The sequence below is a fragment of the Macrobrachium rosenbergii genome, chromosome 13 (assembly GCF_040412425.1).
Source record: "Macrobrachium rosenbergii isolate ZJJX-2024 chromosome 13, ASM4041242v1, whole genome shotgun sequence".
NCBI classification, from domain to species: domain Eukaryota; kingdom Metazoa; phylum Arthropoda; class Malacostraca; order Decapoda; family Palaemonidae; genus Macrobrachium; species Macrobrachium rosenbergii.
This window is the reverse complement of record NC_089753.1, coordinates 43586880-43647827: the sequence shown is the minus strand read 5'-3', so window position 1 is coordinate 43647827 and position 60948 is coordinate 43586880. Positions and strand designations below refer to the sequence as shown.

The 60948-nt window shown below is 41.8% G+C and overlaps 1 protein-coding gene across 5 annotated transcripts; it reads right to left on the bottom strand.

Moving 5' to 3' along the window:
• Positions 1 to 7393: 7393 nt before the first annotated feature.
• Positions 7394 to 31731, bottom strand: LOC136845251 (uncharacterized protein C2orf42 homolog). Of its 5 annotated transcripts, none has more exons than XM_067115362.1 (8): positions 31595 to 31731; positions 29235 to 29447; positions 22937 to 23137; positions 21868 to 22119; positions 19710 to 19891; positions 18728 to 18977; positions 14460 to 14657; positions 7394 to 8421 (listed from the first exon to the last, which is right to left on the bottom strand). In XM_067115362.1, exons 2-8 carry the CDS (start codon positions 29445 to 29447, stop codon positions 7588 to 7590), a joined length of 2130 nt encoding a protein of 709 aa, XP_066971463.1. In that variant the 5' UTR covers positions 31595 to 31731; the 3' UTR covers positions 7394 to 7587. The 5 variants fall into 5 exon arrangements, with proteins under 5 accessions (XP_066971463.1, XP_066971464.1, XP_066971466.1 ...); XM_067115363.1 differs by having other exon boundaries at positions 29235 to 29466; positions 31595 to 31716; XM_067115365.1 differs by having other exon boundaries at positions 18737 to 18977; positions 29235 to 29466; positions 31595 to 31716.
• Positions 31732 to 60948: the final 29217 nt, after the last annotated feature.

The following is a 60948-nucleotide window of genomic DNA, read 5'->3' as shown; positions in this document are numbered from 1 at the left end:
GTTGGTAACAGTGGGAAACCCATGGTACCAACCGCCCAGATTCACGCATTCACTTTACTTCCCGGCCTTGTCTGAAGCGGACATGTCTTGCGGCTCTCTATTCAGACTTCTGGATGCTAAAGCTTCAACCTTTTCACGGTGTGTTTGTTCCTGTTTTCTTTTTGGCTTGTTCCCGTGTATTTGTGTGTGTTTGTAAGATGGACAGTCTCTTACAAACTCATGACTTGGATAATCCTGTGCGCTGGATTTGTCCTGGTAAGGACAAAAAGTGCGGCGCCTTCCGCTGTAGCGCGGATTCAGATCCCCACTCCCTTTGCTTAAAATGTCGTAAAGGGAGCAAGGACCCCCCATGATTGTACTGTTGATGGCCCAATGTGATGAGTGTAGGCTTTGGTCTCCCAAGCAGTGGGGACCTCGGGTTTGTATGTTAGGAAAAATGCATTTTACTCACAAAAATGCAATTTAAATAGGCTGAGCCTGGAAGAGGCAGTTATCCTTTTGTTTTGTGATTTTAGAAACCTAGAACATCTCTTCAAGGTTAAGCCTAGAGGAGGCAAAGTTAACCTTTTGTGGCTTTAGAAAACCTAGATTCCTTTGTCAAAGGTTAAACCTGGAAGGGGCAAAGTTATCCTTTTGTGTTTATGAAAACCTAACTGTCTGTCAATGCTTAAGCCTGAAGGAGGCAAAGTTAACTTTTTGTTTTGTGGTTTTAGAAAACCTAGAATGTCTTTGTCAAAGGTTAAGCCTGGAAGAGGCAAAGTTAACCTTTTGTTTTGTGATTTTAGAAACCTAGAACGTCTTTGCCAAAGAACATGAGGTTCTCTGTGACGTATTTGATTAAGCTAGTGCATGAGAACTAGCTCCATACCCTTTACCTTTACTGAAGGTAAACAGTCTTGATGTGAGAGCTGTTGCAACTTCATTTAGTGTTATGACATTTGTTGCTGAGGATGGGTTTAATGCGGCACAGTAGAAGTGCAATTTGATTTGCCTGCTCACTGCCATAAGTACAGTATGCAGAATCGTGTTTGACAACAGCAAAGCCTTTGGTACGCTACTAGTCGCAGGTTGCCTTTTCCTGAACTGAAGAAAGAGCATTCCTTTAGGTTCTTAGTTTTAAATCCTGGGTTTTAATAATTTGGGGAGCATGAAGGCATATACAGGCTGTCCCAGGTTTACGACGGTGGGTTCCGTTTTTACGCAGTGTCATAAACCAAAAATCGTCGTAAGCTGAAAAATCGTCGAAAATAATTAAAAATCCTAAGAAAACCTTACTTTTAATGCTTTGGGTGTATAGAAAACGATGTAAACTGCATTTTTATTGAGTTTTTCTTCAAAAAAACCTCTGAATTTTTATTATTCTGCCGTTTTGGAGCCATATTTCTTCCGTCGGATCAGTGTACGACGTGTCGTAACCCTGGAACATGCGTTGTAAACCGGGAAATAATTTCTGATGAATATATTTGAAAAGCATTGTAACCTCGGAACGTCGCAAGCCGGACCCGTCGTAAACCAGGGACTGCCTGTATATTAGATGGGAGCGTACATTTATATCATAAAGGCATTTATTTTTAGTGACTGTCGTTTTATAGGGCTTGTGGACCCAGGCACAGGGGTTCCCTCACACTGTTTCTGTTTCATTCTGGTTGAACTTTGTTGCACACATATGAGACCCTTGCTCCCTGAATGGAACCCAACTTCTGGTGGTAGTAAGATCCAGAAAGAATTCCAGATCAGGTAAGAACGTTTGTTCCGACACGATATACAAACCATCGGTCCTTTACATTAGGAATTACTTACAGCGAAGCTGGACATGGCCATTAAACTCTTGAACAAGGTGGTTAGGCAGTAACTACCGTCAGGTAGGTGGGAATTCCCGCCTGCCCGGATGCAAACATTCCAGTTTCGTAAGTCCCGAGTTGGCTCGACCCTTAGGAACGAACCTTTACTTGGTTCTGCCTTTCTCTTTCAGAAATTTGCCAGATACCTCGGTAATCAAGGTTTGTACCAGGGGACTGCCTTGTCCTTTGGAGAATGGCCAAGACCTTTGGGTCTTAGTCATCTCGGCTCAACCTTGAGTTCAAGCCAGCCCCCCCTCAACTCCTAAGAAGTCCTAGGCTTCGGAAGAAGTTCTCCTACTGCAGATGCCTGGATGAAATGATACTTATTGAGTTTCTGGAGCTGGCAGCGACGTTGCCGAGACCTGGGAATGGATTCCTTCACAAGAAATATCTATTTCCCTTTGGTCTTGGCAGTTGTTTTCATCAAACTTCCATCCCGCTTCCTCTCCTGTGCTCCCGATTCGGGAAATGCCAGCTTGGCTAAAGCTAATTGCCTCGGTATCCTGTCATCTTGCAGAAGTTTCCCCATGGTGGAGAATGGAGGTCTGCTTCCATTCCTCCATCTTTCTTTCCTCTTCGAAGTATGAAGAAAGAGTTAGGCTAATGCTTGACTGAAGGGACCTTCGAATATACTTGCATATTCCCCTCACATTGTGTGTCTATTTCCAGACTAACCGATCGAGGAGTAGGGGCACAGCTGTAAGATTTTGTCTTGAAGGTGTGTGACCGAGACGATTAGTGCCTTCTCATCAACATCTGGGACTCAAGGCAGCCTTTTGGCCTTCTGAGAATTCAGGATGAGTTTTGCAACACTCAGTGGTTTCGGTGAACAACAAAACCACAATAGTGGCATTTGTCGACAAACAAGAGAATCGTTTTTTCCTCCTGTTTCATCGGTTGACATTTGCAGGTACTCAAGTGTTCTATAGTGCCCTCAATAGCTCAATTAGCCAGATGCATTCCCAGTGGGGATGTATTGGTAGGTGAGCTTGGCCTCGGGTTTGAGTGGTCAGGACGGAACACGCTCTTCACTCTTTTCCTCATGAAGATTCATGAAGAGACTGCTCAACTGAGAGATCCCTACCGTCTTTCTGTTGCTTCCCTGCACAACAAAGTTGGTAGTTTTCTCGCTCCTTCATACCGACCCAGGGGCTGCTATGGTGAGGCATGCTGTCTTTTTGGGAAAAATCGATATCTACGTTTTTCCTCCGTATTTGTCTGCTTCGCTAGGGGTTCACAAGCATTGCTCACCCCAAGTTACAGACAAATGCTGGAAGACTGCCTTTTGCCCGACCTGATAGCTCTGCTTCCGAGGCATCAAGAAGAGTTCTGCTTGACCCAACCTCTTGTAACAGCTACACAAGAAGCGGTTCGTCAGGCAGTACATCCCTGTGTGTTCAGGACTGGGAGACCTTCCAGCTTTCCTTGCAAGCATAGGCTTTCTCGCCGAGCGGCAATGGATATAGCTGGATATCTATTGAAATCCTCTTCAACACTGTCCCAGGGACTGGATCCGTCTTTGCTGGTGGGTGTCGCTGACGGAACTTCTCGGGTCAGAGTCTCTCTTCAAGTCTGGACTTCTCATCTTCTCTGCCGAGGATTGCTTCTCTCCCTTTCATTTGTGAAGAACCTAGGCCCTTGCAACCTAGTCTTCTATCTGAAGTAGCCTTCTTCTCCTCAGTCGAGATTTAGCTACGGGTGAGAAGCTTCTTCAGTCTTGCTGTCTCAGGGAACTGTTCCTTGGGTGGCATGTGACTCTCGTTTAGGGTTCCTGTCCCGTGCTCTGCACGCCCTTACGAGAGTCGTTGGATGGAGATGTGTCCTCTTAGGACCATGTCCTCGTAGGACCATCTCTCATCTCGCTCCGGCCTTGGCATAGGTGGAAGAACAGGTGAAGGGGATCAATACCTTGAAACCTCATAACAAAAATATTAAGACTGAATACTCTAAAGGCACAGTGATCCCTTAAAACTTGCTTATCACTTGAAAAATTCAGTCTAACTTTATCAAGTTATGGGTGAGGTAACAACTAATAAGCTCTCTGCCGCAGCCAAACCCAAGTCGTCCGCGAGGTATTGCACCTCCGGACCCCTTGTCAGGCATGCCTGACCCTCAACTGCTGCCAGCGCCACTTGTGAGCACTGAGCAGTGCCACCCTCCGTCCGCCACGGACGTTGAGCTACCAATTAAGAAGGCCCCTATGCCGGGTCTAAATCATGAGGCGAATCCTCCTCCGGGAGATTTAGGGTTCCCCATGCCGTTAATCATCGTAACCGGAGAGCCTCCAGCACCCGAGACTTCTGTGCCAAATCTGACTCCAGAGGATGAAGGGGATCAATACCTCGACTCCTTCTCGGATGTCGTAAATGTCTCCGGATCCATTGGCATATATTGTCGGGTTTGAGTTCTTCTTGTCCCCCTCCTCCTTGGGCTTTGTATTGATGATCCAGATCACTCATTACTTTGTCCTATTAGGGAGCTTTGGTACTTTCCGAAAAGGCTCGACATTCCTAACCTGGATGTCGTCGACATTTTTGCTAGTACTATCTCTCCCAAGGAAGAAGTGTCTAAGGACACATCTTTCTCCTGGCTTCGTGAAGCGATCGAAGGAGGTACTCGGCAGCTGGCAACGATGATAATGGTACTTTCCACCCAAGAGCTCACAAGTCAGTGGCTTGGTCCATCCCTCGTATTCCAGAAGTTTCTGTCGGTCTGGAAGCAAGATGTATTCTCGTAGACCACACTCTTGTCTTCCTGTGGTCTTGCCCATAGGCCCTTGGAACCTTTTCTCCTTGGCCCTGTGGCAGCTGCTCAACAAGTTATGTTTTCTTACCCGGCTCCTTCAAGAGGGCTAGTAGCATCTCGCCTACGGTGTTGCTGGAAGTGAGAAGGATACTGAGAGTGACTGGCCTCTCTTCTTCCTCCTAACCCCGTCCTCGTACTTCTCCTCCTTTGGGATGAGAATAGGACTTGAACCAATACTTGCTGGATCTGGCGTCTGATGCAGTAAGACTACACATCGAGCACCCGTTCTATTTTTCTTCTAGAACCATTGAAGCAATTTCACTCCTTCCTCTAGCAAGGGGAGGAAGGAGAGACTGGCAATAAGGGAAACCGTATCTCGGGTTTTCCTTACTGCCTCTGACTCTAAGATTCTTCCAGCCTATTTTGTATGAGTTACATTTCATCACTCATGCGAAAAGGTCCAGTATCTGACATTTGATCTTGCAGTTCCTACACTCCGGTCAATATGTCAGAGGCACGGTACTTCTCCTTGCTCTTTCGACCAGGAGTAGCCCAGGTGTGCAGAACTCCAGTCAGTTCAAGAGACTCACTCAGATTCTTCCCTCCAACGAGTAAGTCTTCCTAATGTAAAGGACCAATGGTTTGTATATCGTGTCGGAACAAATCACAATTTTTGAAAGTAAATTGTATTTTTCCTAACTATACTAACCTGAGGTCCTTTATATTACATTTTATGCCCGCCTCATACCACCCCTCAATCTGAACCTGAACTGAAAGGCAAACTGGAATGTTTACATCCGGGCAGGCGGGTATTCCCGCCTACCTGACGGTAGTTACTGCCTAACCACCTTGCTCAAGAATTTAAAGGCCGTGTCCAGCTTCGCCGTAATTCCTAATGTAAAGGACCTCAGGTTTGTATAGTTGGGAAAAATACAATTTACTTTCAAAAATTGTGATTTTGGTTTTCATGCAAGAAATCTGTAGCTCGATTGGCTGAGCGGATTTTGTCTAGCTGCACTACCCACCATCCTCTCCTCATTGTGGGGATCAGCTAACTTCAACAGAAGGTAAGATTCATCCTAAATAATATAAATTTTCATCATATTTATTTGGATGCTTACCTATTGTTAAAGTAGACCCCACCCAGCCTCTGCTGTCAAGGAGAATTCTGACAAGAGCTAAAACATTCGAGACACACCTGGTGAAGGACAGGTGTGCTAGACAGTCGTCATTCAATCTTTTGATTGAATGCTGACTCACCTATTGGTGCAGAGATATAAGCTAACTTCAACAGTAGGCAAGTATCCAAATAATGAATTTTATTATGAAAATTTACATATTTGCTTAGTCTACCTTTGTCTCTTACTTTCTAGATTATTTTCTGCTATATTTTTTTGCAATGACATGCTCTGTTGGTGAGTCTCCTTCTCTGATAGTCATGTCACAATGGTGACATGCTCTGTTGGTTTTTCATTCAAATGATTATATTCATTATAACTATCCCCAAATCATAAAGGATCATTTTTCCTTAATCCTTACACTGTTTACATATCATCACCTTTACTTTTATTATTCTGTTCTATTTATTCCACTTGTGTTTGTCATGATTATTCTGTTCTTTAATGAAACTTAATATGGGTTTTGACTATTAATGCTAATTTATGTGATCTGAATGTTCAGGATATATTACAGTTTTTCTGGGAGATTACTGTTTGTATTATTGTGCTGATTTTTTTTTAATGTTTTCAAGTCCTACTTATCAGATAATACATAGTGAAATGTATGGAGTGTTTGAATCTTATAATTAACAACTAAAAGAAGTATAGTCATTATGTTAGAAAATTGTATACAGACAACTCAGTTTTTAAATAATATATTAATTAATGATCAAATGTTCATAACCACTCTATATGCATTGCTTGTATTAATTTAAATCCTGTATGCAAGTTTTCTCCCAAAATTCCTCGCTTGTTAATTGACTTTGCTTAAATATTTTTTTCTTTTGGTATTTTGGGTTTACTTGTTAATTTCCTGTATGGTATTTTTACACATGAAATTTGTTTTTCTTAGCAAATTGGACTGACTTTAGTCAAACCAAAATGACTATGAACATGCAGTACATTTTAGACGTTGCCACTTTTCCCAGATTTGACTCATAAACCCTTGACCTAAGTTGGGATGTATTGCCATATCTTCCTTATACCAGGTAAAAAAGGGTAAACACCTTGACACTATTGTTCCGTTTCTAGCTCTGAAGACATAAAATGAACGAAAGAACTTAGATCTGATGACAAGTAAAGACTGATTTATAGTAAAAAAAAAAAAAACTGCAGTAAATGAAGATTTGAAATCATATATTAAACTGTTTTGACAACAGTGTAGGATAAGGATGATTTAGTATGTAATCATCTAAATTATTTATACAAATGCCCAATATTTAGCCCAGACTCACTGATGAAAATAAATGATACAATGCATTACAAGAAATACTGTTATTGGCTCCTCAAAGATTGTAAATTAAGTCGGCCTTGTTTTGGAATGGTCTCTTTCTTCTGGAAAACCTGTGGGAAGGATAAGTAGGATTTTATGAACGGATTCCCGAATTGAGGGATGCAGATTAACTGTAGTTGGATTATAAGTCAGGAAGAAGTCTGGCAACGCAGCTATCGACAGCCATGTTCGTAGTCATTTTGGTTTGACAATAGTTTTTCAATTCAGGACTTAAATGTTGCTTATTTAGTAGCAGTTTTTTAAACTTCCATCTAACATCACACTTTAACACAAAAATGTCAAATGAATTTTAGTAGTTTTAGAATTAATATATTTTCCAAAAATATACACAAGAATCTAAAAATCATCAGACTTTTTACAAATTACATGAGATCTAAGATAAGACTGACAGCCAAATCTACAGAATCACTATGAACATTTTATAATTTGTGTATGATATGATTTACAGTTATGTACATATTTAAAAATGTGTGACTAGAAGGTCAGGCCCTTAGAAAGTAAGTATGGTGGCTATGTTTTCAGGTGACTGCATAGCCTCTGAAGTAATTGGTATACTTATAACATGTTCTGTTGCTGAAATTCGTTGAGCTGATGCTTGCACTGTGGTCTGCTGTTGGTGTTGCTGTTGTGGTCTGGGTGCGATGAGAGGGCCTTTGACAGTTCCTCTTACATCTCTCATGGTGATGAGCTGACCACTGACAAAGTGATCAAATTCAAATTTTATTCTCAGCTCCCCTATGGAAGATTTTGGTAAGATGTCTGGAATCCATTCTATGATAAAAGGTGTAGGGTCCTTATGCCCTACGCCACATGGTCCCACTCTAAGTCTTGTTATGTATTCTTTAGGCTGTATCAGGGGTTGGTTAGGTGATCCCTTTGCAAATATATTGTCCTCTTCAGGTCTCTGGAACAATCTATAAGTTCCGTCACGATTCTGAATGAAACTGCGTGTTGTTTCAAGTCTCATATTTGGAATATCAAAGATCTGACGAACGTGCATGTCATCAATAATTTTCCAAGTGTACTTTGTAAATTTACCAAGAGGGACAGCATCTCTTCTTTGGAACTGCTGTGTCAAATTGGGAAGTCTTTTCTTCTTTGATCTAGCATTTATTCTTTCCATAAGACAATCAAAAAATAACTTGGGCATGTGAAAAACAAGTGGTTCTGGTTTACCACTAAACCCAAAGTGCATTGCTTGGTTAATTCTTTCTGTGACACTTCCAAGCCATGTCATAAAGCTAAAAGAGGCAGTGTTTTCATTTAAAGGCTCTTTAACTTTTTTGGCTAGAGCTCCTGTTAAAGGTCTTCGTGGTGATGTAGTCTGGAAGAAGAAAAATAATCAAGTACATAACAATGAAGCATAGAATTTTTTGTTATTAAAGATACACCACTCATACAATTCAATGTTTATTAGGTCTAAGTCATTAAAGACTTGGCACAGTCTTATGATACAAGGGCAAATGTTTGCTTTAAATTTGCTTGAAAACCGCATTAAGTATTTGCACGTTAGTATAATTCCTCCAGCATTGGGCTAAAAGCTCAACTACTTGAGAGAGATATGACAAAGCTGAGATAGCTGATTATCATTAATTACAGTTCCCATACAGTATGCGGACTATTTACATTACAACACTAAACTTATAAGTATGCATAATATTTATACAAGGAACCTCAAAGCATTTGACATCAATTTAACATTTTCTAAGAAGTTTTATCAAAAAGTTCTGCAAGTATTAAAAGCAAAAATTTGATAAATAATTACTAATACTACTACTACTACTACTACCATCAATCATGAAAATGTTACCACATGAAGCTCATATTTTCACCACACCCATGCAAGTTCACCATTGAAAGTTTTCTCTGCACAGGATAAGCCAATAGGGACCAAAAATAATTTTTTGTACAGTATGTAATTTTATGTATGCGACTGGGCTGTTTTTATGTACAGTATGTGACTGGGCTGTTTTCCATGACTGCCAATCATAATTTGGGATTTGTTTCTATGGGAATGAAACTGATGCATTTTTAAATTCCTTTGAAATCTTTCAAGTTACAACTTCTCGAAGCCTACTGGCCCTGAGAAATTGGTAAAAAAAAATGCTGTGTATGTTAGTGCTTGGTCATCCCTTTACCACAAAAATGTCACCCAACCAACCTCCAACCGTCGCACGAGTGACCCTGGCACCTAACGATACCTTTGCGTCACGCACAAGTTTTGTGCAGTACTTGCGAACAACTAACTGTCTTTACTTTATGCACTACCAATTGAACCATTCCGACGTTGAGTGTGTTATAAAATCTGTCAGTCCAGCCTTCTCCGATGAGCAAATTAACATTGCATATACAGAATGCAAAGACCTGATACCAGATTCCATTCACTGGGAACAATCCACATACAGCTTATCGCCTCTCAAAGTAAGTATACCTTAGTTTAACCAGACCACTGAGCTGATTAACAGCTCTCTTAGGGCTGGCTCGAAGGATTAGACTTATTTTACGTGGCTAAGAACCAATTGGTTACCTAGCAACAAGACCTACAGCTTATTGTGGAATCCGAACCACATTATACTGAGAAATGAATTTCTCTAATTCTTCATTGGCCAGCTGGAGAACTATACCGACCCGCCCAACGAGGAACTATCTCCTCTCAAGAAAATATCATATATCACTATGTGGCTAAGGACCTGCTCAGTGAAAATCTATGCTGATGAACCTTAATAAATCTGCCTCCAAAGGGGCCTGCTGATCTAAGCCTGCCTGCAGTGTACCATACAGCAGAAAATGCCTTCCAAATGGCAAATTCTCTCTCTCTCAAAAAACTAAGGAAACAAATGACAAATTTTCACAGATTTGGGACATGATCAAAGGATTACACGAATCATTCGAGTCTTAAAATTGTGGAAACAAATAACAATCTTTCACTGATCTGGGATGTAATCAAAGAGGTACAGGAACAGTTGGACAGTCTTACAGAAAGCCACCAGACTCCTTTGAAAGAGGCATCTATTATTTACTCGCCACCCAACAGCACAAAAGAAGTGGGGGTGCGACGTGAGGTCGAGGTGACCGTACCCTCCCAAATGGGAATCGCCCTCTCTCCCTCGGATGAAGCTCCCGCATAACCCGTAGACCTATCGGAGGGGGAGGGGACTGATGAACTCCCAACCTCCCATCCCTTCCCAGTGTCTCTGGTGGAAGATAGGTCCTCAGTGAAGATCACCAGCCCTTGTGAGTCTTCCAACCTTACCTTTCCCCTCCCAAAACCGCCCCCCTCCCCCACCCACAACTGCCCCCCTCCCCCCCATCATGGATGATGATGAGAATGATCATGAGGGGATTAGCAGCTGGCAGACACAAGCCAGTAGAAAAAAGAAAAGAGCCTCTTGTTTGCCCCCTGGATCAAACCCCACCAATCACAAATCACCTCGCTCAAAACCTGAGAAGAGATGTCATGTTGTTATTCATAATTTGAGCTCATTGGTGAAGCCAGACACCACAGTAGAGAAAGTCAAGTTTCTCATGGGCTCCGACCCTCTTATCTTTCATGATCTCCCATGCAAAATTAAACAAAGTGGCTTATACGACTACCTGCCTATTTCAACACCTCGATGTTCTTCAAGGTGAGAATTTTGGTCCTTACATACAAGTTTCAAGATAAAGTATGTCACCGACTTACAGCAACACTAATTTATGATGGATTTGATCTTATGACACTTTTTCAATGCCATTAACAGCGTTTTACAGTGCCATAACTTCACGTTGCATCAAGTTACGGCGCTGTAAGTGTTGTTGACGGCACTAACAGCAAGAATAGGCATCAAGTTACAGCACCTTGAATTTCTGATAACAGTGAAACACCGACTTACGGCGGAAATCAACTTACGGTGCAGCGCTGGAACAGGTCCCCCACCATAAGTCGAGGACTTACTAACTTACTGACACCCCATGCAGGGATATGGGCGTTGGCTCACCTTCTACCACAAGTGCCAGCCAACCTCCCATGGCAAGTGACTGCCCACCTCTGCCAGCCAAGCCCCCAACCACCCAAATGATCAACTCATTCATTTCCCAACTTTGTGAGTAGCCATAGATACATTATGTATAATTTCATGGAATATTTTTGGCCTCAAGCAGAACATTCCCTTCCTAAACATGTTCTGCAAAAACTTCAAAGCACCATTGCATTACAAGAAATGCTCCTATGGCCACATGACCTTGTCATCTGTGATTCAGTGCATGAAGACTTCAGAGCTTTCCCGACCTCATCAATGCAAGTTACACATCAAATTGTAACTGGTCACCCGAAAGGGGGCCTTTCTTTCCTGTAGCACAAATCTTTAGACAATATAGTGAATGTGATGACTTATAGGAGTGATAGATTGCTGGAACTTCAAGTGACAGCAGAGGACTCTAAGATCCTAATACTAATAGTAATTAATGTTTATATGGCCTGGGAAAATAATAATTTTGATTAATACTGAATGTTCCTAGGCGAATTACACAGCATTATTCACAATTCTACTGCTGATCATACGTGTATAACTGGGTCCTTAAATCTCATCCCACAAAACAATTTTGTAACGAACTTACTCCCTTCCTCTTCCTACACCTATGTACAAAATAGAACGAACACAATTACAATCTCTTGGTTGAACCACTGCATCACGTCTCCACACCTCCATGATTCAATTACGACCTGCAACTTTTGCTACGATCTTCCAAAGGGTTACGATCACATCCCTTACAGGTGTCGTTCAGTGCCCCAGCCTTCCCTACCGTGAACCCCTAACAGATCGCCTACCTGCTGTTAACAGGGACTTTAAAAACCACTAGAAAACCAGATCCTTTAGGGTGACCACAGAAAATAGGCTGCGGTCAATAGTTCTACTGGCAGATGCCTTACTTTGCACTAACCCAAAATGTAGAAATGACCACCACAGGAGAGATCTGAAAGAATTCTATTTGTACACAGTAATATCCGCTGTCCTTGCCTCCGGCAGGGATACCTTTAGAAGTCATCAAGGCAACTCTCATAATATACCTGGCTGGAATGACTTGGTTAAAGATCTGTATACACATTCACGAGAAATGTTTTTACTGTGGAAGCAAAATGGTAGCCCAAAGGGAGGACACTGCATTGCTAATGAGACAGGCGAGAGCACAGTTCAAACTTGCTCTTAAGCACTGCAGAATAAATGAAAAGCAACTAAGAGCTCATGCAATGTTTAGAAAATTAGGATCTGGCAATTCCCTCATCTTGGGAATGACATTCAGTCCCTAAATCTCAAAACTAAGAAGCTATCACAGAGAGTAGGAGAAGCCGTTGTTGACGAGGGTATCATACGAATGTCGGGCAATCACTTCAGTGATATCCTGAATTGTATAAATGATCAAGACTCTGGAAGAGAAGTAGATAACCTCCTTACTGATAACATTTTCATTTCACTGATCATATTACGCCAGGTAACATCAGCGATGCCATAAACAATTTACCTAATAATAAATCACCTGGCTGCAATGGTCTTCCTGCAGAAGCTTTCAATCTGCCACCCAATAATTTACATTTTACTAGCTGGCCTATTCAATGCGTGCATAATTCACCAGTTTATCCCAGACTCCCTACTTTTAGTTCATTTAATACCATTAATAAAAAACAAGCTAAAGGATGCAGCTGACCCTGGCAATTACAGTCCGACTGCAATTACTAAAATTGTGTTAAAGATACTTCGAGTCGGTTCTTCTAGTGAGATTTCCCCCCTTTCTACACACTACTGACAACCAGTTTGGATTTAAAGCAAACCACTCAACTGACACTTGCATCTACATCCTGAAAGAATTGTTGAACTATTACCTATCATCAGCCTCTCCTATTTTCCTGTTTTGTAGATGTGAGAAAAGCATTTGACAGAGTAAACTACCTGAAGCTCTTCCTTAAGCTGCACAAAAGAAGCACACGTCTATATTTGATTGGCAATTTATATTGCTGGTTCTCCACACAGCAAATCTGTGTCAAAAGGGATAACGTATTGTAGTCCAATTTTGGCTCGCTAAACAAGCTCCAGCAAGGGGGCATTCTCTCTCTATACCTGTTTAATATGTACAAAGATGCCCTGAATGTCAAACTGAACTCACTTCCAATTGGATGCACTATCAATGAAACAATAATAAACAACCTCTGTTACGCCGACGATATGGTTCTGATTTCCCCATCAGTGCAAGGTCTCCAGCAACTTATCGACACTTGCCGCATGTATGTAGAGGAATTGGGTATCCTATACAATGAAAACAAGGTCCAGTGCATGTCGCTGCTCCTGAGATCACTTAAGCATATTTACAGAACCACAAATTTTCCTCGGATATCATCATCTGGAATTAGTGCATGAATTTCCGATTAGATTTATTTTATGTGGCTAAGAACCAACTGGTTACCTAGCAACAGGACCTACAGCTTATTGTGGAATCCGAACCACATCATGACGAGAAATAAATTTCTATCACCAGAAATAAATTCCTCTAATTCTTCATTGGCCGGCCAGAGATTCGAACGCTGGCCCTGCAGAGTGCTAGCCGAGAACGGTACCGACCAGCCCAATGAAGAACTCCTACATCTGGCCAATGAAGAATTAGAAAAATTTATTTCTGGTGATAGAAAATCATTTCTCGTCATAATTGTGGTTCAGATTCCAAAAGAAGTTGTAGGTCCCGTTGCTAGGTAACCAGTTGGTTCTTAGCCACGTAAAATAAATCTAATCATTCAGGCCAGCCCTGGGAGGGCTGTTACTCAGCTCAGTGGTCTGGTTAAACTAAGATATAATTAATTGTAGATCCACATTATTTCTTGTTGTTGAAGTAAGGTCTGTCTCCAGATTAAGCTTCTCAGGGGACAAAGTTTAGCAAAAGGAATGCCAAGAGGCATTTGCTTTTTTCTTCAGGGAGTTTATTTTAAACTGTATGGCCTTGTTCAATCTATTTCAGGACATTTGATTACTGTCATAAAACAGACTTCCACAACTTCTCTCAGTGCCACTGTCAAAATTTTAAGAATTTCTTTGATAATTTATATTTTTATTCTTCCTGCCAATATTCTATGAACACAGACATTCATTAAAAAAATGATAGCCAACTGTACTATAAGCACTTGTTCAAATGGCAATTTATGAGTTACTTGAGAGCGCACAAATTAATGTCTTGTAGGATGTCAAGTTCTTTAGGACATTTCATTTCATGTCAAGCTAACTGTTATTGGGGTTTCTATTAACATTCTCACAGCAGAAATGGTTACAATTTATGAAAGTAAGAGAATGAATAAAGAATGTAAAACACATCACTTTTACTGTATAAACTTGGAGCACTTACCTTCTTAGAACCCCCTTTCTGTAAAGTCAGGAGAGCGGAACTTGCTTGTACAACAGAATCATCTTGCCGCCGTTCTATTTCTGCTACATGTATACTGTCTGGTATCTGATGAACAGATATTGTACCTCCATCTGAAGTGCACAAATGAATACCTTCAGGGGTACGAAGCTGTATTTCAAGTTTCCCTTCTATGTCCTCCTGTAAAAATGTCCAACCTAACTATTATGTCCATAAACCCTACTTGAGCAAATTTTATCAAACATACCATCAAAATTACATTCCATTTATTAAAAAGTATATTTCATCCTTTTGGTTCTTTTATTCATTACTGATGGGTCCTTACTTAAGACGATAAAAACACAATACAAATGCCAGAAAAGTTGCAAAATTTTTTAAATTTTACTGTAAAAATGGACTTCTATCTACTGATGACATCAACCCCTTTACTATAAAAAGGGACTTTTATCTACTGATGACATCATCCCCAAAAGTGCAATGCAATTAATTTGGCTTGCCAACACTGTACAAAATAGGTATGTCAATTTTAGGCAGTGTTAATGAAAAAAAAAAAAAAAGTAACTTTGAGAAGAACCCTAAAAGAGTTCAGAGGTCTGGTTAAACAAATCATTTATAACTAACTAACTTGTCAATAAAAAAAAGTAAGTTCACAACATACAGTATATCCCAGTACTAGTTAACCTAATGTGGTTCAAGTACCATTATGACTAATCTTGAAGGTGTGGGAACCAGAACCTGTTTTTGTCTTATACATGAGCATTATGCAATGATAATGAAACTTCAAAGAGGTGAAGGTTAAGTGATGCGATAGCCTGTTCAAGTAACATAGTATAGTAATGGTTATTTTGAATTTTAACAAAAATTCCAATAGCTTATTCTGCCTACAAAGAGGATAAGTATGGACAATGAGTACTGGTAAAAGGATGTTAACACACAGTATATGCCGGCATAAAAGTTGACATTTAAAGCACAAAAATATCTCTCCAAGACCATGTGTTGAATTGTATGTCGAGCATACAAAGTGAATCTTTACCACTAAGGGGTAAACAAGGAACTGCCTGCCTAACAGTCACCGTACACCGCTTGCCATAACTCTTGCAGCCCACCAAAATTATTTCCCACTGAAGCTCATTCCTATCAACTGATGTGACTAATGCTTGTACACCACTTTTTGTAATTCTCACAGCCACCATATTCACCTTCTACTGGAACTCATGTTTGGTACATCTAACTACCATAGGGATTACTGAATAATAAAATCACAATGGTCTGCACATTCCAACTTTACAGCAGTAGAAAACTTCAGTCCTGCAAACCAAACATTTACAACAGCTGATTGGCATGACAGTGGTACCACCAACACCAAGCAGCCAGCTGTTGACCTAATAACAAATAAAATTTGTGATGTTTCAGCAAATATTACAAAGCCTTTCAGAATATGGTAGGGTAATGATGGCAGTGGTTTGGTCTTATGGTTCTGCTACGTAATGCATGTTTATTTTTGAAAACTACAACTGATGTCAACAGGTAAGGTACATCAGTTTATTTGGACTATCAGTTTATTTGGACTAAGTTGGCTAACTCTTGATTACTGAAAAGTTAAATCGCAAATATCACATTTGATATGCATTTGTAGGGGAAGTGATGCTCCCTTATTTTTGGGGGTTGCCTTCTCCAGCAAATATAGGCCTAAACTTGAAATACACCAGAATTTTTGGGGTTGACTTATGCACCAGCATATGTGTTATGCAGTAAATGTTCAATTATCTGTGATCAAATCATCTGTAGCGCTATGTTATCCAGAGTGGAACTAAACAGGATGAAAACTAATACAGAAAAGCAGAGAAAAAAATATTTGCATGATAAATGATTTTAAAATCAGAAGAACCGACTGATATTGTAGAACCTTAGGAAACTATGAACACCCTCTAGAGTAATAACTATTGGTAGGTATGTGTTGTATTTCAGTGATCAAACACTGATAAGAAAAACGGGTAGAAAGAGAGAATATAGGCCAAAGGGATACACATACACAGCTTACACACTTTGCACTGACCAGAACATGTCAGGTATACACAGCAGATGTCAATTAAAGGAAAAATAATGATGATAATACACAAAAAACTAGAACTGATAAGAACAAAGCTCTACTCTTCTGTAACCCACATTACGTGAAGCACACCTATAACATTCAAGTGAGAGCACCTAGTGACAATGTTCTCAACAGAATGGGTGAGAAAGATTGGTAATGAGTGAAAGGAAGAATAAGAATGGATATGAAGAGACTGATTGGTACTGACTGTATGAAACTTGACAAAGGAGGATACCTGACTAGAAGAGTAGAAAAAGATACTTACAATATACAACTTACAGTAATGGTATACAACGGAAAACGGGTGTGTTGTAATGTAAAAATTACAAAGGAATGGGACTCCTTAAGCTGCTATGAAAATATTGGAAAAAAAGTGCTGGAGGAAAGGCTTGAGGAGCAATGGTAAAATCACTAACTGTCAGTTTGGATTCATACCAAAAAGATCAGCAAAAGAAACAATCTTACAATGCGGCAACCACAAGAAAAGTAACACACACACACACACACACACACACACACACACACACACACACACACACACACACACACACACACACACACACACACACACACACACACACACACACACACACACACACACACTCTCTCTCTCTCTCTCTTTCTCTCTCTCTCTCTCTCTCTCTGTGTCACTTATTTGTGAATCTTCAGAAGGCATTTGACTAGAGTACCAAGACATATCATTAAACTGACATTATAAAAGTAGAGGGTAACAGTAGTCATTAAGCAAGTGATGTTACTTGCTATAAAACATGAACTAGTGTATCAGAGGAATCTGAAATAAACAGAGGATGCTACAAACCACCGCAGAAAAGTGATCCACTGGGAGCTCCTTTATTCAGATTACCTAGTATCAACAATAGAAACTAAGAAAGAAGTTGGGGGGGAAATATTTACAGGTAGAAGAGCTAATGATCAATGGAATCAGGAAAGTGGCCACATGAATGCTGGGGGGAAGGTGTGGGAGTGAACTCTACAGTGAATAGAATGTAACAAATGGTGTCACAAGAGATGATAAGGATTACAAATTATACACAGAGTAAGATTTTCAATGCATGAAATGTATAACAGCACACTGGGAAGGACAGGGAAAAACAGCAATAAGAGCAAAACTGCAGAATGGATGAAATGGAGATAGCTAGGTTACTCGTAAATAAAAATGGCCCACTGGTAGAGAAAGCAAGGACTTTTGATGGGTACACTAGACCTATACTATTCTATGCAGCAGAAACATGGGTACTAACAAGGAAAAATGGAAGATTTTGGAATGATGTGACCGTAAAATACTCTCAAACAGAGACTTTATTCTTAAAGATTAAGGTGATTTGGATATGTGAAGAGAGAGGATGAGGAACATCTGGTCAGAAAATCTGGTGTGGATACAGCAGGATGATCTGTAAACTTTAGTTTCTTACTGAGTTATAGGAAACATAGTTCTATACTCATAAGGCTTGCCTAATGGACTTCGTTCTCATACATAAGAGGACAAAATTTTAGCAAAATAAAAATATATAACTGGGACAGCTAAGCAAGAGATCAAATAGAAATGAAAAAGAAAATAAAACAATGTAGATGGGGCTAAAGGTATACTGCAAAGAGTCTTTAACAGTAGTGCCACCCTGCAGGAACTGTGCTAATATAACAGGGAGTATTATTTGGGCATGATTGTATTTCATGGTGTTTGGTGAAATTTTAATGAAAGTACAAAAATCGAAAGTGCTTAAAAACTCTTGTATTGTCTTGAAAAGGATATTCTTGTGTCTTCTCTTACTTGTATACTCATTCAAGGTGCAGAAATGCAAAAATACCTGCACTGTGTTTACAGAATAACAAGAGTCTCTATTGTAGTACTGTTTTACTGCATGGATTTATGGTATGCACAATTATCCACATTTGTCAATTACCCATGGGAGCTAAGGACGAATTATCGGAGCTAAGGACGAATTATCAGAGATAATGGCATTTACTCCACTTCACAAAACACACTACACTATTTAATTACCAGTTATAAAAATTCTTTGCGATCATGATGAAATCAGGATTGAAATCCTATTGTCATGTTTGTAGACCTGATAGTATAAATTGTTAATTATTTGACTTTTCTGGCATAACATTTCTACAAAAAGATAATTCAACATACTTGTCTCACCTGAGTTACCAAGTCATTGGTTGTAGGGGATAAAGGAATCCCCTCAATGAGACCTGGAGAGTCTTCTTGTAAAACCTCCACCTCTACCTGGCACTGAGAGTCCCCAGAATCTTTCAGTATGAGAAATGACCTTTCCCCAACACTACTTAATTCAGTGCTGTTCTCTGTGATACTGACATTAGCTTCATTGTCATCCCCACTACTGCTGTTTGCTGACAGATTTTGGGGTTGTGGAGAATCACTGAATGAAAAAGAACAAACTTTCAAAACTTGCAAGACTAAAAAGTTCAGTTTAAGAGTCATATAAAAATTAATATTTTCCATAAAAGCAAAACACTGACTATATTAATACTAATAGTAGCATCTATTAGTTTAAAGCTTGATGCCTCATCTTACCTTTTATGTAAATAATAATGATGGTTTCATTAAATAAATGTACATATGTATTTCAAAAAGACCACTGCAATTTACTACTAGATAAACATGATACTGCCATTTAATATGATTATTTGTAAATATGTCTATGCACTGTACAGTACCTATTTAATTTAATAGCTTCATAACTTAAATATAAGCTAACATTTTTTTACAATTTATGAAATGAGGATTAAATTTCCCATGAAACAACTTGGCAATGCACTGAATAATGTCCTAATAAATACACTAGCCTCCCCTAATCTTATTATTTCTTGTTCAAGTCTAAAGGATTTGGGGTACCTACTGTAACTGATTCTCAATGAAAAGAATACACGAGGGAGTCTACTGCAAACTACTAAGTTTCATCATCAAAATCCCTATAGAAAAAAGGGCACAAGGCTGTGAAAGCCACATGATGAACAACTAAAAGTATTTTTCCCTTCATTTGGAAATAAGATCTGGCAAATCTCTGAAAACTTATGAATGAAATATAGATAAATATTCATTCTTCAAATAAAACTTTTATACACTATATATTTCTAATTAAGTACATTACCTTTGAATTAAATTTACATAATATGAAAATTCATTTGCTAGGTGCTGATCACTCGCAAATGCCACCACACAAGCGTATAAATGAACACACTTGCGAAATGTAACATCTCGAGCTGCTGGCTGAATCTTGAAAGCACGGCACCTACAAAAATACTTGTACTCTATATCCTTCTTGTTTCGAAACTGAAAAGCAGAAGGGAATACCTTACTAGCTCTAAAAGTCATACTATTACTAAATAAGTCCAAAATTTTAGCCTATTACTGTGTTCCCTTTACATATATTTCTATCTGCAAATGTCTTTTTGAAAAAAATTAATGTTGCAATAAATACAGTTTTAATTATATAAATGCTTTTTCATCTAAACCCATCAATAATATATGTGTCCATATTTGTATCAAAAGAGTATGCCAAGTTCACCAGTCTTTTGAGTCCTTTGACTGATAAACAGAACTAATACAGTTCCCCATGCTTGTGCTCCCTAGACCTCATTGACTTCTTTTGTGCCATTGTATCTGAATTTCATTCATATGGTTTGATGAACTATACATAACTTATTGAAAATTTACCATGGCTTAGCTCAATGAGTAGGAAGGAAGGCCAGTTGTCCATAGAATTTTTTGTGGGAAGGTGCTCCTGCTAATCCAGGATCTCCCAAGCCCAGTCCATCTTCTAGCAAGTCTGGCTATGTCCAAGTTGAGGGGTTGGATGAAGATGATAATGATGATCTAATGCATCAGTAAGAATAAAGTGATACAGAAAGTGTTTAGCCATGTGATATTTTTTAATACAGTTCAAAAAGGAGCCTTGGAAAGTTTGAATATGTGGGAGAGGTTGCCTGGCAGAAGTGGAGCACCCAATCCACTTACAATATCTACTAGATTTAAGTAAAAAGACTTGAGGGGTTACCATTGGCTTACTTGTAGCCCAAGTTGGTAATGCATTTATCCATTCCTTCAAATCATCTAGAAAAATTACAACAGCAATGGCTACTGGGGGGCTTGAAGCCCAAGGAAATGCTCTCAATACACCCTTTGGATTTAGGTTCAACCACTGAAGCAACTTGGGAAAACATCGTCTCTCAAGAGTCAAAAGCTTCGCAAATCCTTGACTAAGCCTCATTAAAAGATGCTTCATCATGTTACATGAAGGGGTACTCCTTATCCTAATCCCATAAAATCTGAATCTTCTCATGTTTTCACTAAATCTCATCCTCTGATGCAAAGATAATGTCAGGCATTTTTACTGAAGATTACAATAAAGATTTACTATTCATCTCCACCAAGGAATCTCCACTTAAAGCTGAGGCTGAGGGAGGCTTCTTATGAGATGTCGCACGGTTATCAAATGGTTCAGAAAGCCTTATCACACTGTTAGGTGACAGCTCTGCAGCTGCATCAGCTCTTGTAGTCTTGGAAATATTTAATACCTTACATATCAAGGCTGAATCATTACCTTTGGCAACACCAGCTTAGTCTAAAGAGGCTTTTTCCTTAAAAGACCAAAAAGAAGCTCCACTTGTAAGCGCGTCTCTGTTTGCAAGTCCTCTCAGAAGAGCTCTGTGAAGACAGTTTCAGTGGGCAAATAGCACTGAGATAGAAATGCAATTTGCAATCAATAGCATGACATGAGTCACCAGAAGGCAGGGTAGTGTGTGGTGAGACTAGGTTTTTATTTTGTCTGATAGACAAAAAGACTCATGTGTTGCCATCTGGAGATATTGCAGCAAATACAAAACCAATAATGACAGTAGAAGGATGCCAAAATAGTCGGACCTTTCTCTTCAGAATGGATATCCAGTGTATTAGTTACAGAAATGGGTAGTATAAAAAACAATTGGGATTAACTGACAGCTACTTCAATATGCATAGCCCACTAACTGAATATGTTGTCAGTTTTTATATAAAATAAAGGTTTGCAACCAATTCATACACTTGTGTTACTTAATTCAATGAAAATATCACAAGCAGATGAAGGTACCTTATTTAAATTTGCTCTTGAAGGCAGAAGATTTGGTTCTAATGTATATACACTGACTGTCTTTGATACCAAATGAAATACAATAACCAGACTGCTGTACAGTCCGAAAAGTTGTGAATTTTAACATGGCGATCTGGCAAAATTTAAAAGTTGACCAGTGTGCACTGACTTAATTTCTTACCTGTTGAAAACTAAAATGCAGAAATCCTAATGGGTATAGAGCTTCTGGTTTACATTTGACTACCATTATGTTTTTCGACACTCTCTGCACAAGTGGTCCAGGGGTTTCCGTTGCAAGCTGCCATATTTCAGTTTTGATGGATTGAGGGATAGACAAAGAGTTCAGCACCGAATTTTTTAATGTTAGAGAAATAGCTTCTTTGAAGCACTGTGCTGCAGCTCGAATATGAGAACACAGCGTAGACTGGTGAACCTGAAAAGGGCCAAGATATCAGCATTAGATATTCCTTGTTGCCAGATTGTATTGTTTGAGTATTGTTTACATTCTTTCATATGGTGGCTGATGGGGTGGGCAACCCAATGCAAAAAGCCAATAACTAACAGATCTGGATCTAAAGGAAAAAAAAATATATATAATTACATGGTTAGAGGTAACATGAAGTAAAATCATTTCTAAGCTACTCAAAGCTATTGACAATAATTTATTCATATCATACACATCATATAACTTCCCACACCAATATAAACATGTACTTCACTCATAAGTTTCATAGTACAGTGTTAAACTCAGACAACTTCTCTGACCTCTACGTACTCTAATAATTCAATAAAATATAACAGGTTGTATATCTTTTTAACTGTAAATATTTTGACTTCCTTGAATAAAGTGAATAAACTAACTGATGAAGTCAATATGCACGGCAAGGTAACCCACTGCTAAATCTACTGGATTATTTCTCTCTCTCTCTCTCTCTCCCTGACTTATATTTAGCCCTTGATGGCTGTGATTTCTTATTCCCTTAATTTCTATTTTTTTTCACATGATTTCACATAACTATGCAATTCCAAAATCACATCACCTCCCAAAATATTCTTCAAGACTAACCTGCATTTGAATATCATTACATTCTCTGGCCTATTTTCATGTCTTATGAAAATTTACCAATCATTACCTCATTTACTGACAATTTTTGTGTAACTGGATACGTCTAACGTAGTTGCAACTAACTTTTGACTCAAAAATTGCGATTATACTACAAGTACAAAAATAAATAAAGCAACAATCATACCAGTAACTTTTCACTTTTCTTTTGACATGGCTCTACATAACATCTGGCTCCCATCTGTGCCATCTGTGCAAGAAGAATCGGATCGGTAAAGGGCTCTGTTCCAATTAAGAGATCTCCAGTGCCATCTACTGACTGAATGAGAGGAAGCTGGACAAAACCTCTATAATCAGGGCCTGTGTCTCTCACCCGAACTGAGTATATCTGGAATGGAAGAAATATTTTACTAAATAATGCTGAGTGAAAAATTCAAATAAAATCCAGTAGATGTTAATAAAGGTTTCCATTTATTATAAAAAATAAATGAAGTATAATGAATAAGTCTTAGCAGTACCTGATAATATGAGCTCCTGGGCAAACCTTGGTTGGACAATACTCAAGGACCTATCCTTTTTCAGTGACTAAATCCTTAACAGTCATTATTATGAATTCAAGAGAGATAACCAGTAACATGTTCAACACAGAGCAATGCTGAAATAAATATAAATTAAAATACAGTACTGTATTGTAAAACCCTATACATACAGTAATTAAATACTGTACCATTAAGATGATTCTCTTGACTCTAAAGCAAGAACATCATTACATTAAATGGTAAGTCTTTCTATTCAAAGAATGTATAAGTACTTCATAGAATTACTGAATGACACCAACAAATAGTAATAAATTTCAGCCAAAAAACAAAAAATTTAGAAAAAGAATGGAATCAAACAGGCAATAGTGTAGTAGAGTATAGTATTTTGTACATGTTGAATTTGAAATTCTAGCATCTAATTTGGTAAATCTGTTCTGTTTCTAAGAGTACAGTATTCAATTATTTACTGGTGAAAACCTCATAAATATCACATTTTTATAATAAAATAAAGTTTTACATATACTTACCCAGTAATTACTTGGCTATTATTTTCTTTTAACCAGCAGCTTAAAATTTTGAAATTGTGGGTCATGCTAGTTTGTTTTGGTTATGGCGATTGCCCCGCCCACTTTCGGATGGAAGAAGAGGTACAACATAGCAAAGAGCTTCAAATTGTTTATGCCCTTATGTCCAAGTGACGGAAGGCGGGCAGGCTCTGATCATGTAATTACTAGGTAAGTAGGTTATATATCAAACTTTTTTTTATAAAAATGTCATTTTTATATAAGTAACTTACCCAGTAATTACATAGCTGATTCCCACATAGAATGGAGGTGGGAAGGTTGGGCATATCTACCCCAAAACATTATTAATAGTAATGAGTTTGAGAATAAAAATTTGCTAACATTGAATCAATGTTGCTGAACCTTACCTGATAAGAGAGCTGCTACAGGTAGATACTGCTTCTGGTTGGTGCTCATCTTATCCAGTAGAGGCGAGGTGGTAAAGCCTTGAGGGCCTACTACTACAGTGGGTGCTTTGTAGCAATGGACTAATTTCCGAGGGCTAACAAATTAAAAACACCAATACCCAACCATTAAAACCAAAAGACTAGAGGGTACTCCAAGTACGTAGTACTCCCAGGCTCCCCAAAAAACTCAAAACCCTAATCAAGGTGAAGAGATTAGAGAAAGGACATTGCTTACTACATCTTCTCCCCCAACACCACGCCAGCCGTGTAAAACGGACCCAAGGTACTGCACTGATCGTAAGTAGTTTTGATATCCCTTAAGTAATGAGATGTAGACATCGACTTGTACTGCAATGATCGTAAGTAGTTTCGATATCCCTTAAGTAATGAGATATAGATATCGACTTGCAGATACTCTGGACAGATAACTCTTTCTTCTTCAGATGGGCCTACTATCTCGGACAAGCTCTTGATTGTAAAAGAACGAGGCCATGGATTCGATGGCGATTCGTTCTTGGCTAAAAAGTCTGGGGAAAAGGAGCACACTGCATTCCCCTGAGGAAATCCGATATTTTTGTCCAAAGCATGGATTCACTGGATCTTTTGGCGGTGGCCAAGGCGACCAGAAAAAGTTTTTCTGGTAAGATCCCTTAAAGAGATAGACTGCGTGAACTCAAAACGTGAACTGGCCAGCCACTTAAGTACCACGTCTAGATTCCAGGACAGCAAAGGTTTTCCCTTAAGCTTTGAGGCTTCAAAGGACTTAATAAGGTCAGGCAAATCCTGGTTAGATGATACGTCCCTCCTTTTATGGCAGAAAAACAAGCTAAGCATTGCTCTGTGGCCTTTAGTGGTAGAGGTGGAAAGTCCTTTAGTGGAGTGTAGGAACACATGAAAGTCCGCTATTGAGGTATTAGAAGAGGACACATTATTTCAAATGCACCAAGACCTGAAGATGGACCACTTAGCCTGGTAGACATTATCTGATGACTGTCTTCTGCACTTCGCAATCGCGTCTGCAGCCGCTCTTGAAAAGCCCTTCTTTTGGAGCAGTCGCCTAAAAGTTTGAATCCTGTTAGGGCCAGGGAAGACAGGCTTTGGTGGAACCGTCGGAAGTGAGGTTGCCTGAGAAGTTGTTGCTTCTGTGGCAGCAGTCTCCGGAAGTCCGCAAGAAGTTCCAGCAGATCCGAAAACCACTCCTATGCTGGGCAGAAGGGGGCTATCAAAATCATGGACAAGTTTTGATGAGACCAAAATTTGTTGATGACTTGTCTCGCTAAACTGAATGGGGGAAAGGCATACAGATCTTTGCCCGACCAGTCCTGCAACACTGCATCGGTCGCCCATGCTAAGGGATCTGATACTGGTGAGCAGAAGAGAGGAAGTCGGTGATCCCTGGAGGATGCGAACAAATCTGTCATGGGTTTCCCCCAGAGCTTCCACAGATCCAACAATCCAACAGGTCTAAATTCCAATCCGTGGGAAGGATCTGTTTCTGACAGCTCAATTCGTCCGCCAGAACATTGAGTCTCCCTTGGATGAACCGTGTTGTCATTTGTGTGTTCTGGTATAACCAGAGAAGACCCCTTGCTGCTTTGTACAGGGAGGAAGAGTGAGTTCCCTCGTTTCTTGATGTACGCCAGTGCCATCATGCTGTCTGAATACACTGTTACTGTCTTCCTGCGAACTTCTGAAGCAAAGCACTGTAGGCCCAGAAATATCACCGGTAACTCCTTTACATTGATGTGCCACTTTTAACCCCAAAAGAGCTCCCCAACCTAGGTTCGACACGTCTGAAAAGAACTCTAGGATGGGGTTCAGAGGTAGAAGAGATTTCCCTTCTTTTCCCTTCTGATAGCCTCTTCCTGGAACTCCACCAACGAAGATCCTCCTTGATTTCTACCGTTATTGGGACACAAACAAGTCTGGGAACTTTTTCCTGTTCCAGCTGGCTCCGAGGAAGGATTGCAGAGGCCTCAGGAGTAGTCTTTCCGGAGTGACAAATTGTTCCATGGATGAGAGGGTACCTAGAAGACTCATCTTTCACTGTCTAAAGACACTTGTCTATTCTCTTCGGGACTGGAAAAACCCGAAAATCCCGAGAGTTGATCATCATTCCTAAATAAGGAATCTCCTGAGAAGGAGTCGGGAGAGACTTGTCCCGACTGATGAGGAGGCCCAATTCTTGGGCCAAGAGAAGAGTTGTGCGAATGTCCTCCGTGCATTGAGCTTCCGAGCGGGAACGTAGTAACCAATCATCAAGGTATAGAGAGATCTTTATCCTCATCAAATGAAGGCATTTCGCTAGGGGAGCTAATACCCTGGTAAACACTTGAGGAGCAGCTGAGAGACCGAAGCACAGACCCTGAAATTGGAACTCCTTGCCCTTCAGGACAGACACTATCCAGGGTTCCGCTCCCTTTTGTTCCCACCGTTCCCAAAAGTGCAGGAGCCATGCTCCTACCTGAGTACGGAGGACTATATCTTCATTTCTTGGTGGAAGACTTGGAAGAAGGCTTCTTGATGGAATACTGTGGAAAACGGGTATATGCTCTTGTTCTAGTATATGTTCTAGAACGGGAACTCCAAAAGAGAGTAGACTGCAGCAGGGACGAAGATCTGGGAGGAAGAGTCGAAGAATCCTTGGGGCGTCTTGCATATTGGGAGAGCAGGATCTGAGTGTTCTTTTTCTGCAGGTCAGAGGTAATGTCTAGTACTGTAGCCTGAGGAAAAAGATGCATCTTGTCCAAGGGGTAGAAGAGGAGGGCCGATCTCTGAGATGGAGTGACGCCTTTTGAAGTAAAAGAACACCAGAACTCTCTTTTATTAAGTACACCCATGGCGTAAAGACCAGCTAACTCCTGTGTACTGTCGTGAACGGCCCTGTCAATTCAGGAAAGTACTCCTAAGAGGTCTGTAGAAGTGTCTTGAGGTAAAAAGGAGCAGTCTCTAATCTTGTGTGCTAGCACACCCACTGCCCAGTCTATGAAGCTCATCACTTCAAAAACCTAGTTCCGAAGCTGAAAACATAATTTTGGCTGAGGAGAAAGCTGATCTCCTAGATGAGTCGATAAGGCCGGAGAAGCCTCCCTGTGAGGAGGGAGAGACTCCCAGGGAAGGCGCTTCTTCCACTGCATAAAACCTATAACTTGACCTACATAACTTGGAAGGTGGGAAACAAAAAACTGCTTTACCTGGCTCCCTCTTCTCAGAGAACCATCCTTCTACTTCATTCAGTGCCTTCTTCGCTGAAGAGGACAGAACCAATCTCAGTAACATCGAAGAACCAGCTGAGGGAGCTTCCATAAAGAAAGTCGAAGCAGGATAGGAGGGAGCAGCTGGTGAAAAGAAGCTTGGGAAGGTCACAGGAACCTCAATAATGCAGAGTACGCCGACGAAGGAGCATCTTGATCTGGAACAACCCCTACTTCAGAAGAAACAGGAGAAAGCGATAAGTCCGCTGTCGTCTGAGCTGTAAAGGGAGCTTTCTGAAGCAAACTTTGAATATTATTTAGTTTGCTCTGAATCTGGTCAACCGAAGGAGGAACACTATCCAAGAAGACACTTCAATGATGCGGTGGAGGAGCGGGCACCAACGGGCGCTCAAGGAGTACTGTAGAGACGGATGCCAATGACGAAACTTGATGGCGAACGGGCGCCAGTGAGCGATTATCTGTAAACAGGAGCTTGGGTGCTTCGATGCTACTTGCTGGCCATTTGGGTGCTGATTGTAGAGGTGAAGATGCTGGGTGCGCAACTCCTAATGAAGGGGTTCCCTTAAGCAATGAAGAACGTCTACACGCCACAAGGTGCTTCGGCACCAATTTATGATCGTCGTCTGATGCAGCAGAAGAGAATTGCTCTGAGCTATCCCAGTGACTTCACGAAGGGCGCACTGAATCCTTGCCCTTCTTACAAGGAACAGGCAAAGAAATCTCGAAGTCCACTGCACGCCTTTTCAGCGGGCGTGACTTGTCCGCATAACGCCGTGAGCGCCTGGGACTAAAATCTTTGGCCTTTGGTTGCAGTCTGCAATTCATCAACAGACTGAACTGAGGGGGCGACTGGTTGGGGCAGACCCCACCGACCTACCTTAGACTACCAGTTTGACTCCTCCCAGGTGCTGGGGAGTATGTCAGGGACATTGGCCTAGGAGAATCAGCGGGCCGAGCAGCCACCCCCTCCACTACCACTGCACTTGCACTGGGTGCCACAGGATGCTCTGACTCACTTTTATCCATTAACACTTTCACATATGGCGCTAATTTAGCGATCGATTGGACAATTGTCTCAAAGCGAGTGTCTATTTTCGACTCCAGACTGACGATGGTGTTGGGATCAGAAATGTGAGCCGGATAAAGTAGAGGATTGCACAGGTGGAGGAGATGAAACAGGATCAGGAGAAATTACAGGTGCAATTGCAAAAATTATAAAGACAAGTCCAAAAAAATGGGCAAAAAGTCGTAAACCAATGATCGAAAATTGCCTATCACCATCTAAATTTTGCTGAAAGGCTACGAATTAAATACTTCACCAACCAAAGATAGACCAAAAACCCAGCAAAGTATAAATTTCAAAATTCAAGCTGCTGCCAACCACAGTCCTTCAACCACGGCTGGCAGAAACAAATTGAAGCTCTTTGCTATGTTGTACCTCTTCTTCTACCTGAAAGTGGGCAGGGCACATCGCCATACCCAAAACAAACTAGCGTGACCCGCAATTTCAAAATTTTAATAGCTATGTAATTACTGGGTAAGTTACTTATATAAAGATATACTGTATAGCAATTCAAAATATGAACCAATGCTGTAACTTTATAAAGGAACAACAGACTGTTCTGAAATGGTAATTCCTTGAGTTTTTAACTATTACTGTATATGCGGTCACTGCAAAGAATTGCCATTTCTCCTGGCTTTTTTCATTAGGCTATGGTCTTAACAGCATTTGCTTGGAGATAAAGGAAAATAAAACACTACCTGAGCATCGGTGCCTGCTGTTATTCGGCATGCTTCTGTAGAAAATTTCTTTTTCTCTCCAGCTGCATTAAATATAACATCACAAGACTTGTTTTTGCAGGAAAATCCTCGTGTACCATTAAGTGTACCACACTTGTGGCATTTACGCACTCCTCTTTTAGTCGCTCTTCCTAAGTCTGTCAAAAATGTTGCCCTTTTGTCTTTCTTCGGCATCTGCAAAAGCAAGGAAAAACTTATCTGGAAAGGTTAGTTTGCCCTGTTCTATAAAATGAATAGGTTATGTTTTATTCTGCACTCTTTCATAGGTGGATTAACAAACTCTAAAGTTGTAACAAATTAGGACAACACAACTCTGCACTTGCTAATTCATTGATGTATACTGTAATTCCTGAATTTACTGTACTTCATATAATAAACATAAGTTATCAAAAGGTGCATTTGAATATCTGTAAAAAAAAAAAATTAGGCATTACAGAGAAAATTGTCAAAAACTTTTAAGTAATAGGGAATTTCCTTATGTACATACAAACCAGAGCCTTAATAAGAAATGTGAGTTGGAAAAGCCACTGAAAATTGGTAAAAACGTTAAATGGAGGTTGGCAGGAGAGAGGGGGGAATTCCCCATTCACATGCCATCATTGAGCACTTTTCCTTCAGCATCAGGACTATGTGGATGGCTGAGGTTATATTTGCTTCTATGGGTATACAAACAATCATCTTTTATGTAGGAGACCCATTCCTTTAGTGGGAGGGTAGTCTTTCAACTGACCGATGAGTTAAATCTCCACCCTGAAATCCCATGCTCCCAGTCATAATCATGAGCATGGATGCAATGAATCCTATAACCCCCTATACAATCTGACATAGGGATGCAGGACTGATATGGTCTTGAATCAAAGTGAGATGTGTCTGAACCTTTTTCCATGAAAACTCTGGAGATTCCAAGTGTTGCCTGAGTATGGGGTAGTATAGGTAAGGAGGTAGCTAGTATCTAGGTCAATCACAATTTCACATGTTCATATGATAGCTTTACCAACTCTGTTACAACAGAGAGCAGGGATTACAGCTCTGGCGCTGAAGCTCTAAGATGGGCTGCCTCATTGTGATGTCTACCTGCATCATGGCCTGTCCAGCACGTACTCATCTGGACTGTTCCTCACAGAGAAGTAAGCATATAAGGTGGAAGAGAAAACCAAACACTCACCCTTTCAACCTCCAGCCTTATGCCATCCATGCACCTTGGGCAAGATGCTTTTTTTTTTTTCTGGCAGGAGAACTTCGAGAGTACATAACCTCTTCAGCAGACACTGTCAGTGACTAGTTTGGCACTACCAGACTTACTGTCCTCAGTACCTTTGAACCAAAGAGGGAACAACCCCAATATCCTTCTCACAGGACAAACCGTATGTCTACTCGATCACCCATGAAGACAAAGAGAAAGGGTGTTCTGGACACCATCCTCTTGTGCTGGATTTTCATTAGATAGTGCTACAGGGCTCACACAAGGAACAAAAGTATTTTATCCAGCTCCCAAATACCAAATTCTCAGAGGCAATCCAGGATTGTACATATGTAACACCAGTCTAGGACACCAAAAGAAAGGATAAAGCTACAATATGCAGCCCGGTCCAGACACCTCAAGCTATGGTACACTGGCCTAGTCGTACCCTACCTCACGCTGTGAACGAGAACGTCTGCTCTGAAGTAACTTCACTTGCTATAAAATTTAGGGTTAATTCTATATATTAGCTCTGCGCTTGTTTTTACCTTTTCAACTGGTTTTTTCTACACTTTTAAGGGTTCTGATACTGGCAGTGCATTTGTTTGTTCTCGCCCAAATGGATTGTTCCTTCGCCGTGTTTAGTACTGGCCAGGGGTGGGGGTTTGGTACTCATACGTTAACAAGTTATTGCACTTGCCGGACGGGATATGAACCATTCGAAACAGACGTAGCCATGCTCTGTCTTGTGAAGATCGCGTATGGAAACCCCTTGTTGGATGGACTTGAGGGGTTAATTGCAGGTTAATTACACTCGAGCGCCAAAAATTAAAGGTAAATTCATAATTAGCAACCAAAGAACTGTAGAAAAAGTTAGGTTAGAAGGCAGTCGCCGACGCGGAGCTACTATATAGTTCTACCAAATTTAGCTTCATCATAAACGTTTCTACCACAGCTTCTTTGTTAATTTGCATTAAAACAAGGGTAGGTTCATATTAGGACACGCTGGGTGGGGTTTACTTAGAATGACAGCTTAGGCATCCAGCGACCCCTAAGCACATACGCAATGGACACACTTATTTCTAACATGATGACACAGTTGTTTTACAAAAAATATACCAAATTCGAGTGACATTCTTACCTTTCACATAAAACTAATTCAACGGCATAATTTTTTATCTCGCTAGGGACTCACGATGCGTTTGTTGACATCCCACAACAATGGCGCCCAAGGTAGATGGGTCGCTCGATCTCATTGGAGGATGACGCCGGTCACGTGACCGAAACGTCATTACCCGCTTTGTTTGATCGTCTCCGTGTTCGTTTGGCATTTCTTGGTTTTGATTGCCAGATTTTACAACCAAGACCTACAGAATATCATATAACCTATGGAAATTGATTTTTTACAGTAAAAATCTGAATATTATTATATCTATAAGGCAAAGTACAGATGATCTGCAGAAGGTAGGCACATAGGCACTAGACTATCTCATGGAATTCATTCTCCACAAGGATCTCAGCAAATTGTTAGTATCCCAGAGAGAGAGAGAGAGAGAGAGAGAGAGAGAGAGAGAGAGAGAGAGAGAATAGTTGTCCTTGACTTTAAAACTACAGAAATTTCACTCTTCTAGACATTTTCTACAGCGATGAATTCCAATTACATTTCGACCTGCATCCTCATTTTAATTTTTACTGGTGGATGTCTATCAACATTTTCTATCTATCCCCACTGATTTCTACGGTTCAATCAACTCCGTAATAAAAGATCTCTCTCGACATGAAAAATAGGTCTGAAGAATGCTTTCTTATAGATAAACCTAACCTCAGGGTCGAAGGAATTACATGATTAAATTACATGATTATGAACTAATTTTGTTCATTGTTTGCTAAAGACCGGAAATGTTTACTTTAAGAAATACAATTTCATTCTGCGATAGGTTTTTTTTTAAAGGAGCAAACCAACCTTTTTAGGAAGGAATATATAAGTAAATCTGAGAAAGAGAAATTTTTTTAAAGTAATGTGTGTTAGTACTGAGTAGATGAAAGAGCAAGTTAATATATGTAATTATGAGATGAGGAAAAGCTGGAAGTAAATATGATCATTACTTGGTTATAGTAAAAGTTAGCATGCATATAAATTTATGTAAGAGAGGAAGCGGTAATAATGTTACTGCAGATACAATTGAGACTGAAGGGAAAAGAGGAAATAAAGAGAAATTGGATGAAATATCGCCTAAGGTGAAAGACCTCTCGAGGAGTTTGTAATATTTCACGATCGGGCAATAACGACAGCAAAGAGTGCTCTTCGCAATGGAGACCAAACACTTTTTTGTCTTGTTTTGGGGGGTTATTAGAGGGGGGCGGCTGAAAAGAAACCCACCTTAACTGAACAAAGCAAAATTGAACCCAATCTAAGCACTGAACGGAAGTCTAAAGGAGTTTTCACGGGTTGCGTTCGCACTTCACCTTCGCTTACGTGTTGTTCGCAGACGAAAATAAAAAGAAACGTGATCAAGAGACCGGAGTTAAAGGTGTAGTTTTACATAGGGGCTCTATCTGGCCGTTGTCCTTTTTTCTTTAAACGAAGCCCGAAACCGGTCGTGAAGAACGCAACCATATTCGTTCTTTATGAGTCTGGTTATCCCAAACTTCTACAACACGTCTTCATAATTATTATTTAAATAATTATCTAGCGCTCTGGCGTCCAGAAAATTCGCCAGAGTTCCCCGTCCAAGCCCCATAGGCGACAGCGTTTACCACTGATGTCAAGGAAACGGTGTCACCGTCTATGAGTACAAATATTTTGCAGATTTAACACAGGCAGTGTCATGATTGAAATGGGGAGTCAGTTTGTTTACACAAGTGACGGGGCGGTCTTGTTGGTGTAGTCACTCGTCCACTTTTAAAGTGTTGTAAGTAAAAGTTCCGAGAGTGTCATGGCCGATAAGTTAGCACCGCGCACGGCTAAATCTTAATGAACTTACATTTAATCGGAAATATGCCATTATTTCGTAATTTAGGAAAAAAACTTACTTTGATAGGAACGGCCCCAGCGTTCACCCTATGACTGCAACGAATGAGGTTCAGTCTGGGCTACTTAATGGAGAGGTGTTTCGAGGTCTCCAAATAGTGTAGGCTTAATGGTACTGGTATGATTGACTAGCCGGTAATTCTATATATTAGCTCTGCGCCTGTTTTGACCTTTTCAACTGGTTTTTTCTACACATTCAGGGGTTCTGATACTGGCGGTGCATCTGTTTGTTGTCCGCCAAATGGAATGTCCCTTCTCCGTGTTTAGTACTGGCCCGGGGTGGGGGGAGGTTGGGTACCCATACGTTAACAAGTTGTTGCACTTTCCGGACGGGATATGAACCGTTCGAAACAGACGTAGCCGTGCTCTGTCTTGTGAAGATCGCGTATGGAAACCCCTTGTTGGTTGGACTTCAGGGGTTAATTACAGGTTAATTACACTCGAGCTCCAAAAATTAAAGGTAAATTCTTAATTAGCAACCAAAAAACTGTAGGAAAAGTTAAGTAAGTTAGAAGGCAGTCGCCGCCGCGGAGCTACTATATGGTTCTACCAACTGTTTTTTTCTACATTTTTAGGGCTGTTTATTTTTTGTCAGCCAAATGGAATGTCCCTTCGCCGTGTTTAGTACTGGCCTGGGGGTGGGCGGTACCTATACCTTTAACAAGTTATTGAACTTGCTGGACAGGATATGAACTGTTCGAAAGAGACGTACCCGTGCTCTGTCTCGTGAAGATCGCATATGGAAACCCATTGTTGGATGGACTTCAGCGGTTAATTTCAGGTTAATTACGTTTGTGCGACAAAAATTGAAGGTAAATCCATAATTAGCAACCAAAAAACTGTAGAAAAGGTCAAGTTAGAAGGAAATTGCCATCGCGGAGCTACTACTTAGATCTACCCTGATGTTAAGTGTTTAAGAGGGCAGAACCCCCATGGCCAGGTCAGGGCATAGCACCTTCAGTCAGGTCAGGAAGGTAAATTCTAGTTAGGTTGGGTTGGGACGCTCTAGCCAGTGCCAGACTATGTATCTAAATGGAAATTTATTTCAACCAGTCTGTTTCCGACATTCAGTGTCATTTGGTGGGTGGGTCAAGAAAGGCGAACTCCCCCCCCCCCACTCTCTCCACTGTGTCATAAGTCAGGTTAGGGAATTAAGGTCTTGTTAGTTCAGGGCATGGCATACTAGAAGAGGTTAGGTTTGGCCCGTTTTCACGGTCGGATTTCTCACGCCATCCCCTCTGCCTTTTCTATGTCTGCTCCAGTGAAGGTTAAGTTAGAATGCGTCCCTGTTGATATATGTTTTTGATTGGCTATTGGGCATGGCTTGACCCATGGAAATTGTCTAAGGTACTCAACTGTTTAGCACTTTTATCAACTTTTTTTTCTCTAGGCCTACTCATTATTTATGATAGATCTTGCCCTTCCTTGTACCTTAACTCAACTTTGTTGTGCTATGGCTATGTAGGCTGGCTGTAGTAGGCCTGTATGGCTATTTTATGTAAAAGTCATCTTTCCCTAAAGTCAGGTTAGGCCTAGTAAAAAAAGTGAGGTTAGTATTTCCAAAATAGGCTTTGGTTAGATGCTGAAATTACTTGCTGCTAGCGAATGTTCCTAATTATACTTTTTTGGGGGTGGGGTCAGCCTAGCTTACAGGCATTAAAACTGAATTTTTAATGTGTCTACCTTTTCAGGAAACTTAGTTTTCAATGTGATACCTTTTCAGGAAACTTAGTTCTCAATGCCTCGACCTTTTCAGGAAACTTAGTTTTCAGTATTTTGACCTTTTCAGGAAACTTAGTTTTCAGTATTTTGACCTTTTCAGGAAACTTAGTTTTCAATGTCTTGACCTTTTCAGGAAACTTAGTTTTCAGTGTGTCTACCTTTTCATGAAATGTGACATGTACACAAACCAAGAAGTAAAGAAGTTTAATGTAAGTAATATCTATAACTAGAACTAATTCATTTATGTTGTGGCATTGCCTTATAATGATTAACAGACTTTTAGCTTTAATATTGATACAAAGCCAAGGAAGTAATTTACTCAAGAGTGCAATTGTGAACTCTGCACAATGGCTTACATGTACCCTTGAAGTGAGCAAAACTTTGATATTGTAAGCTGGTAAGGATAAAGGAAGTTTTATTAAGGTTCTTAGCTGTATAAGTACTCACCACACAACTATGTGATGGTATCAGTAATTTGAGAATATTTGCAGTGCCTTATGGTCATAGTGATTAGCTTAGAATGAATTTACTAGCACTGCTGTGGGAATTGCTTCAGCCTAGGCTATTTTCTCAGCATAGGCTTATTGCAGACATTGGTTGACCATGGTGAGGGTTGTATAGATCAGATATTTCATAGTCTGAATCAAAAGTAAGGAAAGAAAAGATAGGGTTTCAAGATTTCAGAATGTTCTAAAACCAAATAACACAGCAACAATGGGTGTCAGGTTTCTTATTTATGTTGAAAATTAGTTTGATATGGTACTGAATGAATTCTCTTCCCATTTTGAGTTTGAAAGGAATTGTTAAAGAAACTGTTAGGTCAGTTGTTAGCTTGTTAGGGTGGCAGTTGGCAAATCACCTGTTTCATTGTAAAGTCTAGCATTTAGATACGGGGTAGGCACCACTTGCTGAGAATATCAAGAGTGTGATCTATTTGATAATGTACAGTACATATATGCTTGCTTTGGAGTAGTAGATTTTAACTCCCATTGTTTGTTAAAGTGTTGGTAATTTAGAGTATAGAACATTGACATAGCTTATGAGTGTGCTGAAGCGTTTTAATTCTTTTTTAGGATCTCATTGTCTGGCAACAGTATGGCAGCTGCAGGCGTTCCAGCATCAGTTCCTTTGAACAAATTTTTAACAGCTCGTCAGGCAGGAATCAAATCTCTTTTTAAGCTTCTTGGTAAGTTGTAGTTTTTTATCCAGTATACGTAGTAGATGTTATTCCATTTATGGAGTATATTTGTTTTGTGTTGTTACATATATATAGAAATAGTGTCAACATGCAAAAATGTCATCTACAAGTCCCCTGACACTTCTTAGGACCTTTATTGGGTTGTCCAACAGATTGTATAGTTTCCAAGATCCTCTGACGAAAAAAGCATCCTGCCAAAGTTACCCCGGTGATGTAAGACTGGAGGTCGAATGGTTGAGTGGCTGGTTCTTTGTCCTTTCGTACCTTTCTGCCTTCCTCTGCAAGGCAGCAGTCAGGTTGAGAAAGTGCTGGACAAGCCAAGATACTGGTAGATTTCCCAATCTGGCATACTGCCTTCAGACCTTTTAGCAAGGGGGGAAGGGATGGTAAAGCTACCAACTGAACCCATCAGTATGATTGACTCAGTTACTAGGTACCCTCTAATCTGTGCTACACTATCCTTAAGGTAGCACTTGGTTTTCCTAATTTTTCAGAGAATGAATTAGATTCTTCTTAATCTGGCTCAGGTCCCTAACAGTCTTGCATCCCTATACCAAGAGTGTATAGGTTACAGGAGTCATTGCTCCTCTACTCATGATTGTGACCAGGAGCATGGCATTTCCAGTCAGTTGAGAACCTATCATCCCACCTAAGGTGTGAGTCTCCTTTATAAAAGGCAATAGTTTGGTATGCTGTAAGAATAAATCACAAATGTTTAAAGCAATTTGTGCTTTTCTTTGGTATACAAACCAGAGCCTTTTAATCCAACCTTAGCCACCCTGTATAGTCCCTGATACTGAAGAACAAGTGCTTGGTGGTGGCAGGTGAATGGTGCGTTCCACTCACTCAAACACCCACTGCTTGTAAACTACCTTGTTACAGGTTTCAATGACTGATTCCAGCTCACACTGAGGAATACTACTACATAAAAGACTGTGGTTTGTATACTTAGGGAATACAAATTACTTTAAAAATGTGATTTCTGTGAAATTCATTAAAATGATAAAAAATAGTATAATTCCTAGTGAATGTTTTTTTTTTTTTTCCAGATGGGTGCATAGTGGCTTCAAGGAGCTTTACAGAGATGAGCTAGGCTATAGTGACATTGGGGAGGGAAGTGGTGAGGAAAAGGGAGGAGGAAAAAGGGCTTCATCACATCCATGTAACCCCAGAAACCCTTCGGGCATTGGTCCTCGCAAGATTAGAGCCTCCCCCTCCTGCCCCAGACCCCAAGTGACCCATGGTGGAGGAAGGATGATAGTCACATATGGAGGCTATTGAGATATGGCCATTTTGCAGGCAGTAAGCATAGTCTTCTACCCCATACTTTATTGGTTTTCTTCATGCATCTTCCTTTGAGGAACATGGGATCTGTGATGTAGATTATTTGTGGTCATCTTGGGAGATGCTTCACAAGTCTGGTGGAATTTTTCCTTTTAGGGAATGGTCATGTAAAGACTTTATTGCTAGGGGCTTTTACCAAGTGAAGTGTACTATTGATTTGATCTCGCCTTCATTTCTTGCCTCTTTGCTGTTCTGCTGATAGATTGGAGGCAGTTCTGAAGGTATTTCCAGCAATAATTGTGTGTAAGTGACAGAGCACAGTTCAGTTGCCTGTTTTCCTTGTGTCCATAATATGTTAGCCTCCTATGTTTTACTTAGGCAACAATACCTCGTATGGCATGTTTTGTTGATAATCGAGTCTCACTACGTTAGGTAATTCTTATAGGTGAGTATTGCACAAGAGGAATCTTACCTTAGTTACCTCTGACAAGGAAGTTGTATTTTTGACGAGGTTGTTTAGCAAAGGTTGCTTCATGAACTAAAGAAGAGACTTCATGTTTGGCATATTGTCACAACTTAAGCTTTCCACTTGAACCATTCATTAATTCCAAGTGATGAGGACAGCACTTCATGTAGCATAAAGTAGATATACGAGGTGCATTAACAAACCAAAACTTAAATTAAACAAGAGTTTTACTTATTTCAACTAACTTAAGAATATTTCAACAATAATTACAAATAACCACTTAATAGCGGTAATGAACAAAATCGTAAGCTACCGGATAATGAACTCAAAGACATAGTTGTAATGAGTTTGGAAGTTAACATTTCCAAGGATTACGCAAGGGAAAAACAGGAGGTAATTTCATACACTGTGTATGGTACAAAAAGCAACCAGCATATACATAATAGGTGGGTTATTACAGTTACTACATAATGATAGCGTTATTATAGTATTACAACATAATGATAGGAGGGTTATCATCTCATAATATATAAACCACAACAATGCTGATTTGCAAACTCAGGTCAAAGTGAAGGTTCAGGTCATACTTGAAGGACAAATCCAATAAAATTTAGTTTTTGTACATGCAACTTACCCGTCAGATATATACTTAGCTATAGTCTCCGACGTTCCCGACAGAAATTCAAATTTCGCGGCACACGCGACAGGTAGGTCAGGTGATCTACCATACCCGCCGCTGGGTGGCGGGAATAGGAACCATTCCCGTTTTCATGTCAGATTTTCTCTGTCGCTGGTTCCGGCAACATCTGTTGTTGGTTCCTTCTGCTTTGATTTTCATTTTTCGCTTGCTGAGGATTATTTTGGACTGACCTTTGGTGACGTATTGGATCTTTGGCTTGGCATACGCTTTTGTGGACTGTTTTTGATTTCGGCTTTGGTATTTTCTTATAGAATGTCTGATCAGAGTGTTGCACGGTGTTTCGTGTGTGTGTGAGGTCTGATTGTAAGGTGAGACTACCGAAAGCTTCGGTAGATCCTCATTCTGTATGTTCTAGGTGTAGGGAGAATGAATGCTCTTTTGAGAACACGTGTGTTGAATGTGAGAATCTCACTGAACTGGAATGGAAGGCGTTAAACTCTTATGTGCGCAAAGTTGGAGAAGGACAGAGTTAGGAAGGCTTCTTCTAGAAGCGCTAGTAGGTCTCTTTCCAAGGAGGTAGATTTAGAACCTAACACTCTTCCAGATTCTCCTGTCCTCCAGTTGTTTCAGCTCCTTCACCCTTCGTCGAACCTGTGGATTCGTCGTCGGAGATGGCTGCTATGAAGGCTACGATCCATAAGATGCAGTTGCAGATGCGAGCTATGGAGGAAAAGAAAGTGAGAAGTGATAGTGATTTGTGTAGTGTCCCCAGTGTAGTGGAGGGGGCGTCTGACCGGCTCCGCATCGCTCCTAGGCCTAGACCTCTTCCAAACTCCCAGACCCAGTGGAGGAGGAATGTCGACAGCCGCAAGGGGGATGAAGAGCGCTCCCAACGGTCAGGCGTCCCTTCGGCAGCGCCTGTTGACGCGTCCCAGGCTGCCTTAGATCGCCAGTGAAAAGGGATCTTAAAGAAGTGTTTCTCTTCTTCTGCTTCTTCGTCTCCTAAACGTGGTTGGAGTTCGGCTGAGGAATCGCGTCCTTTGAAGAGGACTTGGAAGGCTCCTAGAGGAGACGCCTTGGACTCTAGCCCTGAGCGCTTCCCTGAAGGCTCTCCTGTTTCGAAGAAGAGAACTCGTAGATCTTCCTCCTCTTCTTCTGGTGTTCAGGAGTCCACCAAGCAGATCCTGGTAGGCCTCCAGGCTCAACTCGCTGCTCTTGCTGGCTCTTTATCTAAGAGCTCCTCTCGTCGGAAGGATGCCTCTCTTCCGATCAAGTCCTCCAAGAGACTTTCTTCTCCTAGCAAGTCGTCTTTTGTGAAGCGTTCTTCTCCTGTTAAGCGCCCCTCCAGCAACAGGCGCTCCTCTCCTTCCAGGCTCTCCTCTCCTGGTAGGCGCTCCTCTCCTTGCAGGCGCTCCTCTCCGTCCAGGCGCTCCTCTCCTTGTAGGCGCTCCTCTCCTGTTAGGCGCTCTTCTCCTGGTAGGCGCTCCTCTCCTGGTAGGCGCTTCTCTCCTCGGCGCTCTTCGTCTCCGAATAGCGCCTCTCCACCCAGGCGCTCGCGCCATCGTCGTCGTCGGTCTTCTCCTGTTGGAGATACTTTCTCCACAGTCAAACGCCCTGCTCGTTCGCCTCGTAGAAGTTCCTCTCCAGCCTCCTTTTCGTCTGTTAGGCGCCCCTCTCCCAGCAAGGGCTCCTCTTCAGTTCGAGCTGCTTCTTCTGTCAGGCGCCAGTCAGCTTGTAGGCGCTTCTCTCCGGATCATCGTTCTCCAGTGGACAAAGGCTCCTCTCCTTCTAGGCGCTCTTCTTCTGACAAATGCCCCTCTACTTCTAGACGTTCTCCTCCTCCTTCTGGCCTGGAGGCGTTATCGGAGGACGAATCCCCTAAGGATATCACAATTTCCGATTACAAGAGGTTGACAGCTCTTCTAGTCCAGGAGTATGGAGATTCCCTCAAGCCTGCTTCTCCTCCTTCTCCTGGTTCAATGCTCTCGAGCACCAAGGCTTCGAAATCTTCCTCTTTTGTTAAGATGCGTCCTACGATCTCCATGAAGAAAGCGCTTAAAGGTTTCGGAGAGTGGCTCTCTTCGAAGAAGGATGCAGGCAAGACTGTCTTCTCCTTGCCTCCCCCTCTAGGCTTTCGGGAAGAGCGGGAATGTGGTACGAGACTAGGGAGCCAATGGGGTTAGCTCTCCCCTCTTCTGCTGGCTCAGACTTTTCTTCGCTGGTGGATTCTTCCAGAAGGCTCTCCCTTAATTCGGCCAAGGCTTCTTGGGGACTTTGTGAACTGGACCATTTCCTCAAGGGCCTTTTCCGTGTGCTGGAAGTGTTCAACTTCATGGACTGGTCTCTTGGAGCCTTAGCCAAGAGAAGTCTTGAGGAGGATTCAGTCAGTATGGAGGACCTCAGCAGTGTGTTGTCTTGCCTGGACAAAGCTGTGAAGGACGGCTCGATGGAGATCGCTTCCCTGTTCGGCACTGGCCTGCTTAAGAAGAGGTCAGTATTCAGTGCTTTCCTCTCCAAATCGGTCTCTCCTTCCCAGAGGTCTTCCCTCTTGTACGCTCCTCTATCTAGCCATCTTTTCCCTCAAGAGACTGTGAAGGAAGTCTCTCGTTCTTTGTCTGAGAAGGCTTCTCAGGACCTGCTGGCTCAGTCGTCGAAGAGGATGAGACCTGCTGCTCCTATTGTTAAGAAGGATAAGCCCCCCTTTCAGGAGCCCTTTCGTGGATCCAGGTCTATTAGGAGGCGTAGACCTGAGAGAAGATCCAGGCCTTCAGGACTCCCTTCCAGGAAGTCCAAGTGAAAATCAAGTCCTCCAGACTCCAGTAGGTGCCAGACTTCTCAAGTTCGCGAAGCCTGGGCACAGAAGGGGGCGGACGATTGGTCCCTCTCTGTTTTGAGGAAGGGGTACCTCATTCCCTTCTTTTCAAAACCTCCCTTGACATCAACTCCGAGGAGTTATCGGCGAGATACAAGGATCCTGTGCGGAGGCAAGCCCTTCTTCTAGCCATCGAACAAATGCTAGAAAAGTCTGCCATAGAACCGGTGCAAGATCTTCACTCCCCGGGATTTTACAACCGTCTTTTTCTTGTGCCAAAATCCTCGGGAGGGTGGAGACCGGTCTTGGACGTGAGCTCCCTGAACTCTTTCGTCGAAAAGAAGAAGTTCTCTATGGAGACGACGTCTTCAGTTCTGTCGTCTCTTCGGCAAGGAGATTGGATGGTATCCCTGGACCTTCAGGATGCTTACTTCCACGTTCCCATCCATCCCTCCTCCAGGAAGTTCCTAAGGTTCATGGTAGACGGCAGAACCTTTCAGTTCAGGGCTCTGTGCTTCGGACTCTCCACAGCTCCCAAGTGTTCACGACCATTCTCAGGAATGTAGCTCACTGGTTGCACTTGGAGGGGGTGAGGATTTCCTTGTATCTCGACGACTGGCTAATTCGGTCCAGTTCGAAGAACCGTTGTCTGGAGGACCTTTCTCGGACTTTAAACCTGGTCCAATCACTAGGACTTCTTGTAAATCTCGAGAAGTCTCAGATGATTCCTCAGCAGGAAATTGTCTACCTGGGGATTCGGATGGATTCTCAGGGTTTTCGAGCGTTTCCCTCCCTGGAAAGAAGGGAACGCTGCCTTCAAAAGGTGACAGACTTTCTAGAGAAAGACAGTTGTTCGGCGAGGGAATGGATGAGTCTGCTGGGGACCATTTCCTCGCTGGAACAGTTCGTTTCTCTGGGAAGGCTTCACCTCAGACCTCTACAGTTCTTCCTGAAAGAATCTTGGGATCGGAAGTCCCAAGACTTGTCGGATTCCTTCCACATATCATCTCAAGTAAAGGAACATCTCCGGTGGTGGTTAGACCCAAAGAAGCTGGGTCTAGGAATTCCTCTACAACCGCCGAGCCCTCGCCTAGTGTTGTTCTCAGACGCGTCGGAGTCGGGTTGGGGAGCGACACTAGGCTCGGAAGAAGTGTCAGGCACCTGGGACACGGATCAGAGGGCCTGGCACATCAACATGAAAGAGCTGGTAGCCATTCATCTAGCTCTTGCCAGATTCGAACTTCTGGTCAAGGGATCAGTAGTTCTAGTCAATTCCGACAACACCACAGCCCTGGCTTATATCAGGAAGCAAGGAGGGACACATTCCTTCTCCCTGTACCTTGCAGCAAGGAACCTTCTGTTGTGGGCGGGGGAGAGAAACATCGTTCTCCTCACCAGATTTGTTCAGGGAGAAAGGAATGTGAGAGCGGATCTTCTCAGCAGGAAAGACCAAGTTCTTCCCACGGAATGGTCCCTTCATCAGGAGGTTTGCGAAAGGCTGTGGTTCCTGTGGGGGAGACCTCATATAGACCTCTTCGCAACCCATTGGAACAAGAGGTTGGAGAACTACTGCTCACCAATCTCGGACCCCAGAGCAGTAGCTATAGACGGCCTTCTCCTAGATTGGGACGGTCTAGACGGCTACGCTTTTCCCCCGTTCAAGATAATAGGGGAAGTAATAAGGAAGTTCGTTTCGTCAAAGGGCACCAAGCTCACCCTGATCGCTCCCTTTTGGCCATCCAGAGACTGGTTCACAGAGGTACTGGAATGGATGATAGACTTTCCCAGGTCGCTCCCTCTCAGGAGCGATCTTCTCAAACAGCCCCACTTCGACAGATATCACAAGAACCTTCCCGCTCTAAACCTAACTGCCTTCAGACTGTCGAAGGACTGGTTAGAGCGAAGGGATTTTCGCACAAGGCTGCGAGGGCTATCGCCAGAGCCAGAAGATCTTCTACCTTGCGCCTCTACCAGTCGAAGTGGGAAGTCTTTAGGAGATGGTGCCGATCTAAGAAAGTTTCCTCTTCCAGTACCTCTGTAATGGAGATTATGGATTTCCTTCTATACCTTAGGGAGCAATGTAACCTGGCGGTTTCCACCATAAAGGGGTATAGGAGCATGCTGTCTTCAGTCTTTAGACACAGAGGTCTGAACATCTCGGATAATAAAGACCTTCACGACCTTATAAGGTCTTTTGAAACTTCTAAAAATAAGTCCCCTAGACCTCCCAGCTGGAATTTGGACGTGGTCCTAAAGTTCTTAATGTCAAACAAGTTTGAGCCTCCTCGATCTGCCTCTTTCAGGGATTTAACCAGGAAATCGCTGTTTCTTTTCGCTCTTGCTTCTGCCAAAAGAGTGAGCGAATTACAAGCTTTGGAAGGTTCTGTAGGCTTTAAGAAGGACTCTGCAATCTGCTCCTTTCAGCCTCTCTTCTTAGCAAAGAATGAGAACCCTTCAAAACCTTGGCCTAGGAGTTTTGAGGTCAAAGGACTCTCCGATCTTTCAGGACAGGAGCTGGAACACACACTATGTCCAGTAAGAAGTCTTAAACATTATTTGGAGAGAAAGAAACAGCTCAGAGGTAACACCGAAAGTCTTTGGTGCTCTGTCAAGGATCCTTCAAGAGCAATTTCCAAGAATGCACAGGCTTTCTTCATTAAGGATATTATCAAAGAGGCTCATCTTTCATGTAAAGACGAACATTTTCAGCTCCTAAGAGTTAATGCTCATGAGGTGAGAGCCATAGCTACTTCTCTAGCTTTCCACAAGTCTTGGTCCCTCCAGTCTATTGTGGACTCTACATACTGGAGATGTAACTCAGTGTTTGCTTCTCATTATTTGAGAGATGTTCGTGTGACATATGAGAAGTGCTTCTCTCTAGGAGCTTACGTATCCACGGATTCGGTGCTGGGTCAAGGAGCTGAAGCTAATCCTATTTAATTTAGTGTTATTTTTAATTGTTTGTTGTGTTTTTTATGGTCGGTTGAAAAAGAGTGTTGAAGGTCTCTCTCTCTTTTTCATCTCGTATTACTAACAAGGTTAGGCTTGGTCAGGTGGTCGGTTTGGTTGTTAGCTCCTTGTATTTTTATTACCTAGCTCTGTCATGTAAGAGGGATAGCCCCCATTGATATGATTCAGGTAGAGGGCTCTGTCTTGTAAGTGGGTTAATCCCCATTGACACGATCCATAACAGGCTCTGTCATGTAAGTGGGTTTTTTCCCCATTGATATGATCCAGAAGGGCTGTCAGTCTTAGGTCACTTCCTCGCTGAAGCTCTTGAGGCATGCAGACTCATAGACAGTATCCATGAAGTCTTCTGCCCAATCAGGTAAGAACCATGGTTTTTGTTTATTCCTACAACATATGTTGTTTTCCCGTTTTTTAGTTCTTAGCTGTCTCTTGCCCTCCTCCAAGGGTGCCAATCAGCTAAGTATATATCTGACGGGTAAGTTGCATGTACAAAAATGATATTTTTATGATAAAATAAAGTTTTGTACATACTTACCCGGCAGATATATACGATTAATGGCCCGCCCAGCCTCCCCTCAGGAGACAGGTGGAAGAGAAAATCTGACATGAAAACGGGAATGGTTCCTATTCCCGCCACCCAGCGGCGGGTATGGTAGATCACCTGACCTACCTGTCGCGTGTGCCGCGAAATTTGAATTTCTGTCGGGAACGTCGGAGACTATAGCTAAGTATATATCTGCCGGGTAAGTATGTACAAAACTTTATTTTATCATAAAAATATCATATTTTTGCTTCATATGGCTTTTTGTTGGGATGGTTAGGGAAAAATTATTTGTAGATTTATGCAAAAATTATATTAGGTTGGTTTCATGACTCACAATCAATGATTAGATTTTGTGGGAGATGGGAAGGTAACCGTTGGGGAGATGAGACCTGGGGTTTATCAGTGGCCGAGGTGCTCTTCCTTTACAAGATACAATGCAGCCTTTTTTGTCTTGTTGAAAATTTTAATATTTGGGTACTCTAATATGCTACAGTGGTTTTTTATTTGTTATGGAATCCAATTTTACAAATAGTGGTTTGTGCCGTCTGTGCACCCTGTGCCAAAATATATGGGGGAGGGGATGCATTATTTATTTATGGAAGTGAGAAATACTCTGGTTTTTTGCATCTACCTGAGAGGTGACATAGTGATAGGTTTTGATATCTTGTTTCATGAATTCTTTAGAAACAGAAATTGTTTTTTGTAACAAATCTATTACATACTTATGAGTTAGACCATTTCATGGATTTTTGTAACAAATCTATTACATACTTATGAGTTAGACCATTTCATGGACGGTGGAATGTTTCAGACAGTCCAGTTTCCTATTGAAGAAATAGTAAGTAAAGAGGGAATTAAACAGTAGCCAAATGATTCCTAGGAAATTTCAGAGCACATTGGCTCATTTTCATGCTATCTGTGAACCTGTTGACTTTTCACAAGATTCCCCAGACTTTGTTTACTACTTCTAGGATTGGTTAGTGTTTGCATTTTATTATTGTCTATTTTTCATTTAGTGTGTTGTGGTGTTTCTACACTTTCATAATATTGTAACTTTCCTCCCAGTTTTTCAGACGTAAGAAATTCTGCTGCTGATAGTTATTATGGTCTTCGTGATTGGTAGTTACTGTTTTGTTAGTACTTTTTGAGTATTGTTATTGAATGTTTTTGATAATTGTGTTTTTGAGTTAGCTAGGGCTACTGTTTGTTATGCATATTAGTCATCATGCTGGTTAGCTTCGTATTTGGTCATTTCGCCACTCTATGGAGTCATTTCACCCATAGGTCATTTCGTCCACACAATGGAGTTATTTCGCCCCCACCCTGCCACTTGATCTTCACAACAATGCAGCAAATAGGACATCTAACCAAGGCGAAGTCATGGTACATTGATGGCATGTTTAAGCTCTGCAGGCACCTGTTTACGCAGCTGATGACAGTCAACGCTTTTGTGAGAGTAGAGGACTATACCTGCAAAACAAGTCCCCTTATTGTTTTTCATCATGTGTGGGATAAAAAAGGGTGATTACCGAAAAGTTTTCCAGGAACTTTCAGCCAGTCTACCGAATGAGCCTTCTGTTCAACATACAGCAGTCGACTATGAGAAAGCAATTTGAAAAGTCTTGCCTGAGGTTTTGCCTAACGCCAAGGTCAAGGGATGTGTATTCCATTGGACACAGGCTATATGGAGAAAGGTTAGTCAATTTAATTGCCTACAGACTTTTTATAAATTCTGTCGAATAGTAGTTTTAAAACAAATTTTATCAACATAATGTGACCAAATTTTTAAAATGAAAAAGTGGGACATTATATACTTGTTTATATATAAACATATACTATACCTAGTGGGACAGTTTTACCACTTTTGTACAGTACAAGGTCTAATTTCTTTGTCTTGATATAGGTTCAAGAGGTTGGTCTCCAGCATGCCTACGCACATTATGACGGGACGTACAAATACTTGCATAAAGTGATGGCCCTTCCATTTCTGCCTGAGGTAGATATACTTCCCATGTTTGACTGTCTCTCTCGCCACGCTACCACAGCCCAGTTACAAATTATAATGCAGTATATTTCAAGAACATGGATCCACAGCTGCACATGGCCGCCACCTTGCTGGAGTATTTTCAGTCAGTCTGTGCATACCAATAATGACATTGAAGGCTGGCACAATCGACTAAACAAACGTTCTGCAGGTAGATGTAGCCTCCAGTTTTACCTCCTTGCATTATTCTTTCTCATAATAAAAATACATGGTAATGATGGTATATAAATACTCCAACAATGTATAGCGATCGGTGGACATGACATGGAATGTGTGTGGAGAATGAACTTATATGTGGGCAAATTGATTCTTATATGTGGGTGAATTGATTCTTGTATGTGGGCAAATTAACTCTTATATGTGGGCGAAAAGTCTTGTGGGTGAATTGATGTGTGGGGGAATTGGCACGTGGGCGAAATGACCGTTAACCGTTAGCTTGTGTGTAGGTTTTGGGTAAGCAGAGACTTAATGAGGTGGTTATGGAGTGTTTTTTAGAGCCATCTGAAGTGATCATCCAAGTGTAAGTGAGAGGGAAGAACCTCATAACAAAGCAGACACATGTTGCATAGAAAGTCTTCTGCTGGATGAATTCTTTTCACTCTCATCAGCCAAAGTGTTCCTGAATAAGGAGTGATAGAGTAGACCAGTATTGTCAGGATTGCAGATTTGACTGAAAGCAAGACCTTCCTTTTCATCAGATCTTTCACTATCTGCTGAAATTCCTCTATCCCTCCTTGGAAATATCCAAGGCTTCACTGTTAGTCTTCTAGTTGGAAACCCCTTGTTAGGCTTTGAACTGAAGCAGCCAACCCTCAGATGACTTAAAGTCCACAACCCCTTGCATACCTGCAGATTTCATAGTAGCAGTCTTCAGTTCAGCACCACACACATGCACCCAGGCCAACCTCTGCTGATGAAACCAGATAAAGATCAACTGTTTAACCTCATGGTGGGGCTTGGCCATGACCTTGCAGTCCTCACTCCTGGAAATTGTCTTCTCAGAGTTGGTTGAGAGTGCTTCTGCTGCTTGTCCTTTGCACTTTTGATGTCCTTCAAGGTACTTTGCCATGATGGGGGTAATGGACCAGCCATACTCGATCCTTTTGATGATTTCCAGCTTCTGCTGAAGTGTCACCATCTTTTAGGCCCTTTTAGGAGGTGTTGTGGCCATACACAGAATACACAGTAAAATCAGCACCTGCAACACTGCAGGGAAACCAACAAAAATCACAAAATCAGCATCATGCATTGTGATATGTGGTATAACACAGCAACCGGTTAATAAGTGTCGACTGAGGAATGACAAGCAACTTGACACAACAGCAGGGGATGCCTTAGAACTATTGTGTTGCTATCTTTGCAGGTGACCAATGAGAGAAGGAAACTTTTGTAGGCATGACACATCTCTATCAGCCACTCAGAGGTGATAAACAAAGTGATGTTTTATGACATTGATGCTTTTGAGCCAATACCATTCACAAAAGCTTCCAAAGCACAAGTGATCTCCCTGCCACAAAAGTTCAGTGATGTTATTGTGACCATGGTGCATCTCTATCAACTACTTAAAAGCAATAAACAGAATGTTTAACGACTTTTTGTGTATGCCATTGCTTTTGAGGCAGCGATAGTCATGTGATCTCCCAACCAGACAAGGGCCCTCCCAGCCCTCCCCACTGTGCTCTCCCAGCCTTCCTTCCCCTGAATTTGATTACCCTGGCCTACTCCCCCACAGTACCCCTTTCTCAGTGTGCTGTATGAAGTGTTGGCAGTGTTATCACGTTTTTGTCTGCACAGCTATGAAAACTAAACACGGCATTTTATTAATTTCATTTATTCTATATACTGTATATTCACATATATATTTTTGGCAGCTGCAGTTGCTTGTGGAGAGTGTCAAGTTGCAGAGAGTGCATATGCAGATGATATACTACCAAAGTTAAGTGATTTAAAATACCAAAACTAGAGCCAACTGACTTAAGGTAAACCACTCCATATAAAAAAATTAGGGAAAACTAAACGAAAATGTTTTATCAGAATTGTACACAAGTATAAAGAAAATGGTTTAAATTTACAAATACAGTGTTAAATTTAAGGTAATAATAATTACACATTTTCTGGAAAAAGGAGTAGAAAAGGTAAAGAAAATTGCTAATTATAAAGAATGAAGAGGAAACTTATCAATGGATAAATATGAACATTGATGGTAGAAGACTCCACCTCTGGGAAGATTATCACAGAGCTGTTTTGACAAGAATGCGGTTACTTAAATAACAAGGACAGTAACTTCCTACACAGTGGTCAGTGGTTGTTGTGCTGCTTTGCTTCCTCTATCATTAAGGCTTAAAAATCATGTTTGGGGATCATATAAGTGCACAGTATAGTCGATGGGTAAATAATGAAACGAAAAGCAGTATAAACCAAGCTTTTTGCGACACTACTGTAAATAAAACAAGCATGGAAAGTGGTTAGCCCAAACAAAATACTATCTCATGTACTAAATTATGATTTCTTAGCTAGTTAGTGGCAGGCTTCATGTAAAATTTCACCAAAAAACCAATTAGTGTAGTGATTAATGAAAATTTCCGCATTCAGTAACACTGACTGAATGAAGAGCCTACTGCACAAAGCAAAACATTTAGGGTGATAACATATATAGGGCAGGATAATTGGTTCTGACATAGCTGTTGGTCTCCAAGGCCAACTTGGCAATATACAATACTTGCTAATTTCAGAAATCACTGTTTCAGTACTTTACCATTTACTAAGCACAAAGTGAGGAAGGCTTTAAGAACTAGGGATTCCTAAATGAGTAGATTAGATATGGAAGTTGAAAAGCCCTGTAATTGAGTGGAATTGTTGTTGCACCACAAAAAAGTGAGTTAGTTAACAAATAAACACCCGAGGACCTGCAGCGAACACAGTAGAACTTAGCTTCTTTCTATCAGTTAAGACAGGTGAGCCTGGGGGCTTGTGGGTCACGAAATAAGGCATATACAGTACTTGATTAATGGGACCTTAATGAAATATATACAGTTGTGGTGTTGTGGAAATGCTTTTGACTTTTATTTTAATTGTAGAATTTGCTTTAATGCAGAAAACCTTTATGTCAGATTGGTTTCTGGTAGATTGTTTGTGAGGATTAGAAATTATTTTATTGCAAAATGGGGTATGCAATGCTTAAATGAAAGTTAGGTTTTTGGTACATGGTTATTGCTACTCTGATTTGCATTACAGTACTGTTTGCAAGTGCTGCTTTCAAAGCTTATTACAAGCTGTAATTCCACCCTATAGACCAAGTTGGGAGTTCTGTTTAATATTACAGTACAATGACATGTTTTTGCAATTGCTTTTGAGGTAGACTAGGAACATATTAATTTAAACAGTGGGATTCTGTAAATTTAGTTGGTTACTTTCTCAAGTGTAGTGCTTCTTCTTGGGTAAAGTTTTAGCTACTATTACCTATCTAGGTAAGCTGAAAGTATCCTTACTGATTTTCTCTTTGCAGTTATTATAGGTTCTTTTATATTTTCAAATATAAAACTGCTTGAAGTGAGAAGTAAGTCTTCTAGATACCTCTATTATATGGGGCAGCAGTTGAAGCGAGTTTCACAAGTGTGACTCAAGTTATAGTTCAGCCATGTTCTTTTCATATCTGCAGAAAGTAATGAAAGCATCGCACATCACCCTTTCTCCAGTCATGTATTTTGATATTGACAAAAAGGTCTATCATTTTGTTTAAGAAATTGCGTAGTTGAAGTTTATTCTTGTATACAGTATATTTATGCTGATATCAGCTGAACTATAACATGACATAGCTTACGGGAAGGTAGAGCCATTGTCTCTTCTTGATTATATGAATTGTGAACAGTGGCAAGTTATCATGTGATATGTCTTTTTACTTGGGAGAAAAATTGCTTTCTCTTTTTTATATGGAAGTCGCTGATTTTAACCTTGATATTTTTGCCTATGGTAGTATGAGACTGAATGTTAATCGTCATTTTGGTAGTAACAGGGAAATTGGTTTTTAGGTCTTTTGATAGGAAAGCAATTTTTCTCCCAAGTAAAAAGACATCACATGATAACTTGCCAATGTTCACAATTCATATAATCAAGAAGAGACAATGGCTCTACCTTCCCGTAAACTATGTCATATTATGCTTGCGCTGATATCAGCATAAATATACTGTATACAAGAATAAACTTCAACTATGCAATTTCTTAAATAAAATGATAGACCTTTTTGTCAATATCAAAAACAGGACTGGAAAAAGGGTGATGTGCAATGGTTTTATTACTTTCTGCAGGTATGAAAAGAACATGGCTGAACTATAACTTGAGTCACACTTGTGAAACTCGCTTCAACTGCTGCCCCATAAAATAGAGGTATCTAGAAGACTTATTTCTCACTTCAAGCAGTTTTATATTTGAAAATATAAAAGAACTTATAATAATTGCAAAGAGAAAATCAGTAAGGATACTTTTAGCTTTACCTAGATAGATAGTAGTAGCTAAAACTTTACCCAAGAAGAAGCACTACACTTAAGGTTATCATTTAGAAAATATGACAGCTCAGTAGGGTCTGGTTGTAAAGCAATGAGCAGGAAGTTTTAAGCTGTAACTAATCATTTAGTAGATGTTTTGACTTGGGATATAAAGACTAGAAAGTGATACAACTAGACCAAACATTTGATTAACAGTACAAGACATTCCAAAATAAAGGTAAGTACGATATCATGAGGAAAATTGCCATCTAAGGTAGCTCAGTGAGTTACTTTTGAAGAATAAAAGCTTTAAAGGGTAATGATAATTTTTTCCACAGAAGGAATGAAAGCTGTTTTTATAATTTAGGTTGGGCCTTCGAAACATTGGTAACGAATAAATGAAATCAGCATTTGTTCCAACATGTATACTACCTTACGCTTTCACTTATGGAGTATTCCTTGCGCACCGTTATGCTCGGCTGTTTTAGACTTGTCTTTACAAAAACAAAATCCTAATGCTACCTAGAACCCCCTAGGTTGACCCAAGCTGCCCTCCATTTGTCGAGTCTTCCCAGCCATGCTTGAATATGGACATACTGTTAGATTCGTTGCGGTCGTGTAGTTGTCTCTTGTTTTGGGGGTGTCTTATCCTTTTCTCTTAGTGTAAGAGATCATACGTAATTATTTTACTTTTTTTACTGTTTGAAGAATTGGTTTCCTCAATTCAGTAGTACTTCTTGTGTTACAAGGGGTCCCCATGTGAGTGCGTGAATACAAGATCAGAGCATAGTTGTTCAGTCGCGCTGAGTTGTTCTTGAATACAAAAACAGTGCTTAGTTTTCAGTCATTTTGTTTGATGAAAAAAATTCAATATCATAACTAAAACATATTAGAGATGTACTATAGCTGTTAGTAACGTTCTGTGAGGTTTGCTTTTGTTATTCTCGGAGAAATCGCTGGTGCAGTAAGCACGTGACCTGGGTCTCATGCCTTTGTTCCCCCCATGTGTGACTGTTAGAGAACCTTCTCTTTCTTCCAGTGGCATTGGAAGAGGAAGGAAACCTATCCCAGTTCTTCTTTAGATAGTTAGTGTTGTTTTTTGTGTACTGGGAGAGTTTTTCCGAGTTTTTGGGGGTAAAACTACCCTTTTTACGAATAGAACTTACCTGGCAGTTATATATATATAGCTTAATCCCTGTCGAACCGGCAGATTTTTCAAAACTCGCGGCGGCGATAGGTGGTTAACAACCCTAGGGTGGTAGCTGGAATCATTCCCGTTTTCAGTTCCTCAGATCATCTCTGCCGGTTGGACCGACAACATCGTTGTTGGTTCTCCGTCGGGTTTTTCGCTCGCTTCCCTAGGTCGCTGTGTTGGACCTTTTATTGGTGACATATTTTGACCTTTGGATTGGCAATCGCTTTTGTGGCTTGTTTGGATTTATTCTTTTGACTGTTCTTGGATAAGATGTCTGATCCTAAGTTTTTTCAGTATGTGTGAATGAAGAATGTAAGGTTAGGTTGCCGAAAGCTTCGTGGACCCTCACACTGTTTGTTTAGGGTGCAGGGGTTTTGAGTGTGCCTTGGATAAAAGATGTAAAGAATGCGAGGATTTGGATGAAAAGAAATGGATGGAAATGAAACGCTATGTGCGTAAATTAGAGATGGATAAGTTAAGGAGGGCTTCTAAATCTAAATCTAGGTCTGTGAGTGATGTTAGCCTAGACATTTCTTTTTAACCCTTCTATTCCTAAATCACCCTTAGAAGTAGATCCTTCTCCCGAGGTGGTAACCCCGCTCCTTCTACAGGAACTGTATCTGCTGTTATGGACCCTCAGTTCGCCAGGATGGCGGCTGAGATGAAAGAATTAAAGGATCAACTTGAAGCCTTGAAAAAGGTAAGAGTACAAGTGAAGTTTGTGATAATGATTGTGCTAGTGCAGTGGAGGTGGCGACTGATCGACCCTGTCATGCCCCTAGATCTAGACCTCTACCAGGCTCCCAGGACCAAGGGAGAAGGTATGTCGACGATCGTAAGGGGTGAGAGGGACGTATCCTCGGTCAGCCGTCGCCTCAAGCAGTCCTGTTGCTTTTTCCCAGGCTGCTTATGACCGCCACAGGAAAGGCGCGTGTCGGAAGAGCTTGCGTCTTCTCCTAGCCCCTCTCCTAGACGTAGATGGCAGTTTGAGGATTCGAGACCGACCAAAAGAAGATGGTTGCAGCAAGAGGATCAACCCCGGACTCGCTCTCCCCCTTTCGGGTGCGTGGAGCTCCCCTGAATCTTTTGCTTCCGACGACGACCGAAACGCCTCTCCAGCAAAAATGTCAAGACCTTTTTCGAATGCTCTCCTCTCGCTGTTCGGAGGAGGAGAGTTCTCTTCTTTCTGCTTCCGGAGAATTCTCGAGAATCCTTCTCCTGCTCCCAGCTTGTCTCGACAACCTTCTCCCTCGGATCCTCAAGATGCAGCTGCTGCGGCTAAATCATTTATGACCGTCATGCAAGGCCAATTGGCTTCTCTCGTTCAGGCCTTTAGTCGTCCTCCCCCGCAGTCGGTCAGACGTAAGGACTCCAAATTACCAGTGAAGAGATCTAGAAGGGAGTCCCCTGCTGAAGTTTCTCCTAGGGATAAGAGAGAACTGGATCCCTCTCCCGTTCGAGTCAACAAGGGGCGCTCTTCTGGCCTGGAACATAAGAATCTTTTCGTTTCTCCCAAGCAAAAACCTCAGGGTTCTTCTCCTGAGGCTCGACTCTTCTCCTCTCCACGCCTTAAACGACAGGAATTTTCTTCCTCTCGCCGGGAACATTCTTCCTTTGTTCAGCAAGATTACGACTTCGGTTCTCCAGGGAGGAAAGAACGCAGTGGATTTCCTCGACGCCAGGACGCATTCGCCTCTCGACGCCAGGACGCATCCAATTCTCGGCGCCAGGACGTATCCAATGCTCGACGCCAGGACGCTTCCAGCTCGCGATACCAGGACGCATCCAGCTCTCGACATCGGGATTCTTCTAGGGCTGTTTGTCAGGACGCAACCAGCTCTCGCCGCCAGGACGTAACCAACTCTCGCCGCCAGGACGCCGCGATCGTCGTCCTCCCCCGGGTACAATACAGCGGGAAGAGAAAGAGACAGAGTTGGAAGGAATGCATGATTTGGAAGACGTTTCAGAGGACGAAGATAAACCTTCTAATGCGGCTGATGACTATAAGGTTCTTTCTCGCTCTCTTTTGGAGCTGTATGGTGAGGAGTTTAAGCCTGCTGCTCCTCGTTCTCCTCAGTCCCAGTTTAACAGGAAGAAATCGAGGAAGCAGTCAGCCTTTATTAAAATGAAGCTTTCCATTTCTGCTAAGAAGGCTCTGACCAGGATTGATAACTGGCTTAAGGAGCGTAGGCAAGCAGTAAAGTCCTCCTTCTCGTTTCCTCCAACTAGGCTTGCTTCGAAGGCGGGTATGTGGTATGACACTGGAGAAGCTCTTGGCCTGGGAGTACCTGCCTCCTCCCAGGGGGACTTCTCTGGTTTAGTAGACTCTTCTAGAAGACATGCCCTTAACTCAGCTAAGGTGATGTGGTCTATAACGGAACTAGACCATCTCATTAAAGGAATTTTTAGGTCTTTTGAAGTGTTCAGTTTTTTAGACTGGTCTGTTGGAATTCTATCCAAGAAGATGGAAACCATGCAGGCTACAGGAATTGAAGACCTTTCCAGTATTATGGCCTGTATGGATAAGGCTCTGAGGGATGGAGCAAATGAGATGACTTCTCTTTTCACTGCAGGGATTTTGAAGAAGAGGGCTTTGTTATGTTCCTTCACGTCAAAATCTACTACAGTCGCACAGAAGGCGGAGCTCCTTTACGCCCCCCTCTCGGAGCATTTGTTTCCGGAGTCCTTGGTCAGGGATATTTCTCTGACTCTGGCACATAAAGCTACGCAAGATTTACTTTCTCGCTCGGCTAGGAGGTTTCCTTCGGCAATTCCTCCAGCTGCCAAAAAGGAGGAAAAGAGAGTTCAACAGCCCTTTCGGGGCAGAGTTCCTTCTAGAGCTGATTTCAGAGGAAAAAGACAAGAAACAGGGGGTAGAACTAGCAGAAGGACGTTTAGAACACGCTCTAGAAATTGAGAAACAAGTCCTCCAGACAACAGTAGGAGCAAGGCTGTCTCTATTTTGGCAGGCTTGGGAAGCAAGAGGGGCGGACAACTGGTCTCTCTCAGTCATCAAGGAAGGGTACAAGATCCCCTTCTCGAGGAAACCGCCACTTTCAACAAAGCCACTAGCCCTAGTGGCTCAGTACTCGAACGCATTGAAACGAAGGGCACTCCTGAATCTAGTAGACCAGATGTTGGAGAAAGGAGCGATAGAACCAGTTTTGGAACTAGGATCCCCAGGGTTCTACAATCGTCTGTTTTTAGTGCCCAAGAGTTCAGGGGGATGGAGACCGGTCCTGGATGTCAGCGCATTGAACGGTTTTGTGGAGAAGACCAAGTTTACCATGGAGACGTCTCAGTCTGTGCTGGCAGCAGTCCGTCCAGGGGACTGGATGGTATCCCTGGACCTGCAGGACGCTTACTTTCATATTCCCATCCACCCGACTTCAAGGAAGTTTTTGAGGTTTGTGATCCAGGACAAATGCTTCCAGTTCAAAGCTCTTTGTTTCGGCCTCAGCACAGCTCCTCAAGTGTTCACCAGAGTAATGTCAAATGTGGCAGGATGGCTTCATCAAGAAGGGATAAGAGTATCCCTGTACCTAGACGACTGGCTGATAAGGTCCCAGTCGAAGAACAGGTGTCTGGAGGACTTACACAAGACGTTTATGATTGCTCAGGATCTGGGTCTCATTATCAACAAGGAGAAGTCTCAGATCGAACCGAGTCAGACGATTCTTTATTTGGGGATAGTTCTGGACTCAGCTCGTTTTCGGGCTTCTCCTCACAAGAAAGACAAATCAAGTGCCTCGAGAAGGTTCAGTATTTCCTGGGGAGGCAGAAGTGCTCAGGCGAGGAGTGGATGAGTTTGTTGGGCACCCTCTCCTCCCTCGAGAAATTTGTCTCTCTGGGAAGGTTGCACCTCAGACCTCTTCAACACTTCCTTTCAAGAATCTGGGACAGGAAGAATCAGGAGGACTCATTTTCCTTCCACATTCCAGCAGAGATCAAGAAACATCTGAGTTGGTGGCTGGACCCGTCGATCTTAGGGGAAGGAATCTCCCTACGCAGAAAGAACCCAGACCTAGTGTTGTTCTCAGATGCTTGGTCGGGATGGGGAGCAACACTGGGGAACAAGGAAGTTTCAGGCTCTTGGGAAGAGGGACAAATCGGATGGCACATCAACAGGAAAGAGTTGATGGCCATCTGGTTAGGTTTAAAAGCCTTCAAGGAATCTGTCGCAGGGAAAGTAATAGAAGTGAATTCCGACAACACCACGGCTCTTGCGTATATCAGCAAACAAGGAGGGACTCATTCTTTACCTCTTTACGAAACAGCAAGAGAGCTCCTTCTGTGGACAAAAGACCACAGGGTGGAGCTTTTGACGAGATTCGTGCAGGGACAGAAGAATGTAAGAGCAGACATGCTCAGCAGAAGAGGGCAAGTTCTGCCCACGGAATGGACTCTCAATCTTCAAGTTTGCCAGAAACTGTGGAGTTTATGGGGGAGGCCTTCAATAGACCTCTTCGCCTCCAGCCAGAACAAGAGAATCCCGAACTACTGCTCTCTAGTCCCGGACAGAGAAGCAATAGCAGTAGACGCCTTCTTGATGGACTGGACGGGGATGGACACTTATGCGTTCCCTCCGTTCAAAATAATCAATCTAGTAGTCAAGAAATTCGCCCTCCTAGATTCAGGGAGAATGACCCTGGTAGCCCCCTTTTGGCCAGCAAGAGAGTGGTTCACAGAGGTGGTGGAGATGTTAGTGGACTTTCCGAGAAGTCTTCCCCCAAGTCCAAGGCTTCTCAGACAGCCCCACTTCGAGAGGTATCATCAAAACCCCCTCGCTCTTCAACTGACTGCATTCAGACTATCGAGAAGCTTGTCAGAGCGAGAGGATTTTCAGCTCAAGCTGCAAGAGCTATCGCCAGAGCGAGGAGGGTCTCTTCACAGAGAGTTTACCAATCAAAGTGGGAAACCTTTAGATCTTGGTGTAAGCAGCATAAGGTTTCCTCAACCACTACCTCTGTGAGCCAAATAGCTGATTTTCTCTTGTCCTCAGGCAAGATTCTAAGCTGGCCGTATCCACCATAAAAGGATACAGAAGCTTGTTGTCTACCGTCTTTAGGCACAGAGGCATTGATTTGTCTCAAGATAGAGACTTGAGAGACCTTTTAAAGTCTTTCAAAACAACAAAGCAGACTTTGAGACCCCCCGTCCTGGAATTTGGATGTGGTTTTGAAGTTCTTGTGCAGCAGGAAGTTCGAACCCATCTCTCAAGCAACCCTGAGAGACGTAACAAAGAAAACTCTTTTCCTTCTCGCTCTTTGCTACAGCGAAAAGGGTTAGCGAGATTCAGGCTATTCAGAAAACAAGTAGGCTTCAGTCGTAATGGAGCAATATGCGCATTAAGGCTTGACTTCCTTGCTAAGAATGAGAACCCTTCCAAACCCTGGCCGGGGACGTTTGAGGTTCCTAACCTCACTGATTTAGTGGGCCAAGAGGAGGAGAGACTACTCTGTCCAGTTAGAGCCCTCAAGGCTTATATTTCCAGGACAAAGGACGTAAGAGGTTCTTCCAGTTCCTTGTGGTGTTCAGTGAAGGATCCTCAAAGCCCCTCTCAAGAATGCGTTATCATTCTTTTTGAGGGAGACAATAAGAGAAGCTCACCTTTTATGTGAAGAGGAGAACTTTGGTTTGTTGAAGGTGAAGGCTCACGAAATAAGAGCCATTGCAACTTCTCTGGCTTATAGAAAGAATATGTCAGTTAAACAAATTATGGAGGCCACTTTTTGGAGAAGTGACTCTGTTTTCGCTTCTCATTACCTCAGAGAGGTAAGAGTAGATTATGAGAAATGTTACGCCTTGGGCCCATATGTAGCTACAGCTTCGGTATTGGGTAAAGGAGTGACTGCCTCCCCTCAACCTTAACTTTTGTTTGGGATACCTGTAATTGGGCTGGTGTTTTTATGGTTGTCTGAGGAAGCTTCCTTGTGGGAACAGCAACCCCAGTCTAACTAGATAGGTGTATATCTAGTCTGCAAGGTTAGGTGGTTAGATTGAGTAAGGTTACAGGTAATAGAAGGGGAATAGGAAGTACAGAAGTCTAGTCACGTTGTTGGTCTCACCCCGTTTGACAGACTCGATTGAGTTGTTTCAGTATAACAGGTCTTCACCTGACTGGCGCTCCTAAGGGAAAGCGGCTCAAGAGGCAGGAACCTTTGAAGTCAGCTACCTTAGCAGGTAAGGAATCAAGGTGTTTACCTACGACTTTTAGTTGTTTCCCAACAATGTTGGCTGTCTTTCACCCTCCTCCAAATGTGTGAATCAGCTATATATATATAACTGCCAGGTAAGTTCTATTCGTAAAAATGAAGTTTTTATGATAAAACAAAGTTTTATGAATACTTACCTGGCAGTTATATATATATTTTAAATCCCACCCTCCTCCCCTCAGGAGACAGGTCGGGCAAGAGATGATCTGAGGAACTGAAAACGGGAATGATTCCAGCTACCACCCTATAAGGGTTGTTAACCACCTATCGGACACCTACCATTCGGCGGTTGCCGCGAGTTTTGAAAAATCTGCCGGTTCGACAGGGATTAAGCTATATATATATAACTGCCAGGTAAGTATTCATAAAACTTTGTTTTATCATAAAAACTTCATTTTAGGACGCACGTGTTCGAGTCCTAGTGCTACGTTCCTGTGAGTTACCCGAGTTTCTGTCCTTCCCGTGGCCATGGAAGAGATTGGGAAGACTGAGGTACAGCGGTGCCCGGGCAAAGACAGACCTTGTGGAAAATGTGTTGATTTTGGCTGTTGATCTTCATTCCATGTGTTTTTCATGCAGGGGTCAGGTATGCTCCTGGGAGTCCACCTACGGAGAGTGCGGATTATGGCAAACTCCCCAGTGGGAAAAATTTGAAAGAAAGTGGAGAAAGAAGCCTACTTCAGTCTCCAGAGAACTGTCCCCGTTCATTCTTTCTTCCACCCCTTCACTGCCAATACAAACGCCATCTCCACTACCTGTCACACCAGGTAGGAATATTTTTCCTCCCCCTCCCTCTGACCCTAAGAAACTACGTCTGACGTTGTCATCCGTGTATCAAGTCCTTAAGAGAAAATTTCAGGATGGCGATGACATGGGACTGAGAGAATATAGCGCGAGTGAGAGAGACGTCAGACCGGACTCTCCCTATAGCCCGTCCCAGTCCGTTGGGAAGTATACGAAAGAAGAATGGAAGAGTCATTCAGACAGATGGAGGAGACGGAGATCTACCTCTATGGAATTGAACATTTCCCATAGACATTCTCTGGAGTGTAAGAAGCGACAACAGCCTAATCTGTCCTCCAAGACAAGGAACTTCTCTAGAAGGACCGGATCGCATTCCTCGACCATGTCAGACTGTAGTCACCAGAGGCAATGCAAGAACCGTCGGTTGCGATACCCACCCGTGGAAACTTTCTGCTCATGTTCCAGAAGCGTGATATGGAAGGTTACCTCCTCAAAGTATGAGTGGGACGGAGAAAACTGTCAGCCTGACACCGATCCAGGACTTCTTGCTCACGGTCCATAAGCAGCCCACCGACCGGTACTTCCTTGGGAGATGAATGGAAAGGGGAAGAATGTTACCCATCCTGTCACAGGTTCCATCACCAGACTCCGAGAAGGTGGACTGATGGAATGTTGGCTATACATACCCTTTTGGCTACAGGAGACGTCGCAGGAACGGTCCCACCCACAGGATAACCAAAGCAGACCAGGTTCCCATTCTCCTCCTTACCGATCAGGACAATATAATAATGTTATTACTAGTAGTGGCTTGATAAGTCAATTGTCCTGACTTACATTCGGAGGCTACCATTCATTTTAGGACAATTAACTCAGACTAGTCTATACAGTACATGACAATTCAAACTTTGGCATTGGCTAATACAAGTGTAACACACCAGCCTAGGTTAATAAACCCAGGCCTACTCTTAGCTTGAACTGGTACTGGATATCAGAGACCGATGAATCTTTATGTTTGGTTAGGGTTGAGGGAAATGCTGGCTCCTGCGGTTTGTTTAATGTTTCTTAGTAGGAGGATACATGGTGTAAACAACTTATCCCCAGTGGATTCCTTCTGTAATTGGTAGAACTGGTTCCTAAACTGGTACCTTA

Excerpts from the sequence above, each read along its gene's own strand:
- LOC136845251 (XM_067115362.1), bottom strand. The coding sequence starts at position 29,447 with ATGCCGAAGAAAGACAAAAGGGCAACATTTTTGACAGACTTAGGAAGA. Across the intron at positions 23,138-29,234 it reads CAGCAGGCACCGATGCTCAG|ATATACTCAGTTCGGGTGAG; the intron begins GTAGTGTTTTAT and ends CTTCCATTCCAG. Across the intron at positions 8,422-14,459 it reads AGAAAGGGGGTTCTAAGAAG|ACTACATCACCACGAAGACC; the intron begins GTAAGTGCTCCA and ends TTCTTCTTCCAG.